This window comes from Zingiber officinale, chromosome 6A, assembly GCF_018446385.1.
Source record: "Zingiber officinale cultivar Zhangliang chromosome 6A, Zo_v1.1, whole genome shotgun sequence".
Taxonomy (NCBI): domain Eukaryota; kingdom Viridiplantae; phylum Streptophyta; class Magnoliopsida; order Zingiberales; family Zingiberaceae; genus Zingiber; species Zingiber officinale.
The window spans coordinates 14067621-14139709 of record NC_055997.1 but is presented as its reverse complement, the minus strand read 5'-3'; the positions used below and the strand labels follow the sequence as shown (position 1 = coordinate 14139709).

Genomic DNA, 72089 nt, shown 5'->3' with positions numbered 1-72089 from the left:
AGCTAAACCTAAAGACTAAGAAGACATGAAAGAAAATAAACCCTAACATGTTTATTTTACGTGGTTCGGAGATGATGCTCCTATTTCACGGTGTGTCTATAAGATAAACGACCTCTCAATCCATCGATAAATCAATTTTCGACAAACTCCGGCTAGTGAACGACTCCTTTGTTAGGACCGATGGTCACGGCTAGAGAGGGGGGTGTGAATAGCCGACCCCAAATTCGCGTTTCTTTCTACAAACTAGGGTTAGCGCAGCGGAAATAAAAACAAGAAACGAAACTAGGAAGGAGAAGAAAATCAAACCTAACACGATGATATAACGAGGTTCGGAGATAAACTCCTACTCCTCGGCGTGTCCGTAAGGTGGACGAAGCCTATCAATCCGTCGGTGGATGAGACCCCGGAAAACCGGCTAATAACAACTCCTTCTGGGTGGAGAAACCTCGCCACAATAACTTGCAACAACAAGATAGAAATACAGCAAGAAATACAAACAATATGAATGTAAAACACCTTGTTTGCCTTCGACTGGTTTCCGTTGACGAAGCAGCAACTTCACGGAAGAACAGCAGCAGCTGACCAGCCGGGGAAGCTCACACGAAGCTTCAAGCAGAAGCGAGCTCAACAAAGCTCAGATCACAGCAGTGAAGGAGAAGAAGCAGTAGCTTCGAACCAGAAGTCCAAGAAGAAGAAGAAGCAGACGCCTAGAAGCCCTCGATCTCCTTTTATAACCTGCACTGCAAAGAGGACATCGAAGAAGACGGAGATAGCCGTTGTCACTCACAACGGATAGTTCTGGACCGATCAGGCTCCATCCTGATCGGTCGACAGAGCTTCTGATCGGTCATGGGGACCGATCAGGCTAAGCCCTCCTGGACCTTTCTGGACTTAAGGTCTGGACCGATCAGGCATGCTCCTGATCGGTCCAGCTTCATCCTGATCGGTCCCCAGGACCGATCAGATCTTTCTCTGATCGGTCCAGGGACCGATCCCCTTCCTTTTCTCCCGAGCTTCTTGCCTTCGATCATTGTTTCCTGATCGGTCGTTTGGTTACTGATCGGTCACCAGACCGATCCAGATACCCAGTGTATCACTGGATCGATCCACTGATCGATCCAAAGCTTGGTTTTTGCCCAAACCAAGTCTCAAGCCTTCCAAACCAATATCCGGTCAACCTTGACCTATTGGTATCTCATGCTTAGCATCTGGTCACTCCCTTGACCTGCTAAGACTCCCTACCAAGTGTCCGGTCAATCCCTTTGACCCACTTGGTCTTTCCAATACCAGATGTCCGATCATCCTTGATCCATCTGGATTTTTCCCTTGCCCGGCTTCACTCACCAGGACTTTCACCTAGCTTCACTCACTAGGACTTTTACCTGGCTTCACTCACCAGGGTTTTCCATCTGCCCGGCTTCACTCACCAGGACTTCCAAACTGCCTAGCTTCACTCACTAGGTCTTTCCCCTGCCTGGCTTCTCTCACCAGGTCTTTCACTTTCACCTAGCTTCACTCACTAGGATTTTCTATCTGCCTTCCTGGTCTAGAGAACCAGCTACCGAGCCCTCTCTGACCTAGTCCGGAGAACGAGCTACCGAGCCCTCTCCGACTTCGTCCGGTCCAGAGAATGAGCTACCAAGCCCTCTCTGACCTAGTCCGGAGAACGAGCTACCGAGCCCTCTCCGACTTCCACATCCGGTCCAGAGAACGAGCTACCGAGCCCTCTCTGACCTAGTCCGGAGAACGAGCTGCCGAGCCCTCTCCGACTTCCACATGCCAAGCTCCCATACTTGGACTTCTCCGTGCCAAGTCTCCATACTTGGACTTTTCCCGTGCCAAGCTCCCTGCTTGGACCTTTCCGTGCCAAGTCTCCATACTTGGACTTTTCCCGTGCCAAACTCCCTGCTTGGACTTTTCCTTGCCAAGTCTCCATACTTGGACTTTTCCCGTGCCAAGCTCCTTGCTTGGACTTCTCGAAATAGATCAACTCAAGTCGGGTCAACCAGGTCAACCTTGACCAAGGGTTGCACCCACAACCTCCCAAGTTTCTGTTCTTGTCAAACATCAAGATACAACTTGAGTCAGGTCAACCAGGTCAACCTTGACCTAATGTTGCACCAAAAATCTCCCATCAAAGTACAACTCTCTTCTGTTCTCGTCAAACATCAAAATACAATTCGAGTCAGGTCAACTCGAGTCGGGTCAACCAGGTCAACCTTGACCTAAGGTTGCACCAACATCCTTCTCGGTGGAGAAACCTCGCCACAATCTTGATCACAAACACTTCGATCAACGAGAGCTTCAAGACTCTAATTAGGAGTTAACCACCTCTATTTTCGTCGCCCAAGTTAGTCATTCAAATCTCCATTATATAGAGGTTGGGTGAAAACATCCAAGCTATTTTTTCACTACCAGTCTACTAGTAAAGTCACCAGTCGATTGATCTCTGTGGAAAATTGACCGTTACACCCTAACAACTCGATACCAGTCGACTAGTAAAGTCATTAGTCGACTGCTCCACATCAGTTAAGCAAACAGAGCACTTTGGTTGCTCCCACTAGTCGATTGGTAAAGTCACCAATTGACAGTAAACCACCAGTCAACTGGTAAAGTCACCAGTCAACTGGTCAAGTCACTAGTTAACTAGTAACCCCTAAATCTAAGGTTTTACCCTGAGTACAATCTCTTATGTACTTGTCCTCACTCGCACAACCTCTACCTTGACTTCTAGTCTCCTTCATCAACTTTGCATTCCTCGGATGCTTTCTCATCATCACTCCTTGCCTTTAAGAGCTTCCTTTGAATGATCCTCTGTTATCGAGTCTTCCATTGCTAAGAGAATCCTCACTTCCGGGACTTCATCCTTTGCCAAGAGCTCTTCACTCCGAGACTTCACCCTCGTCAATTCACACTCGGACTTACATTGTCAAAACTACACACTTGAACTTACGTTGTCAAAACTATACACTTGGATTTTGTCTTTGCCAAGATCACACTTGGATTTTGTCTTTGCCAAGATCACACTTGGACTTTGTCTTTGCCAAGATCACATTTGGACTTTCCTTTGCTAAGATCATACTTGGACTTTGTTTATTGTACCTCCATCTTATACACTCACAAACACATATCAAATATAACAATAACTTAATTTAAACTTTTACCCAAATATTAAAATATAGGGTCACACTGATTGCTCCAATAGTATATATATATATATATATATATATAATAAACTAATATGTTGTGGATGAAGTGATGTGGACTTCGTCCGCAACAATGATTGAGACGCTTGGATTGACCTTGACTGATTCAATAGCCTTTTTCCTTTATTTTTTTTAGTTTTAGGGTTAAATCAATTAGATTTTACCTTTAGGGTTTAGGGATTGAGTTATAGTGTTCAAGCTAAAAAATATTTAGGTGCTCACGGAATATATATTTAGGGTGCCTGATAGCATTTTTTAATTTTTTTTTATTTTTTAGCTTCGAGGAAGGCAATTAGATTTTACCTTTAGTATTTAGAGGTTAAGTTATAGTATTCAAACTAAGAAAAATTAAAACAAAAAAAGTTTTAGTGTTCACGGAGTATAATATATGTATTTAAGATTTAAGGAAATGTTGATTTTTAAAAAATAAAAAAAATGAATTGAGGTGCCTAGATTTACTGATTGCTCCAATAGTATATATATATATATATATATATATATATATAATAAATTAATATGTTGTGGACGAAGTGATGTGGACTTCGTCCGCAACAATGATTGAGACGCTTGGATTGACCTTGACTGATTCAATAGTCTTTTTCCTTTATTTTTTTTAGTTTTAGGGTTAAATCAATTAGATTTTACCTTTAGGGTTTAGGGATTGAGTTATAGTGTTCAAGCTAAAAAATATTTAGGTGCTCACGGAATATATATTTAGGGTGCCTGATAGCATTTTTTAAATTTTTTTTTTATTTTTTAGCTTCGAGGAAGGCAATTAGATTTTACCTTTAGTATTTAGAGGTTAAGTTATAGTATTCAAACTAAGAAAAATTAAAACAAAAAAAGTTTTAGTGTTCACGGAGTATAATATATGTATTTAAGATTTAAGGAAATGTTGATTTTTAAAAAATAAAAAAAATGAATTGAGACACCTAGATCAAATCAGGCACCTCAATTCATTATGGTGTGGCAAACTCATCCGATGTGGGCGTCATCCAATGTGGACGATCTGACATTGCCAAAATCAATTTTTTAATCACTTTCTTATCTGCATGAACTCTCTTCTCTATCTTGTATGCAAGTCTCTCTCCTACATGCAAGGTGGTTGTGGTTTGTAAAAAACAACATCAAGGTGGAGCTGGTCTTTAAAGACCAGCTCAACGTGCTAGTCTTTAAAGACCAGCTCAACATGCTGGTCTTTAAAAACCAACACCAGCACATTGGTGAAAGTCTTTTATTGGTGTTGGTTTTTAAAGACTAGCACCAACAATGATGCAAGTTTGCGCAAACTAGCACTATGTTTATGTTGGTTTATGCAAACCAGCACCAACGTGGCACATACCAGCAACAGTAGTTGGTGTTGCTTTGTACAAACTAGCACCAATGTGCTGGTGCTGGTCTTAAAGATCAACTCCACCTTGGTGTTGGTTTATAAAAATCAGCATAATCTTATGTGCAAGAGAGAGACTTGTATACAGGAGAGAGAAGAGAGTTGTATACAGATGAGAGAGGGATTAAAAAAATTTGATTTTAACTGCGTCATATGATACCCTGCACACTCTTACCTCATGGTGTCGCTTTTCGATCACTCGGGCTCCTATCCCAAAGACTAATGATGCTTCGATGGTCTTCCGTTGGTCTCAGGTCCAAACACAGTGAGATATAACACGGATTAGAGTAACCACAACCCTAAACCTATAAACTCAACTTCATCATGGGACCTACTATACCACATCATTGCCACGTCAAAAATAAAAATTCCACAACTTTTATGAACCTCTCCTTACAATCATAAACCCAACAAACAACTTTATATTGGTCCCCCCACATCATTATCTATATTTTTATTTACTATCTTTATTTAATATTCATTTATATACTATCATGAATATATATTTATAATATACATATTAATTAATTTATTAATAATATATTTTAGTTTTATTTAATAATTTTAATAAATAATTAATTTAATCATTTAAAAAAAAAATTGACTCACATCCACTATACGTGGGATCCATGCCCACAAATTCTTTTTGATTTTTAAACAATCCTGAACCCAGCATCTAATTGGATGCTGGGTTCACGAGTGTATCATTTGCAATGTCATTGGGTTTACAAAATCCAACTTTTGGGGTTTTGTAAACCCAGCGTTGCTATTACCCTTAGAGCTTGGGCCGACTCATCGACATGTCCCCTCCAATGCTCAAGTTAGTTATCTATTTAAGAAGAAGAAAGAAGACAATAACAAGAAAAAGAAAGTAGAAAACAATGCTAAAGAACTAAGGTTTGGAGAAGAGTCACCTCTACTCACGAGAAGAAACAATCATGTCTTTCGCTTACCTCTGTTGCTATTTATATAGCCTTTGAAAGGAATCTCCACGTAATACTTGAAATTGTCAAGTCATTATGCTTCGAGGTTTCATGAGCCCGAATGGAAAAAAGCATTGGTACTGTAATATAATGTAGTAATGAGGTACTGTAACAATTATCATAGAGTCTAAAAATGTGATTGCTCGGGAGAGTATACCGTGTTACTGGAAAATTGTATCTTATTGTAGTAATGATACTGTAGCAATGATACTATAGAAGAGAAAATGGATTGCTCAGTAAAATAGGCTAATGCTGTAGCAATATTTCATCACTCAGAATACTGTAGCAATTCACTGTAGCTACTGTAGAATTATTGTAGTAGCTAAGGATTGCTTGGACATTAATGAGAGGTGTCGTAGCAATGAAGGTACTATAGTAGTATTACTCGGATGATAATGGGAGGTACTGTAGCATGACTAATGTAGCAGCCAAGCAATGTTATTATAGTAGTCAAGCAATGGATTGCTTGGGAGAACAATATGATTTATGGAGTAAGATACTGCAGCATGGGGACTATAGAGTGTTATTATAGTAGCCGAACAATGCTATTGTAGCAATCGAGCAATGGATTGGTTGGGAGAATAAGCTAGTTTATGGAGTAAGTTACTGTAGCAATGGTACTGTAGAAGAGACTATAGCAGTCGAGCAATGTTATTGTAGCAGCCGAGCAATGAATTGATCAGCAGAGTAATCTAGCTTGTGGAGTAAGGTACTGTAGTAGAGTTATTGTAATAGTCGAGTAATGGATTGGTCGGGAGAGTAATCTAGATTGTGGAGTAAGGTACTGTAGTAGAGTTATTGTAATAGTCGAGTAATGGATTGGTCGGGAGAGTAATCTAAATTGTGAAGTAAGGTACTGTAGCAACACTACTGTAGCAACCGAGTAATGTTACTATAACAATCGAGTAATATATTGCTCAAAAGAATAATCTAGCTACTTGGAATGATTGTGGATAAATTCGGATATATATATATGCGTTTTTTTACCTAAGGTCTAAGGACCTTATCATGAAAACTCCGTACAAACCTAAAACATTTTTTCAGTTAATTTTTTTTTTTTGCTTAATAATATAACCCAACCCTAAAACCCCAAGGGGCTAGTTGGTTGGAGGTTATCATTAATAACCTTAGTAGGTTATCAACAACAACTTTGTTTGGTTTAGGTAATGAGTGATTCCCGATAATGAGTGATTCCCACCATATCAATAATTTAGGAATATAACAAGGAATCAGAAAACCTTGGAAGCCTAAGGGTTTTGACAATTTCGAGGTTATCAATTTTTTTTCTCCAAAATTACCCTCTACAAACCTAATATGTCACCCCGCGACCACCTTAACTACCAACTCCTCTCCATCGCCTTGTCCTTCCTTCGCTGCATACTTTCCGCCGACTCTACTTCCTCACCTTACGCCTCCACTAGGTCAATTGTTTTCTCCAACCCAGCCAAGCGAAGTCAGTCCTTGAACGAGGAGTGCCTCACCCTACTCATCGAGATGACCAAGATGGGACTTTTTCTGCACAAAGTCATCTTGTTCACTCAGTTCATCACCAAGCTGTGCTGCAACGGCATCGCCTCTGGGGCTTGGGATTTCTTCCACACTATAAAGGATGTTGATGACTCCATCGAGGCCCCTATGTGCAACGACGCCTTATTGACTGGCCTCACCGCAATTTGAGATTTTGTAAGGATGAATCTGTAAATACCTCGGATTAGTTTTGATGTGATCAACTGAGTTAAGTTAGATTCTACATATTTAATCCCTTGTGTTTAAGTGTGCAGAGATTTAGGAACACAAGAAGTCGATCGGAAGACATAACAAGCGAGAAAGATGACACGGGAAGTGAGTCGACGAGCTCGGTACATCCAAAGGATGAGGAGCTGTGAAAAAAATACATCGATAGACGAGGACGCACGAGGCTCTTTTGAGGGACGAGAAGCTGGGGAGGAAGACTGCTCGAGGAGAATGTCGGAGTTGAGTTCGGGTGAGCTTAACTCTGAACACCCAAAGGATCACCCAAGCTATCAAACATGTGACCAGATAAGTCAACGCTAAGTTAACTTTGTCCAGGCACCCAGACAATGTCCAAGAGTCTAGAGCAGTCCTAGCCAAGTCAGCGAGTTGTTATAGTGAGGATCAGTATCAAAGTCCACGTTTGCATACTCCCTGCTCCTGGAATCGAGAAATAGTTGACGAAGAGCCATTCCGGAGTGGATCAAGTTGACCGAGTCCAGGCACCCGGGAAGAGTCACGTCAATAAATGGCTAGTTGCGACTAGTGAGCTATAAATAGAGCTTTAGTCTTTGAAGTTTAAATATACACTCTATATTTCATTTTCTGTACTTCATTCTAAGTTTTCAACGTTTGTAAGAGGCTATTCCGCCTTTCTCAAAGGAGATCTTAGTGGAGCTTTCGTCGCCTTGGATTAACAACCTCCCTAGTTATAAATCAAGCAAATTCGGAGTCTTCTCTTACTTTGCTTTTTATGCATTTATTATAATTAACTATATGTCCTTGCTAAGTTCAATAGCAAGAGCATTTTAATTGTAAATTAAAGGCTATTAATCTGCCTCTAGCTAGCCTACAGGACCAACAAAATATCTATTTTCAGAGATGAAAGGCTTCGGCATGCGCCCCAAAATATTCACCTTTGTTGTACTCATTAATCACCTCTGCAAATCCCATCGCCTTGACATTGCACTGAATGCGCTTGATGCAATGTCAAGTCTAGATTTAGGGGTGTCCCCTAACACAATTGATCCTGTCTAAAAGCAGTGAAAATGGTTGGCTAGGAATGTGGCTCTGGCATTGACTAGATGAAGACTTCTCACAATCCTGCATATCACAAAGAGCATTAGTTGTTAGGATCTTGGATGGCTAGAGGGGGGTGAATAGCCTCTTCAAAAGCTAAAACTTAAAGATAAAACTCACACGAGTGGTTAGCGCAGCGGAAAACCAGTTAAGAACAGAATAAGAATAAGGGAAGAAACAAAGCAAACCACAGTGACTCAAGTGTTTACGAGGTTCGGGGATAACTTGCCCCTACTCCTCAGTGTCCGTAAGGTGGACAAGCCGATCTTCGGTAGATCAACCCCGGTGAACACCCGGCTATGAACTTTCTCCTTCTCGGTGGAGTGACCTCTCAACAAAAACTCAACAGGTATGTAGAATATAGCACAAGACTTACTGAGCTTGGTGACTTAGGAGAATCAAAATTAAGCTTACAGTCACGCGAAGGTCAGTGAAAGAGAGAGCAAGTCGAGACAGCCGCTTCTCAGCCCCGAGCGTCAAAGCTTTTGCACCGATCGACAGAGAGTTTTTTTTTCTTCCCTGAGAAAAACTTCTTCTTAACCCTCTCTTCAACCAGCCTTTTATGTCTCTGCCATCTCTGCCTTTCGCCCGCAACGGATCCCTGCCAAACTGCAGCAAATCTCTGCATCCAGCCATAGCATCGCCAATCACGCTTCTTTCTCATCTGATCATCTGAGCTCACACCAATGGAATTCTGGTCTTCACTGGTGTCTCTGAGCTCCACCCAATCACCATGAGTTGAGCTGATCGATGCCAGATCACCGCCAGATCGCAGCCACGACTTTGCTGCTTTAACAGGTTTACAGTGGAACATAGCAAAAGTCTCTCTGGTATCCTCTACTAATGAAGCTCAATTTGAAATCAACCAATTGCAAATTACCAGTAACCTGCACCTCAAAATCTTGCAGCAGATGGTTAGAAATATTTAGGCAAAAGCAACTTTGAATCGAAAGAATCGAGAAAGTGCATGCAAACAGATATAGTATGGATCGGTCCGCACCGATCCATACGCTCAAATCTCTTTTCGATCGTATCGATCGGTGCGACCGATCAGAACTAACCCGATCGGTCCTCGACCGATCGGTGTCGCACAAGCCCGATCGGTCTGGACCGATCAGATCAATCGACCGGTCCCGAGACCGGCCAAGATCGATACAAGAGCATCGGTATTCGCAGATGCTATCGAGTTTCACCGATCGGTCGGCGGACCGATCAGGAACAACAGTAGCTGCTAGGGTGATCGATCGGTCCGTAGACCGATCGGTGTCACACTTAAATTTTTCCCCGACCGATCGACCTGTGCCACTTAGCATCGGATCGGCCCACCGATCCAAGGCTGTGATTTAAGAGGCAAGCTTCCAAGCTTGCTACCCTTAATCCTGACAGTCCAGAGACCGAGCTACCGAGCTCTTCTCCGACTATACATGCCAAGTTTCCATACTTGACTTCCCAATACCGGATGTCCGATCACCCTTGATCCATCCGGATTTTCCCTTGCCCGCTTCACTCACCAGACTTTCCAATTGCTCGGCTTCACTCACGGGACTTTCCAATTGCTCGGCTTCACTCACCGGGACTTTCTGCTTGGCTTCACTCACCGGACTTTCCAATTGCCTGGCTTCACTCACCAGGACTTTTCCAATTGCCTCGCTTCACTCACCGACTTCTCCCGTGCCAAGCTCCTTGCTCGGACTTTTCCCAATCAGATTAATCAGGTCAACCAAGTCAACCCTGATTTGTCTGAGTTAATTCAATATCTGATTGAAACTTAAATCAGTGTCAACATCAAAACAACATCCAGGTCAGACTGTATCAACAATCTCCCCCTTTTTGTTGTTAGACAACACGATTTAAGTTTAGATCAGAAATGCTTTCATATCCATAATTTTAGGGAAATCGGGATCCTCCCCCTAAGACGGATATATCTCAAATATCTTCTCCCCCTTTTTTATATTGAGTTTACAATTCGTCTCTAAACTTCAAATACTCTCTCCCCCTTTGTCAAACACCGAAAAGGTATATATATAAAAAAATATGAGGACTGACAAACACCTCCCCCTTAAACCCATATCATAATCCACAAAAAGAAGTAAGATATGATAGAACTCAAGCAATGTCATATACATAGCATGAAAAAGATATCATAGGAGTACAAAACGCATGAAAATAAACATCGTATCTAGACAGGCAATCAACATCCAGGACAGGCAATCATCCAGGACAGGCAATCAACATCGTATCTAGAATAAAGTAGCACAATCAACAATCAATCACATAATCAAAATCAACTCGCATCCTCATCATGAGGAGCAGTGTCATCAGCAACAGGATAAGAGAATCCCTGAGGGGGCACGCCGCTGCCTGAAGATGGATCGTCTGTAGAAGGCTGAGGTGGTGGGTGGCTGGCCATCCATCCCATAAACGCCTGATGAGTAGCCAGCTGATGTCTCTGTAGGGTCTCAAAGCGTCGGTCAATGTGGAGACGTAGACCAACGAACTCAGCAGCCACCATCTCCTCGTGGCGATCAAATCGGTCCTCCAACTCCGCGATCTGCCAGCGCAGATCTGGATCCGCCTCGACAAGTGCAACTGGAGCAGGAGCACGAGCACCCTGTCGTGGGAGTGGTAACTCACCCAGTGCCCTCCCATCCATCCACCTAATGGTCCCATCCTGACTGAGGATGCCAGATTTGGAAAACGCACGCTTCCCAAGTCGACAATCCTGGCGAACCATCTTCACCAACCTCCCCTTAGAGACATCTATACCCAAAGTCTCGAGCCAATCAGTAATGACATGCCCATAAGGCATATAGACATTGTCGCCGCTTGGCGTGCTATGGAATACGATGGATGCATAGATATTGGACATGATATCAAAATCTAGACGCCGACGTAACCCGTAAAGCATCAGACAGTGATACGGGCGAATCTCTGCCAACGATTTAGTGGTGATCGGTAGAAGACATTGTGTGACCACTTTAAAAAGGATATAGTCAGGAGGAGAAAGGCTAAGGGCTGGAAATGTGGGAAAGTCGTCATCCAACTCATTTAATCCATCCTGTCTGGGGTGTCCAAAGAAATACTCATAGATTGAGTCAGGTGAGGCATCGAGAGGAGGAGGCATGGGGTCTGGCAAATCAGGGTAGAAAGAGAGCAACCCCGTACTTACACGACAAGCCAAATAACCCAAGAAGTCAATCATATTGAAATCAACGTTTTGCTTAGCCACTCGGGTTTTATAATTACCATCCAAAGTCTGATGAAGATTATTATAGAATTCCGAGACTAAGTCAAGGTTGATGTCTCTCTCCAAATATACCAAGGCGTCAAGTTTGTAGTAGGCGATAGTTTCGGTTATGGACGGACAAAATTCGTTCATGTACTTCTTATCAACCGACCTACACGGGAGCAACTTGAAAATCCTGTCCTTAAAGTTTTTCTCAAACTGTTGGTTCGGGAATCTCCCCGAACTGGATGGTTGAGGTCGGGAAGAGGTAGGAACCTTAGATTTGGACTTATCCGACTTAGAGGTACCCTCCCCTGCAGATTTCTTCCTAAGGATGGGAAATGGGACATGACCGGGGTACACATGGGAGCACAAGACCACAACAGATGAGTACCGACCCAAAAACGCAAATGCAGTGAGAACTAAATTAAAAAAAATGCTAAGGATGAATAGAATGGGAAGAGGAAGTTACCTTGGAGGCATTACTTCGTTCGTCGGAGAAAGAAACGAGGGTCGGCCGGCGCTGGGAAGAAGAAACGAGAGAAGCGGAGAGGTAGGGTTCGCGTGAGACGCCAAAGAATGGGAGGTTTTAAGAGGGTAGGTGACCAACCCGATCGGACGGCCGTCCGATCAGGAGAAGGATTGAACGATCAGATCCTTGGATCGGAGATAGCGGATCGGTCCCTGGACCGATCAGGCATCCTTCAGATCGGTCTCCGGACCGTTCAAAACGCGAACAGAACCTATCGAAATTTCCTGATCGGTCGGCAGACCGATCAGGAAACCTCCTGATCGGTCCGCAACCTTTCTGTTCGATATCTGAACGGTCTGCAGACCGTTCAGATATGATTGTCGCAAGAGAGCCCCTGACCGGACTGTGGACCGATCAGGGAGTCTCCTGACCGGTCCAGCGACCGATCAGTGTCTGATACTTCAGACTTCTGATATCTGAAACTCGTATCAAAAGTCCTAAATTTTGTTCCAACAACTTCCTAGGATCCTAGAAGCCCATAGATTATAGTTAGTGATATCAGATGGATAATTCCTAATGATTTGCTCTCAAGAATTGAACTCATTCAAGGCTTAGAAATTCAAAATTTAAACCTTCTCGATTCTTAGCTTCAAAATCAGTGAATCTCCACAAACTTAGGAAATTGCTGAAACTACAATCTGTAGTGAAGCAAAGTCCCAAAACTGACATAGGCTACCTATAACCTATTCCAAAATTCGTCCTTTCTATGATTAGTTTCAAGTTTGTCAAAATAAGTCTTAGTTCCTAATACTTCTTTATCAACTTGTCCTAACATCAATCAAAGTCATGAAATGTATCAAGCAAAAAGTATCAACCACACACATTAACTATGTTAGACAATTTCTAGACAAAAGTCCAACCAAGATTCCTTGGTTGGAATGTATGAGTAAGATCTAGGAACCAAATACACATGAATTGTGTAATGGTGTTCCCCAAACTCAATTAATGTCTCTTCAACCTAATTATTCAAGGGATGCATGATACATTTTGAATAATTTGGTTGATCCTAGCATCTCACCCCATTTCTAGCAAACAAAAACATTTTGTTAAACCTTATAGTGTATGTGAGATGTTCCCAAGTTGCCCAAATTTTTGTCCCAATTACTCTTGTCATTTTAATAGTCCTTATTGATCATGGTGAAACTCTAATGACCTAAGGAGCCAAACACATTCCCAACTCCCTCCTTAAATGACTAAATTCATTTTCCGGAAGGGTTTGGTGAAAATATCAGCTAGGTTTGACTTTGACTCAACATATGTGAGTGCAATGTCTCCCCTAGCTACATGATCTCTAATGAAGTGATGACGCACTTCAATGTGTTTTGTCCTTGAATGATGGACTGGATTTTTAGTTAGGTTAATCGTGCTAATGTTATCACATAGCACTTGTACACCCTTGTAAGAAAATCCATAATCCTCTAAGGTGTGTATCATCCACAACAATTGCGATACACTCTCTCCCATGGCAATATATTCAGCCTCGGTCGTGGAGAGAGCAACACAATGTTGCTTCCGACTTGACCAACTAACTAAAGATGACCCTAAAAATTGGCAACCCCCACTGCTTTTCCGATCCAATTTGCACCCAAGATAATCGGAATCGGTATAACCTATCAAGTCAAAAGACTCAGACGAGGATACCAAAGACCTACTCTTATTGTGCCCTTAAGATATCTCAAAATTCTTTTAACTGCAATTAAATGAGATTCCTTTGCACAGACTTGATACCTAGCGCACATGCCCACAACAAAAAGTATATCGGGTCTACTGGCCGTGAGATATAGAAGACTACCGATCATGCTTCTATATTGCGTTAGATCAACTGGTTTTCCACTCTCATCATTGTCAAGGCGAGTGTTTGTCGCCATTGGAGTGGACACTTCCTTAGAGTCACTCATATTGAATTTTCTGAGCATCTCTTGAGTGTATTTTGCTTGATGGACATAAATACCATCTCTAGTTTGTTTGATTTCGAGTCCAAGGAAGAAAGTCAATTCTCCCACTAGACTCATCTCAAACTCACTCTCCATGTGAGTGATGAACTCATTTAAATAGCCCTTGTTGTTTGAGCCACAAATTATGTCATCGACATATACTTGGGCTACAAAAATATTTTCACCATCTCTACGTAGAAATAGTGTTGGGTCTATTTGTCCTCTAACAAAGCCCTTCTCTAGTAGATATGTTGACAACCTTTCGTACCAAGCTCGTGGTGCTTGTTTAAGCCCATAAAGTGCTTTCTTGAGCTTGTACACGTGATTTGGAGATTCGGTATTCACAAATCCCGGTGGTTGTTCAACATAAACTTCTTCCTTAATGAGACCATTTAAGAAGGCCGATTTTACATCCATTTGATAGAGCTTGAAACCTCTATGTGCAGCAAAAGCTAGCATTAAGCGAATGGACTCTAATCGGGCCACTGGAGCATATGTCTCATCATAATCAAGGCCTTCAACTTGACTATAGCCCTTGGCTACAAGTCTTGCCTTGTTTCTAACTACCTCTCCCTTTTGGTTCAATTTGTTCTTGAAGACCCATTTGGTTCCAATAATGGTGGTCTTCTTAGGTCTGGGAACCAAGTCCCATACTTGGCTCCTTTCAAATTGACCTAATTCGTCTTGCATAGCTATGATCCACTCAGGATCATGCAATGCCTCATCAATTAATCTAGGTTCAATTTCCGAGATCAAAGCGACCTCATTGGACTCATTTCTAAAGAATGACCTAGTCCTAACCCCTTGATGGATGTCTCCCACAATCTGGTCTTGGGGGTGACTAGTGTCTAACCTAGACTGCCTTGGTGCTGATGGTGCCTCATGAGTGGTCTCACTTGGCACAGACAAGGACTCAATATCAGGCAATGGATCCACCTGAGTTCTTTGTTGTCCTTGCTCATCATTATCAGAGTCAATTTCGACTCTTTCGATGTTTTGGTCATTCAAACTTAGCCTTCTAAGTTCGAATTGAATTTGTTCTACATCCCTTGATTGATCATTTAAATTAGGGATTTCTTCAAAAGCTACATCAGAGGACTCTTCAATCAATTTAGTCCTACTGTTGTAGACTCGATAGGCTTTGCTGGTGAGTGAATACCCGACCAGTATCCCTTCATCAGCCTTAGCCGTGAACTTCCCAAGATGATCCTTTGTGTTCAAGATAAACACCTTACAACCAAACACCCTAAGATGTTTAATTGTAGGTGGTTTCCCAAACCAAAGTTCATGAGGGGTCTTTCCTAAAAATCTGTGTATCAGGACTCGATTTTGCACATAGCAAGCTGTACTCACAGTAGCTCGGTAAAGAGTACTCATTGAGCATGCTTCTGCAGCTTGTAGGACTCGGTTCTTTCTCTCCACAACCCCATTTTGCTGTGGGGTCCTTGGAGTAGAGAACTCATGTCTATAACCCTTCTCTTGACAAAACTCTAAAAACCTATGGTTTTGGAATTCACCACCATGATCACTCCTAATGGTTTTAATTGTGGTTGATTTTTCATTTTCCGTTCTTCTACAAAAAGAAATGAAAATATCTATGGTTTGGTCCTTATGTTTCAAAAAGAAGGTCCAAGTATATCTAGTGAAATCATCAATAATCACAAGACAATATCTACTTCCATTCAAAGATATTACACTACTGCAATCAAATAGGTCCATGTGCAATAAGTCTAACGGAGTAGAAGTACTTACAATGCTTTTACCTTTATGAACCGCTTTTGTTTGCTTACCCTTTTGACATGCATCACATAGTTTGTTCTTTTGATATTTGATGCTTGGTAAGCCTCGCACTAATCCTTTGTTTGCTAGCTTCCGGATGTTCTTCATGTTTACATGTGCCAACCTTCTATGCCATAGCCAAGACTCTTCTTCTTTTGACATGAAACACTTAATCAAAGCATTAGTAGCACTTTTAAATGATACTTGATAAATATTGTCTACCCTTGTGCCTACTAGTACTGTGTCAAGTGTGTCAATGTTTTTAACCAAACATTGACTTGAATGAAATTCAATTGTGTACACCGTATCACACAATTGACTGACACTTAGGAGATTAAAAGTCATTCCCTTGACTAGAAGGACATTCTTGATATGAAGACATTCGGATATATGAATGTCTCCAACTCCTATTACCTTAAGACTACCATTGTTACCAAAGGACACATTACCTCTACTTTTGTTTTGAAGAGAAGCAAATAGAGATTTGTCCCCGGTCATGTGCTTGGAGCATCCACTATCAACAAACCAAGTTGATAGGTGCTCCCCCTCGATCAATGCCTACAAGATACGAAAGATAGATGTTTTAGGTACCCAAATCTTGGGACCTAATGCATCTACAAGAAGTGACCTAGGAACCCATGCTTTGGTCATACCCTTCCTAGTTCCATGAACCCTAGAATCATTTGATCTATGGTATTGGGTCCTAGACACTAATGAGATAAAACTCGATTCTTTGGGTTGATAACCTATCCCGGCTTTGTTGTAGACTGCCCTTTGGGCATTTAAGATCATGTCTAATGTCTTAGAGCTAGTTGAGAATTTCTCAAGCATTTTCTTGAGCTTCTCAACCTCACTCTTCAAAGCCTTGTTCTCATCTTCAAGAAGCTCTAGATGAAGGTCATCAACCTCATCTTCCCTAAGAGCCTTTAGCATTTCTACTTCTTCTTTTAACAATTTATTTTCTGTTTTCGACTTTTTAAGCAATGTAGATAAATGAGTAATAGTCTTATAACATTTTTCTACATGAGAAGAGGTTACCTCTTCATCATCCGAGGATGATGAGGCCGCGTTTGAAGCATCACTTGAGTTGCCATCGCTTCCGGAGTCCTCCCTTGCCATGAGTGCTAAATGGCGAGTGCTCTTCTCCTTCTTCTCTTCTTCCTCGGATGAGCTTGAAGATGACTCATCCCAAGTGGCCTTAAGGGCCTTCTTCTTTTTGCTTCTTTCTTCTTTCTTCTTGGCTCGTTCTTCCTTCTTCTTGGCTCGTTCTTCCTTCTTGAGCTTAGGACACTCACTTCGGTAGTGCCCTTTCTTACTACATTCATAGCACGTAACGTTAGATTTATCAATGTTCGGATCATTAGGTTTACCTTTGTATCTTCGGCTTCTTCTCATGATCCTCCTCACGAAATTCGCCATTTCGCTTGATGACGATGATTCGCCTTCGTCATCGGACTCGGAGGAAGAGGTGGATGGGGAGATCTCCTTTTCTTTCTTCTTTTCCTTCTTCCTTCTCCCATCCTTGCTCCTTTCTCCTGCAACAAGAGCAATACCTTTCTCCTTTTGGTCTTTGTTAGCAAGTTCATGTAATTCCATTTCACAGAAAAATTCATCTAACTTGACAATTGAAAGATCCTTGGATACCTTGTAGGCATCTACCATAGATGACCACAAGGCATTCCTAGGAAAAGCTTTAAGTGCATACCTTACAAGATCGCGGTTTTCTACATGTTCATCTATGGAATGGAGACCGTTAATGATCTCTTTAAACCTACCATGAAGTTCACTTACATTCTCATTTTCCTTCATGGTGAGGTTCTGGAGTTGGTTGAGGAACAAGTCTCTCTTGGCAATTCGAGAGTCCCGAGTCCCTTCTTGAAGCTCAATGAGCTTGTTCCATAGATCTCTTGCACTAGTAAAAGGACCTACCTTGACTAGTTGGTCCTTGGCGATTCCACATTGCAAGGTGACCATGGCCTTGGCATCGGCTTGTGCTTTGCGGAGTTGTTCGGTAGACCACCTTGACGATTCGAGCTCCTTACCTTCCTCATCTCTTGGTGGTGTGTAGCCTTCCTTGACTGAGAACCACATGGCAATGTCCGTCTTTAGGTAATACTCCATGCGTCCCTTCCAGTACTGGAAATCTGCCCCTTCAAAGTAAGGTGGTCGATTTGTGCTAAAACCTTCCCTCATGGCCATCTCTTTGCTCTTAGGTTGTTAAGCCGGATGAAGAGCTCCAAGCTCTGATACCACTTGTTAGGATCTTGGATGGCTAGAGGGGGTGAATAGCCTCTTCAAAAGCTAAAACTTAAAGATAAAACTCACACGAGTGGTTAGCGCAGCGGAAAACCAGTTAAGAACAGAATAAGAATAAGGGAAGAAACAAAGCAAACCACAGTGACTCAAGTGTTTACGAGGTTCGGGGATAACTTGCCCCTACTCCTCGGTGTCCGTAAGGTGGACAAGCCGATCTTCGGTAGATCAACCCCGGTGAACACCCGGCTATGAACTTTCTCCTTCTCGGTGGAGTGACCTCTCAACAAAAACTCAACAGGTATGTAGAATATAGCACAAGACTTACTGAGCTTGGTGACTTAGGAGAATCAAAATTAAGCTTACAGTCACGCGAAGGTCAGTGAAAGAGAGAGCAAGTCGAGACAGCCGCTTCTCAGCCCCGAGCGTCAAAGCTTTTGCACCGATCGACAGAGAGTTTTTTTTTTTTTTCCCTGAGAAAAAAACTTCTTCTTAACCCTCTCTTCAACCAGCCTTTTATGTCTCTGCCATCTCTGCCTTTCGCCCGCAACGGATCCCTGCCAAACTGCAGCAAATCTCTGCATCCAGCCATAGCATCGCCAATCACGCTTCTTTCTCATCTGATCATCTGAGCTCACACCAATGGAATTCTGGTCTTCACTGGTGTCTCTGAGCTCCACCCAATCACCATGAGTTGAGCTGATCGATGCCAGATCACCGCCAGATCGCAGCCACGACTTTGCTGCTTTAACAGGTTTACAGTGGAACATAGCAAAAGTCTCTCTGGTATCCTCTACTAATGAAGCTCAATTTGAAATCAACCAATTGCAAATTACCAGTAACCTGCACCTCAAAATCTTGCAGCAGATGGTTAGAAATATTTAGGCAAAAGCAACTTTGAATCAGAAAGAATCAGAGAAAGTGCATGCAAAACAGACTATAGTATGGATCGGTCTGCAGACCGATCCATACGTTCAAATCTCTTTTTCGATCGTTACTGATCGGTCTGCGGACCGATCAGGAACTAACCTGATCGGTCCTCAGACCGATCAGGTGTCGCGCGCACAAGCCTGATCGGTCTCCGGACCGATCAGGCATCAATCTGACCGGTACACAGTATGCTACTGAGTGTTTACTGATCGGTCCGTAGACCGATCAGGGCACACTTAGTGTCACTGGATCGGTCTGCCGACCGATCACCCGTGCCACTTGTGCCACTGGATCGGTCATCAGACCGATCCAAGGCTGTGATTTAAGAGGCAAGCTTCCAAGCTTGCTACCCTTAATCCTGACAGTCCAGAGACCGAGCTACCGAGCTCTTCTCCGACTATACATGCCAAGTTTCCATACTTGGACTTCCCAATACCGGATGTCCGATCACCTTGATCCATCTGGATTTTCCTGCTCGGCTTCACTCACGGGACTTTCCAATTGCCGCTTCACTCACCAGACTTTTCAATTGCCCGCTTCACTCACCAGGACTTTCCAATTGCCTGGCTTCACTCACCAGGACTTTTCCAATTGCCTGGCTTCACTCACCAGGACTTTCCAATTGCCTGGCTTCACTCACCAGGACTTTCCAATTGCCTGGCTTCACTCACCAGGACTTTTCCAATTGCCTGGCTTCACTCACCAGGACTTCTCCCGTGCCAAGCTCCTTGCTCGGACTTTTCCCAATCAGATTAATCAGGTCAACCAAGTCAACCCTGATTTGTCTGAGTTAATTCAATATCTGATTGAAACTTAAATCAGTGTCAACATCAAAACAACATCCAGGTCAGACTGTATCAACATTAGTGTCATGCTAGGGAAGGGATTCCTGATTTTGGCCCTCCGACGCTTAAGTTAGTAATCGATTTTGAAGAGGAAAAATGAAGAAAACTATAGCAACAAGCGTGTAAAACTCTGTAGGGTCGCGTGCCTCTACTTGTAGATAGAGAACCCTTTTTATAGTGTAACAGTTGTGTCTATGCATGTATTCCAAAGCACTCCTAAGAAAGGATAGGCCATAAAGTTGTTGGAGATCTTGTGGCCGGCTAGAAGGGGGGTTGAATAGTCTAGGTCATCCAAATCGATTTATTCTCTACAAGGTTAGTTCGTAGTGGAATATACTAAAACAATGAAAATAATAAAGAAAGAACACAAACGCTAACAAGTTCGATATAACATGGTTCGGAGATTACTTGCTCTTACTCCACGATTTGTCCTTGAGGTGGATGATTCCTTAATCCTTCGGTGGATTAGTCCCTGACAATTTCTGGATAGAGCTTTCTCCTTCTCGGTGGAGCAAACCTCTCACAATGCTCTCTTCCTTTTTATAAGATGAAACTTAGGTTTGGAGAGGAAGAGAAGACTTGGAAGCTTGGAGGCAAAGACTAGGAGTATGCAATTAGATCAGTAACCTACTTCAATGCACCAAGATTCTAATATATAGAGAGAAAAGAGTTGATCACAAGACAACTTATTTCCTGTGCACCAGTCATTGACACTTCCATCAGTCGACTGGTGCAACTGTTGGACACAACTGACTACTACTTGGCAGAATCAGGGTTTTTGCCAACGGTTACTTACCAGTCGACTGGTGAAAGTACCAGTCGACTGTTCACTACTGCCTGAGCAAACATAATGCTTCTGTTCGCTCCTAGTAGACTGCTCAGTCGACTGGACCAGTCGATTATCACTTACATCAGTTGATTGGTCCTGGTTATACACTCACACTCATCCTCTCTAGAGTCGCCCTTGAAGCCCTCTTCCTTAGTCTTGATCCCTTAGATGCACCTGAGCCTGTGGCTCCTCTCCGTGCCATCATTCACGTTGCCTTGAAGTCTGCTTCCCTCGTCTCCACTCCATTACTCCTCATTCGACGGTCCCTCAGATGTCTTCCACACCATCCTTCACCGACTCAAGGATTCGAGCCCTCGGATGAGCTTTTGCTCATGTGTTTCACCAAGTCTTGCAAGACTCAAACACATATCAAACTAATATGAAAGTCTAACTTAAACTCTTTGACACGCACATCAAAATCATGATTGTACTGATCAAATCTAGGTCAATTGCACCAACAAAAGTGACTCTGACACTTTTTCTAAAATGAGCCTATAAATCTCTATGATTTGATAGGCTAGAAACTTTGAAAGTGCAATTTGTCTGTAGGATATTCTCTGCCCTTCGTGACATAAAATTCTAAAAAAGAGTATGAAGCTGTCGGGCCATGGGGGCCACAATGGGCCGACCGACCACCATTCAAGAGGACTGCCAGCTCGACCTTGCAGAACATATATCAGTGACTCGGTCTTCACTCGACCTCTTCGTTTGCGTTAAAGACACAGTATGCCCACTCGGTTGGAGCAGTTGGTCCAGTTAATTAATACTTAGCCTTAAGCCTTGTCCATGTGTCATAGGTTGAGACATGAAGTCTAGCCAATCGGAAGGTCTGGTCGGCTGAGTTCTCACTACTCCTTGCGCTTTGCCTACTTGTAAGGGGGATATGAGATCAGACTTTGAGACTTGGTCGACCATTCAAGATTCGATCGGTTGTTCGAGCTCCGATTGTTCATATGGGCCATTTAGGTGTGTCCCTATTCCTATTGGTGATTTTGAAAGTTGACCGCTTCTTGATTTTGACTAACTCATCAACCAGTCTCCTCGGCCTTGACGTGCGTTTTAGGAGGAGTCCACCCTTATCACTGTATTAATAAACATTCTTAACACTCTCATCGATGGACTCTACAAGGCAGGAAGGCTTTGGGGATGGTCTCTCCTTGCTCGATGAATGAAATCAAGTCATGAGGTTTTGAGAGAAAGCCAGCTCGGTGCGGGCAAACCTCAACTTCTTTGCCTGCTCCTCATGGAAAGAGAGATCTTCGGTGCCCTCGACTTCTCGGCCTGCTCCTCTGCTTGCTTCCGTTGTCACTGTTGTCATTGAGTGAGGAATGAATGAAGACAGAAGAATAGAAGGTCCTAAGAAACTAAGGGATTATGGAGGAACAGTGATGCGTGACTCAGAAGGTCAATGATAAGGATAAATTAGTAAATGTAAAATTAGATTGTTATATAATTTAAATTTAATTAAATGATATTAAAATTATGTTTTATTCTTTATAAATTTAGTTAAGATAAAATTTTATTGATAAAAAAATAAAAAAAATATTTTTTTTTTAAAAAATTCAACGGACGAGTCCGCACGTACTCGCCGCATCCTAACTTATATATATATTAGATATATATATAAAGATAATCTCATCCAACTCCTTATCCGAAATAAAACCCACCAACAGCCGATTCAACTAGCGGCATACCGTCACCTCCCCATAAGCCCAAACCACGGGCCGCCGGCGGTAACTGGAACGCCTTATAGGACTCCCTCTTCCTCCACTCCTCTTACCGATCCCCAAATCGTCTCACCATCTCCGCCGCAATGCCCTCGGCCGCTGCCGCCTCTGTCACCGCCACTTCCTCTCTTTTCTTCGTTGGTCAAACCCTCAAGCCTCCCGCCCTCATCCGTTTCCGCCGCTCCGCCTCTACAGAGGTCTTCTCCTCCCGCGCCCGATTCCTGCGCCTCGTCCCCGTCCGCGCCGCCGTTGCCATCGAGAAGGAGACCCCCGAGAACGAGCGGCCCGAGACCTTCCTCCGCGAGGCCGATGGATCCCATTCCGCCGCTGCATCAGCGTCCGCCTCCGTTCGCGCCCGCTTCGAGCGGATGATCCGGGAGGCTCAGGATGAGGTGTGCGCCGCTATCGAGGAGGCCGATGGCGGAGGAACGTTCAGGGAGGATGTTTGGTCGCGGCCGGGAGGAGGGGGCGGCATCAGCCGGGTCCTGCAGGACGGGGCGGTGTGGGAGAAGGCCGGGGTTAATGTATCGGTGGTGTACGGGATTATGCCGCCGGAGGCTTATCGTGCCGCCAAGGGGGAGGCTGGAGCCACGGATGGGTCGGCAAAGGCGGGGCCTGTACCGTTCTTTGCAGCTGGAATCAGTTCGGTATGTGACAATTATTCTTTCAACCTACTGATTAATTATTAGTTTGTAGAATGTCGTTGAGCAAGAGGGCATTGTGTTGGTAGTAGAACTGCAGTTGTTAGAAGGGTGATTTTTGCAACGGTGGGCTTTATTTTATGGTTTGAAGTCTGAATTCTGTAACAGATAATTGATTTTTTTTCCTACGGACTTCAGATTAACAAGGCAGCATAGGCTGAAGTAAGTGCATATTCAGGAGAAAAATAAGTAAAAAATGAATGGTTTGTTCAACAATCTGGGTTAAACAGAACACAACAACACTGCCTTAGATAGATAAATGTTTGACTATTTGATCCTTGAATGAATTAGTCTTCATTAGTTATACTAGATCATTCAATGCTTAATGATCATAACTTTGTATGTAGCTCAGAAAATGCTTTTATACCTTTGTGGAACTATGTGCCATTGTACCGGGGATAGAAGAATCAGGATAATAGGGCTAGGAATAAGTGAGCTCTATTAGATGTCTGAAAACTTGTGGAGAGCTTAGTATACTGAGTGGTTAATATTATATTTGGAGTTCATTTTCTTGACTTTGATGAAAGGTTTTTTCATCAACGCCAAATGGCTTGCCAAAAATTTAAGACAAAGGATCTGGTTTCTCCCGAGAATATCGAAGAATATTGATTTGCTGAAGAATGTAACTTTAATAAGTGCAAATGTTGATTTACTGAAGAATGTAAATTTAATAAGTGCAAACTGCAAAGTCGTAGATTCCCAAAGCCTCAAACTTATTGATTAAATTTTTATAGAGCTTTGGAGCATGATAATTTCATTCATCTAGTTATTACTCTTCATCTTAGTCCTGTATAGTTGTCCCTTGCAGCATCATGTCCTGTGCTTTTATTTTGTATGTGACACTGTATGTATTAGGCTATTGCATTATGCACTACATGGAATAGATTATTCAAGCAATTTGCTCTATGTTTTGCAGGTTTTGCATCCCAAAAATCCATTTGCACCAACATTGCATTTCAACTACCGGTACTTTGAAACTGATGCACCAAAAGGTACCTACTCTAGAGTTTCTAAATTTTTATCAGATTTTTAAGTTCTTGATACAGTTACTTGATTGATATTGTTACCTTTTTTAGACAAATATTTTATCTTGAAATTTCTGTCCACAACAACAACAACATACCAGTTGCATGTCCCAACTATTGAAGGTCTACTAACAAATATTTTCCTCTATTGAACTCTATTTAAGGCTACACAGCTACTAATATCTCAATATTTTAAGTCAATTTAAATTTATTTCGAGTAGTTATAGTTTATCACTCTTATACCCCTCTTGGCCTCAATCCTATTTGTTCCAACTTGTGTAGTCATATCTTTGATTATTTACATATAATTCCAATATATTTGTTCATACACTTCCATCTTAGCATTTTAATGTCTACTGCACATGCTTATAAGGTTTCTTAACTGTGAACCACTATGTTCCATAAAGTTATAATATTTTCCATCGTCCATCAATTTCGTAAGCATGGATCTGCAATCTATTTCAATTTTCTTTCGGCAAGTGGAGCTATTCTTGCTGTATTGCCTGAAGGTTCTGAACATCTGCAAAGCTGCTCAGTAAGATACATGCTGTCACAACTTAACAAGCTAGAATATCTTCTTTACAAGCTAGGATATCTACTTCCCAGTAGGGGTACTTGATATAACTAGTTTATTGACTAGATCATAGTTGAACAAAAAAAGTTCACATATGTGCTGCTAGAAGCTATAATGTGGTCTATATAAGCTGAACTTATGTTGCTGCAAGATGCATAGTCTGTTGTTGTTAGCCTATAGCATGATAATTTTATAGTTAATTACCACTTGAGTTGTTAATACTCTTTAGGTGACATTAAATGGAAAAATTTAACTCTGCTATAATATGATGTTTCAGGTCATCAAAAATCCAGGTTCAATATGAATGCAATACATCCCAACCATGTTCTAATTATATAACTAAATTAGTAAATCTGCAGACTTATTATATTTTGAACTACGATTTGGAGCTGCCAGCTCTAATCCGTATATAGAAAGAACAGTCCATTTAAGGCAGATGGCTTATAAAGTTTTGTGTGAAGTTATCAGTGATTGGGATACTCAATTTTTTGAAGATAATTTGTATTCGAAAGATATCCTTGGATGGATTACTGAATAGATGATTCAGTTCTGATATTTTTGTATCAATTTGATTTAATCAGTCCTGTTTCAATTTTAGTTTTTTGTTGGAGTTTGTATAATGTTGTATGAATGAAAACATATTATCATCTTTCATAAACATCTCCTTGCAGATGCTCCTGGGGCACCCAGGCAATGGTGGTTTGGTGGTGGCACTGATTTCACCCCTGCTTATATCTTTGAGGAAGATGTTAAGCATTTCCACATGGTTAGTTTAAACACTTTAAGCTTCTTGTCATTTTGAATTATCTGATTAAGTTCAGAGGAAATATTACTGGCTCATATAGAAAATATGTCAATCTTGCAACAAAAGAGAATTGACAAAAAAAGAAAGGAGATTAGAGCTTCAACATTTATTGTGCGAGAATAAGGAGACATACTGAGAGCAAACTAACTGCAAACTGACAGGATTGTCTTGATGTGTGGAGAAAATGGAAAAGTGGGAAGAAGCAAGGGAAGTAGGGAAGTAGGGAAGTAGGGGAGGAGACACCACATTGGCTTCCTCAAACCCATGGCTATGATGAAATCCCAAGAAGAAGCAGCTTTATGAGTTGGAAGAAATAAAATATCGAAAAAATACTCATATATAATATGCTAATAGTATCCTAATGATTAAATAATTATTGAGAATACATCATTTATAATACCTTAATTTACACTCACAATTTGTGGACCATGTAGTTTAAGGTGCGCGAGCAAAATTTTTTTGTTTCTTTTTTGTCGCATGGTTGTAAAACTTGGGAATAGACCTGATTGTTTTGATAGGGTGCTGATTGGCTAAAGTTTGACTATAGTGCCACTTGATTTTGTTCTATGTACTAATCCACTATAGTCTATGCTTAATTGGTTGGTTATATATATATATATATATATCTCAATAGTATCAATAGCTATGTTGACAATATTTTCAGTAATTTGTTTGCTTTAGTATTTTTTTTTATTCTGCATTCTATAAATTCATCTGTAAAGATACCATTTTCTTTTCAATTATCTTGCTTAAGTTCTTATTTTAATGTTAGCAAATTTGTTGCATTAGATCCAAAAGCAAGCATGTGATAAATTTGATCCAAGTTTCTATCCCCGATTCAAGAAATGGTGTGATGATTACTTCATTATAAAGGTACACATTTTAATCCTCTTCAGTTATTTTTTTTTCTCAAAAGCAAGCTTATCTTTTTAATATACAAGCTGATCTATGGACAGTAAGCTTTTTGGTGTATTCTTGTATGTTTAACAAGTATAGTGTAGATCTTTTTTAATGATTTGGAAATATGGTGTTGATCATTTTCCTGTTGGAGATGAGTAGCCATCTAGTAGTTGAGGCATAATCAGTTTGATTTTTTTTTTCTTTCATATACATTGTGGTTCTTTAACAAATTCAAGATATTACTTCATTTGACCATCCAAAAAAGTTTACATTTCTGACTTTGCTAACAGAAAAAAAATCCCCACAGAAGTTTACATCATGAATTATGTTAGAAACAAACAAAGATGATTCCAGCAAGAGATCTAAATTGACTAAAACACAAGAAATACTGCATTTCTTCAAGTAACTCATCCTCTAATATTACTCACAATTCACCAATTATCTGAGCAGTTACCTTCCTGCATGATCCTTGAATATACATATTTGAGAATTTACTTGAGGTAAGGTTTGGTTGTTGTTGTTATTGTTGCACGATCCTTGAATTGAAATAACCATTCCACTAGGAATAATAGCAACAAAACTGCAACTAGACACCTCTCGTATATATTTCCATACAATACAGAGAAGAGGCACCAATAACACTGGTTTAACTTGCAACCTGCACGTGTATAGTTTTACAACACATGGCATATTCTGCACAAACCATTCCATATGCCACTCTCTATTGCTCACACCGCGAGGTGTTTTCTCTTCTCATCCTGAACCCTTTTCCTTGTGAATTACCTTTTCATTTATTATTTGTGAAAGAATCTTCAGCATTTTAGCTAAACAATGAAGCAAAATTCTTGATATTGCTTTTTGATAGTTGTAACTCACAGATTTTAGAAGCTATGGCAGTAAATATTAGAACTCCGTCATATGTTCTGATAGCTGAAACCATTTTTTCTTTTCTTTTAACGTCTGGGTAAAAAACTGTTGCTTCTACACATTGGAATATGAATTAATACGTTGTTATCTTTACACAAACAATCTGATTTCAGCCTTTAATATTTACTACAGCATCGCAATGAAAGGCGTGGCTTAGGTGGCATATTTTTTGATGACCTTAACAACTACGATCAGGAGATGCTTCTTGCTTTCTCTACGGGTAATCATTCACAAAAATTTCTCAGATTTCTTAATTTTTTAAAGGAAAAACATTAACCAAAGCTCATCTTTCCAAGAGGTTAACTTTATCCATCATTACACCTCACTTTTGTTCGTCTAACACCAGTTTATAACAATGGGCATGCAAAATCTATTTGGAATTATTCAGCAACCATGTTAACCAAAGGAACTGTCTTTTTGCTAGAATGCACAAAATCTGTTGTCCCAGCATACATTCCCATTATAGAACGAAGGAAAAACACACCTTTTAACGAGCAGCACAAGGAGTGGCAACAATTACGAAGGGGACGCTACGTAGAATTCAATCTGGTAAGCAAGCAAAGTGAAACAAACTTGTAAGCATTCCCACTTCACGAGCTGATTATCAGTGAATACTATGTGCATCTTTCCCTTTCTGAAGGTATATGATCGCGGCACAACATTTGGTCTGAAGACCGGAGGACGGATCGAAAGCATCCTTGTTTCCCTTCCACTAACTGCTCGGTGGGAATATGACCATGTATGAACACCAAACTTCTCTTTTCTCACACAAATAGTCTTCCTAACAACTGACTGCAACTAATTTCTCTGCAGCAACCCGAGGAAGGAACCGAAGAATGGAAACTCTTAGACGCATGTAAAAACCCAAAGGAATGGCTCTAATCTTCACCAAATATTCGATAGATAAGCAACTATAAGTTAAATTTATTGCTGGTTTGTGTTGAGCACAAGGAACCTTATGATTTATCTACATTCTAGGCCCATTTGTAGCATGGATAAATTTGATCAGGAATGGAGTCAAACAGAGATTGTAATGAGTTGCATAATTTTAATCTATTCAAGGTTTTGCAAAATGTTTAGTGTATGTTAGTGTTGATTAGAGCATGATATTTGATATATCAGAATGCAGTGTTAGATTTCGAATTTTTAAGGAACATTTTTTTCCGAATCAAATAAAACTTTGCTCAAGTGTTTTTTTAGTATTGAAGTTGATTTATGTCTATTGAAAATATTAAAATAGTTTTTTCCCCTTTTAATCAAGAATTTTTTATATTTTATTTGATGGGAGTGTGTAAATACGGCAAATTACTGAACAAGTTTCTTAAATAATGTTTCTTAATTTTAAAATTATTAAATTACATATTTATGGACCAATATATAAGGTGAATCATAATTTATGAACTACCTGAGTAATAGCCGCGTGAATCATGAATGTCTGCGCCTTTGAATAATTCTTTCAAATTCTCTCGGATGGATCTAGTGGTGTAAATGTTTCTCTTATGTGTTAGTAGTCGTCCGTGATTTATTTCCTCTATGTTGACCTCCGTGATTTACTTCCTCCATATTGACCTCCGTGAATTACTTTTTCCGTGTTAACTCTGAAACAGATTGATAGATGTGCTGGGACGAACATATTCAACTTTTGTCACTATGAATGTTTGCGCCTTTGAAGCGGATCGGGTTTGGGTGGACGTGATTCATGAATTGGGTCCTTAATTTGGATCGGGTTGTGATCAAATAGCCGCGTCAGAGTTGATGCGCAATCCCACAGTATGAGGAGAGCTTTGACGGCGGCGGCGACACTTCTCCACCGGCGGTCTCCCGTCGTCTTCATTTCCACTTCGGCCTCTCCTCTTTCTCCTCCTCCTCCCCTCGAACCCTCGGCCTTCCTCACCGACGTCGAGCTCGCGGAGATCCGCCTCCTCGTTCGTCGCCTCTGCGAGTCCGACCGACACGACGCAGCCGTCCGCCTCATCACCACCGCCCTCCTCGCCGACCCCCCTCTCGATGCCCTCCCCATCGCCTCCCTGGCCGACCGCCTCTCCTCCCTCCCGGACATGGTTGCCGCCATGTCCCTCCTCACCGCACTCCGCTACCACCCCCGCCATCCCTCCCCGATCCCCTTCTGCTACTCCCTCATCTCCTCCTACTTTCAAAATAGCCGCCCTAAAGAGGCCGCCAAGGTCCTTTCTTGGCTCTTCCGGTCTGATACCCCATGCCGGCCCGACGCGGAGGTCTACCGGATCTCAGTGGAAGGATTTTGCCGGCTCGGCAGGATGCTCGATGCTCTTATTGCCGTCAAGGAGATGGTCTCCGATAGGATAACTCCGGCAAGCGAGACGCGGGTGACAATCTACCGGGGACTGCTCCAGCAGGCTCGGGTCGACGAGGCACAGGAGCTGGATCCCGCATTGATGGTGATCGAGCAGAGTGGTGAAGGATTCGGTGATGTTTTGAAGCTTCTTGACAGAATAATTAAGAACTGGGAGTAACCTACTGTAAGTCTGGCTTGCTTCCCTCTTACTCCCTAGCACTTTGATTGATCAATGCTTCTTTAGGATGTGATTGAGTGAGATCATTTAGGCAATGTGTTAGCCAAAATTTCATGTTGGGTTCGGTTTTTGGAATAGAACGAACAAGAAATGCTATAAACGAATAATTGTTCTTATATTTGGTTCATAGAATATTATAAGGAATATTTGTCAGTGTAAAAGATATCCCTGCAATACCTTACTTGCACGATCAACCAGTTTGTCTAGCCAAATGACTCATTTCATCAGCTCGGCTTGACCGAACCGCCACCAACCTAACCATTCCATCAAGCCTGACTGGATCGACTATTCCGCTTGGACTTGCTGGTTTGGCTAGCTCAGTTGGAACTATCAAATGTGTTATCTCAAGCATAAAATAAATAAGGGATAGACATCCTTGAAATAAATCGAGGAATAACACAATCAAATATAAACATAAGAATAATTATTTTATAGGAATTTAGAAAAATAACTATAGGTTTGCTTATGAACCAAATGTACTAATATCCAATCCATTAAGCTTGAGTGGCTGAGGAATTTCCTTTCATGTTTAGTTTGTTCAGATTCTATCATGTCTATGTTATTCACTATGGCAACCTTGAGTGCTGTGAAGAACACAAGGAAAGTAATCTGTTCGTTTTCTCCTCCAGTTTTCTTGGTTTCTAATGTTAAGGTTCATGAAAGCACTTTGTAGATTCTTGATCTAAGGTTTCAATTGATTCATCAACTCAAGATATGTGTTATTTGATTGTTGTGGTAATTTTTTGCTAACTTTCAAGAGCTGGTTCTGATCTTTGAACATGGTTACTGGAAATTAAGCTAAGGTGGAATTCAGATGAGTTCAAATTCGGTCAAATAGGGTTCTTCCAAACTAGAACTAGTTCGGTCAATAAGTGAGGATGGGATAGTTGTCAAATCAATTGATCCAAATTGATCCAATGATGATGAAGGTTGGGCCGAGGTGAATGGTTAAGATGGATTGCCAAAGCTTGGTCTGAATGGTTGGGTCTTGTGGGTTGAATTGAGGTTACAAACAGAAGTGAGGTCAAAGAGTGTTCGATCTGGAGAAGATTATATTCCCTTGCTCGCCATTGCAAACCAAGATGACACAAAATTGTTGGAGTCCATCACAAGGCTCTAGAAGTGAATGCCCATTGGAACCATCTCTAGAATTGTTGCATAACCATTGATCTAGGTAATTTCTGTTGCTTGAATTGTATTCCACCTAAATATGTGTCACTAATGAGTTTGTTTCAAGATGCAATGAACAATACAACAACAACAACAACAACCAAGCCTTTTCCCACTAGGTGGGGTCGGCTGTATGAATCCTTTTACGTCATTGAGCTCTATCTCCTATTATATCATCATCTATATTTAAATAAATTTTATCTTGTTTTATTGTTGCTAACCAAGTCTTTTTTGGTCTTCCTCTCTCTCGTTAAACAATGATATTGAAAAATCTAAGGGTATCTTGAAATGATGGAACAACCTTCCTTTTATGCCTCAAGTTAGCTCTCATTTTACATTGCTCTCGTTCATCTTTTCCTTTCGCTTTGTTACTGGTTTGAAAATAGATAAGATAGTAATATTGGATTTTCATACGGTAATAGGCTGACATTACTGGTATAGTATCATGATTAGATGCGCATCTTGTGAAGTGGATATGCTGATATGAATTTTGCAACATAAATGGATGAGATAAACTTCCAGCAGGGGAACAACAACAATGTGATTCTTATAACTTGTTAGGATTTACTAATAATTGCTTGGTGTAGTGGTACAACAACAACAACAATAACAACCAAGCCTTTTCCCACTAGGTGGGGTCAGCTGTATGAATCCTTTTACGCCATTGAGCTCTATCTTCTATTATATCATCATCTATATTTAAATAAATTTTATCTTGCTTTATTGTTGTTAACCAAGTATTTTTTGGTCTTCCTCTTCTTCGTTTGATATGCATGTTTATCATAGTTTCATATCGCCTAACTGGAGCATTTATTGGTCGTCTAAGTACATGTTCGTACCATCTTAAACGCGTCTCTCGGAGTTTTTCCTCAATAGATGCAACTCCGACTTTCTCTCTAATACTCTCATTTCTTATTTTGTCCATCTTCGTATGTCCACACATCCACCTTAACATCCTCATCACTGCAACTCTCATCTTTTGCTCATGTGCTCGAGTCATAGCCCAACATTCAGCTCCATATAACATAGCAGGTCTAACCGCGGTTTTATAGAACTTACCTTTAAGTTTAAGAGGTACTTTACGGTCCCCTCCATTTCACCCATCCTGCTTGTATTCTATGTAAGACATCTCTCTCAATCCCTCCATCATTTTGCAAAAATGATCCTAAATATTTAAATCTTTCGGTTGCAGGCAACTCGCCCTCTCCTATCTTAACAATTATCTCATTATTTCTAATATTGCTAAACTTAAATTCCATATATTCTGTCTTTAATCTACTAAGCTTAAAACCTTTCCCTTCTAGTGTTTCCCTCCAAGAGTTTAGCTTTGCATTTACTCCTTCACGTGTCTCATCTACTAAAATAATATCATCTGCAAACAACATGCACCATGGTACTGTGTCTTGAATGTGCGCAGTGAGTTCGTCCATAATTAGTATAAAAAGATAGGGACTTGGAGCTGATCCTTGATGTAGCCCTATCTTTATTGGAAATGCTTCAGTTGCTCCGTCTGAAGTCTTTACTCTAGTCGTTACATCCTCATACATATCCTTAATTAGTTCAATATATGTTACGCTAATACCTCTCTTTTCTAAAATTCTCCATATATTTTCTCTTAGGACTCTATCATAAGCTTTTTCTAAGTCAATGAATACCATGTGTAGATCTTGTTTTTTTGCTCCCGATATTTTTCAATTAATTGTCTAAGAAGATGTATAGCTTCTATTGTCGACTTTCCAGGCATGAACCCAAATTGATTTTTTGTCACTGTGATCTCCTTCCTTAATCTTTTTTCTATTACTTTTTCCTAAAGTTTCATAGTATGACTCATTAGTTTAATACCCCTATAGTTTGCACAATTTTGTACGTCTCCCTTATTCTTATATAAGGGAACTAGAGTACTTATCCTCCATTGATCAAACATTTTTTTTGTTTTCAATATCATGTTAAATAATTTTGTAAACCATTCAATACCTTGCTTCCCTAAGCACTTCCATACTTCTATCGGAATATCATATGGTCCAACGGCTTTTCCATTGTGCATCTCATTTAAAGTTTGTTTTACTTCTGAAGTTTGAATTCTACGATAAAAATTAAAGTTTCTATGCTCATTTGACCCAATTAAATTACCGAAGTTAAGTTGGTCACCTAAATCTTCATTAAAAAGTTGATGAAAATACCTCTTCCACCGCTCTTTTATTTCCCCATCGTTTACTAATACCCTATTACATTCATCTTTAATACATTTTATTTGCCTAAGATCTCTTGTTTTTCTTTCTCTCACTTTAGCTATTCTATAAATGTCTTTTTCCCCTTCTTTTGTATCCAATTTTTGATATAACCGTTCAAAAGTTTCATTTTTTGCTTCACTCACTACTTTCTTAACTTCTTTCTTGGCTATTGTATATTTTTTTAAATTTTCCTCGTTCTTACAAATATATAATTCCTTATAAGCTATTCGTTTTTTCCTTCACTTTCTCTTGTACTTTCTCATTCCACCACCAAGATTCTTTACTTAGTGGTGCATGTCCCTTTGACTCATCGACTACACTCTTAGCTACTATTTTCAACTTTGATACCATCTTATCCCATGTTATATTAGAGTCATCGTATATTTCACTTAATGCTTGTACTTCTACCTTCTCCTTAAATATATGTTGCTTCCCATCCTTTAACTTCCACCACTTAATCCTAGGAATTGTATATATTTTCTTTCTATTGATACTATGTTTGAGGCGTATATCCAACACTACTACCCTATGTTGGGTAGTTAAGCTTTCTCCGGAATGACTTTGCAATCTTTACAAATCTTTCTATCCTTCTTCCTAACTATAAGAAAGTCAATTTGCGATTTATTATTCCTACTTTTGAATGTGACTAAGTGTTCTTCTCTTTTCTTAAAAAACGTATTAGCTAATATAAGGTCATATGCTATTGCAAAATCTAATATAGTTTTCCCTTCCTTATTCCTCGTTCCAAACCCATAACTCCCATGTACTCTCTCATATTCCTCATTTTTCACTCCGACATGCCCATTGAGATCGTCTCCTATTAAAATCATTTTATTTGGTGGAATATTTTGTAATATTTCATCTAAGTCCTCCCAAAACCTTGATTTGGTAGCTTCATCTAATCCTACTTGTGGTGCATATACGCTAATTATGTTCATAGTTTCTTTTGCTACTATTATCTTAAGGGCTATAATTCTATCCCCTTTTCTAACTACTCCTACAACAACTTCATCCTTTAACAAACTATCTACAATAATACCCACTCTATTTCTTGCTTTACTCTTTCCAGTGTACCATAACTTAAAACCCGAGTTCTCTATCATCTTTGCCTTCTCACCTGTCCATTTTATCTCTTGCACACACAAAATATTAATTTTTCTCCTAATCATCATATCTACTACTTCTATTGATTTACCAATGAGAGTTCCTATGTTTCATGTTCATAGTTGTCAATAGCCCCAATAGCCCTCGCTATAGCGAATAGCGAGGCGAGGCGACGACCTGAGGCGATGAGGGGCTACGTGCAACGATCTTGACGATAGCGATCGCTATTGGCGCTATCCTCGCTATAGCGAGGATGTCAATAGCGAGGATGGCAATAGCGCCCGTAGTAGGGCTATTGCAAAATGTAGCACAGATTTAGTTTTTTAGCTCATTTGCCTAATTTTTTAGGCTTATTTTTTAAAGGTCCATTACATAATTTTTTATGCCCATTTTTTAAAAGACCTGGATCTGCTCTCAAACCCTCCTAAGAAACCCTATCGATTTTTATTATTTTTTTAAAATTGGATCGCTGAATCTGCGCAAGGGACCAGCGCTTCTCCTGATTCGCTGCTCTCCTAAGAAACCAGCGCTTCTCCTCTGGTCTGCGCAAGGGACGACTGCTTCTCCTGATCTCGCTGCTCTCCTGTGCTTCTCCTCTGGTCTGCGCAAGGGACGGCTGCTTCTCCTGATCTCACTGCTCTCCTGCGCTACTTCTCTGGTCTGCGCAAGGGATGGCTGCTTCTCCTGATCTCGTTGCTCTCCTAAGAAACTTGCGCTTCTCCTCTGGTCTGCACAAGGGACGGCTGCTTCTCCCGATCTCGCTGCTCTCTTAAGAAACCTGCGCAAGGGACGACTGCTTCTCCTCTGGTCTCTGCCTCGCCTCGCCTTGCTCTGCTGCTTCTTGCACTCTACGCAACCTTCTCCTCCTACTGGTTGTGTGCTTCGTTTCTGAATATTACAAGGTAATAAACACATCCAATTCCTCTCTATCTGCACCTGTTTAATGAATGAGTGTGCACATCTTGAAATAAATGTTTCTGGATTCTAGAAACATTGATTAAAGTTTTGTTTTTTCTTTATTTTTCAGAGTTTAAAAGATGGAAAACTTACAAGAAGATATAAAAAAAAAAGATATTGGATGGAATTATGGGAGGATGGTCAACCCAGACAAGATTGTTGATGGAATAATATGCAACTTTTGCCAAAAAGTTACAAAGGGTGGGATAACAAGGCTCAAACAACATCTTGTTGGAGGATTTAAAAATACAAAACTTTGTCCAAAAGTCCCAGCAATAGTTAAGCAAGAAATGAAAGATCACTTTGAAGAAAAGTTAGCCCAAAAAACTGTCATGGATTCCATACATCACTTTGATGATGTTTTTGACATACAAGAAGAGCAAGGAGATGATATTGACTCACACAGGGATCCCTCTAGTAGAAAGAGGTCGACATCTATTTCTTCCTCGGCCAACTCGTCAATATTACAGCCCAAAAAACCTGGGCAATTGGGACCTATAAATGCTTTCTTTAAGCTGGAAGCCAAGAATCAAGGTGGCAAAGGACTCCAATTTAATGAAGTTAAAAAAAAACTCAGGTATGATGCAGCTCAAAAATTTGCAAGGTGGATGTATGATGCTGGAATTGCATTCAATGTGGTCAAATATGATAGTTTCAAGCCAATGATTTAAGCAATTGGGCAATATGGTCCTGGGATGAAACCACCTAGTTATCATGAGGTGAGAGAACCTCTTTTGAAAGAAGAGATCAACCATACAATGCTGATTTTGAAACTTAATGAAGAAGAGATGGCAAAGAATGGTTGTACTTTAATGGCTGATGGGTGGAGAGATAGAAAGGGGAGATCACTTATCAATTTCTTAGTGAATACCCCAAAAGGCAGCATGTTTATTGAATCAGTTGATGCATCTAGCTACTCTCATACTGGTGAGAAGATGTTTGAGTTGCTTTACAAGTTTGTGCAAAAAGTTGGGGTGCATAATATTGTTCAAGTGGTCACCGACAGTGCATCGAATAATGTTTTTGCCGGTGAGAAAATCTAATATACTAACTTACATCATCTTTTCAATTTCATAAATTAGTTTGATTAACTAATCTATTATGCTCTTGTTCTTTACAGAAAAGAAGTTGATGGATAAATATCCAAACTTGTATTGGACCCCGTGTGCGGCACATTGTTTGGATTTGATGTTTGAGGACATATTCAAAATGTCGGATTTGAAGAGGGCGCTTGAACGGGCAATCATTGTTAACGGATATATTTACAACCGAACTATGTTGTTGAACATGATGAGAGAGTTCACCGGCCAAAGAGACCTTATAAGGCCAGCTAAAACTCGTTTTGCCACTGCTTTCTTGACTATGAGAAGCTTTCAGCAGCATAAGCAAAATTTGAGAAAGATGTTTACTTCATAAAATTGGAGTAAAAGCAAATTCGCGAAGGAACAGACTGGTAAGCAAGCACAAAAAATTATATTGATGCCTTCATTTTGGAATTCCATCATTTATGCTATGAAAGTTGGTGGTCCATTATTGGAGGTACTTCGGTTGGTGGATGAGGAGAAGAAGCCTGCCATGGGTTATATATATGAGGCAATGGATAGGGCTAAGGAGAAAATAGCAAAAGCCTTTGGTAATAATGAGGATAGGTACCAAGATGTTTTTGAGATAATTGACCATAGGTGGCAGTTGCAGCTCCATCAAGATTTGCATGCAGCGGGTTATTTCTTGAACCCCGAGTTCTTTTACTCAAATTCTGAGATAGAACAAGATGAAGAAGTAGTTATGGGGTTGTACAATTTAATCAGTAGGTTGACTGATGATCCCGAGTCAGAGGGAACAATACATACAGAGTTGTTAAAATACAAACAAGCCGAAGGTCTTTTTGGAAAGCAAATTGCAATCCAAATGAGAAAGGTTGTATCACCAGGTATGAAAATATATTTACTCCTTTTTTTTTGAAATAAATTGAATGAGAAATACTAATATAAGTATATAACTATTGTTATTAACTAGCTGCATGGTGGAACTCGTATGGAGCTTCAACACCAAAGTTGCAAAGACTTGCCCAGAAGATACTCAGTCTCACTTGTAGCTCTTCTGGTTGTGAGCGCAATTGGAGTGTGTTTGAACATGTAAGCCTTTATAATATTACACTTTTTATTTTTTATTACTGTGAAATTTTAAGAATTCGTTCTCATGTCTCGTGCGCAGCTTCATTCCAAGAAAAGGAATAGATTGGAGTAAAAACGCCTGAATGATTTGGTGTTCATTAAGTACAACAGAGCTCTGAGGCGTAGATATGATAGTCGTGATACCATCGATCCTATCATATTGAGTGAAGTAGATGATGGAAATGAATGGTTGGTAGGGAGACTGGAGGATGAAGAGCTTGACTTTGTTCATGATGGTGATGATTTGACTTGGCTAGATGTTGCAGATGTTGTTGGAGTAAATGAAGCTCCTTATACATTGAGAAAATCCAAAGGGGCCTCGAAAGCGACCCCTACATCTACGCGTGCCTCAAAGATGACCACATCTACACCTACAGGAAGTTCGAAGGCGTCCACATCTAAGTCTAGAGGGAAAAGGCCGATAGGAACATCTACTACACTTGATCTTGTAGATGAAGCGGATGAATTCGATTTTGATGAAGAAAGTGAAGAGGAGAATGATGCCGAGCGTTATGCAATTCCAAATGAAGAAGATGGTCTCGATCTTGATGAAGAAATTGAAGATGAAGATGAATTTTAGATTATGTTTTTTTTATTTTTAGAATTGAGGTTTTATATGCCTTGAACAGTTGAACCTATATATTTGTTATTTAAGTATGAACTATTGAATTGATGTTACTATATACTATATATTATATATTTATATACTTGTGGTGCTATACTTTCAAATAACCCTCGCTGCGCTATTCGCTATGCGCTATAGCCACGTGCGCCCTTTGCGCTACAGGGCGCTACGCGCGATTGACAACTATGTTCATGTTCCAAATTTTAGATTATTAGTTTTCCTATCATATTTGTTCTTATCTAACCTATGGTGTGAGAACTCTTGCCTATTTAACACTACAACTAAGTTCTCATGGAGATGAAGCGGTCCTTGCTGAGACGTTACAGTTGGACCTTGTAACGCGAACTCTTGCATATTTATCACTACACCTGAGTTCTGGAGATGTAGCGGTCCTTGCTGAGACGTTACAGTCGGACCCTGCAACGCGTTCCTTCCGGGGAACAACTTAGCATTTAAACGAGTTAAATTAAATTGCTAAAGACCAAGGCTTCAAATTTATATAAGTTGGGAGTGTTTTAACCTTATTGCTCTCACTCAGAACAGGAATAATCATATATCCAATATGTTGTGAGGATAGTCTGGCCAAAACTGAAAAAACTTGTTATGACCTATTAACAATGGTTTATTTTCTTATTTGAGTCATTTTCACTTCTTTAAGGTAAGAGTTCTTTATAAATTCATTCATTCTTTTGGTACAGTAGGCATTTAAGGACAAGGCATATGCAAGTGAACACATGAAACTACAACAACAAATCCATCGTGTTGCCGAAGCTTATATAATTGATCAAAATGATATGCATAGTGAAAATATTTCACAAAGCTTCATATTGACAGATTGTTTGAGTAGTGAGGGTAGAAAAATTATTAGAATCTTACAATTTAATAGATTTTTTTTGTTCAAAATACTATTAGGTTTGTATCAGTGTGGAAATGCCTGTTAACATTTTTATTTTACAGTCAAAATCTCGCTCTTTTAAAAAAACTACCTATAAACTCTTCTAATTGACCATTAAATCAACTTAGAGAGAGAATCTTAACAAATATAATAAAATGTTGTGATTTTTTTTTAATAGTATTTGAACTTTAAGGATATTTTGAGAAAAACTATTAAATTTTAGCCAGCATTTTAAAAATTACTCTTGATGATATATGCAGCATATTCTCAAGAATAAGAACAGTTCATTTTACATGACAATGGAACACTAAGTAGATGCATATTTAATAGATTATTTCAACCGAGAGTGGGTAAAAAGGTATTATAAAAAAATCAGGACATTTAAAAAGAGAAGATATCTCTTCCAAGGTAACTAAAATTAGGCTGAACCATTGACATAATCTTTAAGTTGGACTTGGTAGATTCTTAAAGAATAAAAATAACAAGAAATGAAATCTATTTTTATATCGCTTAATTTGGTTCAAATATTAATTAATTTTATTTTTGATTTGTAAAAATGTTGGATAAATCTTCACAATATTAAATATATAAATAATCTTTGGTCCAGTCTATTCGGTTTGCTTGATTCATTCAATCCTCTCAACTCTTCCAACAACTTCACTTAATCTGTTTGGAATACCTAGTTCATTTGTCTTGCTTAGAATCTCATCCGGCTTAGACCTTCCATCATGCTCAGACCACTAGGATCTCCTAAATCATCTAATTCACTTGATTATTTAAGTTTGTCTAGCCCATTGACCATTAAGCTCACAATCCATTTTATTTGTTCCACTTTGTTTGTCCAACTTGTAAACTATGCAGTCGGTCTAGCCTATGTAATCCCTTCAGCTTGCCCATTAATCTAGTTGTAGGATCCTTTTGAATCACTCATCCTCTTCGCTTCTCTTGACTCACTCATCTAGTTTGTCTTAATTGCCCCATCGACCTACTAGCTTTTTTGATCCAGCTTTCCCTTTGTAATTGATGGTTGCGTCAATAATATATTCTTCTTAATAAGTTTATCATTGTGAAAGTTCGGTGCTGCAAATTCATTCCTCCACGGCTTAGTGTTGTGTCAAGGTGTTTAAACACGAAAGGTTGACAAGAAATGATTTGTTTAAAGCTTTGTAAAGCTTAACATTAAGTTTCATGTCTTACTAATTATTCTTAATTGCTTGTGAAAACATGCTTTGTTTGTTTTGTACACTCATGGTTTATTTCATTCACATCTTATTGGTTTAACATCTATTTCCCTTACTGTTGGCCAACAATTATGCGATGTGAATTTATAACAAATCATATGAAATTCTAGATAACTCATTCATATTGAAATTCAAACAACTTTAGAAATTTTGATTATTTTGTTATGTATGGTGGCTTCACCAATATGGTTTGATATTCATCCTCTCAGAGTCAAGGAACAAGAGCTTGTAATTCCTAAAGAGCGAAGATCAACCGAGGGTCTTTGCATTATTTTTTGGGATATTTGGTGGTTTAGAATTCTAGGATACGCTTCATTAGTTATCATACTAAACTTTTTTTCAACTATGCTTGGTGTATTGGCTTTAATTTTGAAGATAGAGTGCCATAATTATGAAACACCAAATTGAAGATATCTGCATGGGTGATATTGCTTTGTGTATCTATCCTCTCTAGCCTAAAAATTAGTTGTTTGCAATATCTTCGATTCAAGGGAGGATCAAGGAAATGATACTTTGATCTCCTCCATTCTACCTGGATCTATCTATCGTTGGCTTTAACTTCTGCCTACCTAATGTTTCCTATTTTTTAATGCCTCATCCATTCACCTTTATCATTATTGACCCACTTGTAAAAAAAATATGGCATTGATGACTATTGAATCATGGTACCATTTTGTTCTCACATGACATGCTTATTACATTCACATCCAAATAAATTCTTTTTACTGAAAAGAACTATTTGTGTATTTTCTTAATCATGCTTTTAATTTCCAATCTACTTAAATGTTTTTGCCTTGTAGGATTCATCCACTACCAATAGCCACGAGCAATGCAGGAATTGGTGCAAATGCAATCTTCATAAATCAGGAAAGGAACTGCCAAAAACATGAAAGGTAAAACACTTTTTTGTAATAGTTAGCGTCGTGTCCACTATGTTGTGCTTTCAAATGCGTCCACCATTTTTGTATAGGGTACACTCAAAGATGATAAAGTTTCAAAACCAAATGCCATCCATCTTAATGATTGTCTCATCCACTTGAAAACTAAAGTTGAGTGATTGCCACCAATGAGAGCACTTTGTCCTACATGAAAGCCAAAATTTTTCTTATATTTACTGCAAATATCAAGCCCAAAGCCTCTTAATTAGAGTTTTGTAATGCATACTCCTAACATATTTGCTATAATAGATAGATATTAATTTTCAATGGACACATACCCTCATACCTTCGGGAAAAAATAAATTCTACTCCCTTATTACTTGACAGTCAGCTATAAGCTGATCTTGTAATTTGTATTCCTTCACATAATCTGGGGGCAAACTTTAAGAGACGTCTAGAATGAGCCTAATACTTTAAAGGGGGTAGAAAGATCATGTCTACCTTTAAACTTTAATTAATTGGGTTGCACCAATAATGTGAGAAAAAAGTTTGGTGGTTCAAAAAGAGCCTAGCACCATTAGTCGGCCAACAAAATCTTATCGTCATGGGAACTCATCCATAAATTAAGTTTGCATATGTCGATCTTCACTTCCCATGTTTTCTATGTAAAGTCATTCTTTTAGTTCAAGTCTTGTTTGAGTTGGTACATAATTAACTCATTTAGATACCTTATATGGATGACAAAGGAGTACTTGAACTAGCAAATCCCATGGGGTCTTCACAATTGTAATCAAATAAAAATATCATCAATTTAATAACTTTAAAGATGGAAAAGCAAATCCGACAAAGCAAATTAACAAATTGCAGTTACATCAATATTGTAATAAAAAGATGATTACGTTAATTAAGGAGCCAATCAATTTATAACAGTTACATCAACACAAACCTTGAAATGTGGAGAAGAAATCAAACTGGCCCAAGCATTTATTTCGTGATGTTAATAAACAAATGAATTAATTGATAAAAGCAAACGACGTGAAGTTGAAGAGAGCTGTTCCCTTAGTGCCCTTACCCACCCCATCCTTGCACAAAGTCTTCACTTTCTTTTGACAAACAACCGTCAAAGGGAGGTGAAATTGTCAAGCGGAGGGTGGTAGCTGGTGGGTAGGTTATACAACGAAGAGAGTCACAGCCGACTGCGATGGTTGAGTGTTGGGTGAGGCGGAGGCAAATGAGAGCATCTCTTAGTTTTCCGAGAGCTTCCTCACCGTTGGATTAAAAATAAAAAATCTTACTGATAAGAGGAGGGATCTCATTACCAGTGCCACATCAATGAGAACTCTTTAGTTGATGTGCTGATGACTATAAGGTTGGAACGAATATAATTAAATTGATAGATAAATTAATAAGAGTGTCAATGAAAAAAATATGAAATCGATACATCCACCAGAGTACCCACTATTATTGGGAGAGAGGTAAAGCGGGGAAGCCTAAGTGACAAATGCTTGGGCGAAGGTCTTAAAGTCGGTTAAAGCTTCTGCTAAGTTTGAACTTCCCGACTATTATAGTCTTATCCTAAATATTTACCATTGAACTATACCTAAAGAATGATAATAGTGTCAATGAAAGGGGCGAATTATCTGGTCTGTAAAAGCTAGACCAATTCATGGTCCAGCCTTTGCATTGGTAGGAGGCATTGGCCCCCCTCCTGTTAACAAGTGGGGGCCATTGTCTCCCACCAATCTTCTTGTCCCGGTCTAAGAGCGAACTCGGATAAGAGGACTAGAGGATCCGGTCTTGACAATGAAGATGTTAGCTATAAGTGAATTGAATTTCATCAATGAAACGTTTAACACACTAGACGGTCAAGATTAGATAGATTTCATGTTTTTTTTATCGATTGATCCATGAACTCTCCTTAACGTAAGATGGACGAGTAAACTAGAGTCAGCAAATAAAATTAATCATACAAAATCAAATAAATTGAACTGATCAAATTATAAATAAATATAGAATAGTTTATTCCATTGACAATGTCATCCTATTCATACTCTCAATTCAGAAAGTTGGCTAAATCATTCCACTAATTGACATGCTTTGGTGAAATCTAGGACCTAATCTAAATCCAAACTTGACCCGGGATTTAAAGTCGAGAGGCGAAAAGTCAACACGGAATACGCCCGTCTCCGGGTCAAAACGGGAATCTTATGTGATGCGTGACCTCATCAAGTTTAAAATTTAGTTAGGGGAAATAGCAATTAAGTCCTTTACTTTTTAAAATTATCAAAAAGGCCTTTCTATCTTGTTAATTATCAAATTTAAACCCACGTTTTATCACCTCTAATTTATATTAAAAGGAAATCAAATATCGCTTTACAATTTGTGTACTCATTGTGCAAATTAATTTACAAAAATTTGCATAATCTTTTATTACAATCCTGTTAATTCCAAAGATGACCGATTTAATTATTAAAATAAATTAAAAAGTACAAATGGATCTTGGCTAATATCACAAGTAATCCAAATTTTTTTTAAGTATAATGAATTTTTGGTGAAATTTGAATTCTCATTACCTAAAGAGTCTATCTCACTACTTATCATTGCACCGTATTTCAGGGTACCTTTAAAATCATTATTATTTTTTATTCTGGATCTAAAGACTCAACTAATTCTAAAGGTGGACAACCCTCCTCTTTGATTCCCTCATTAAAATCTTTAATTGTAGTAAAAATGATTACACTCATCTAGACATTCTTTACAGTTTGTCTTCAAATTATGTGAAGAGAGGTAAATCATGGAGTTAACTTATAGTCGACCATCAAGTTGACTAAAGAATGAGAGGATTTTTTTTTCTTTGAGGATATGTGTTTATTAGGAATTAATTTCTTACTTTCTTATAATAAATAAATGTATTATCCTCTAATTAATGGGCCATTTCATGGGGACACATAAATTTTTTTTTTAAAAATTGATTAATTAGGTTATATAACGTCAAGCTTGGATGATTGATTAAGTCTCATGAAAATTTTTCATCGACCTCATAGTTCAATTCTCAATTATGATATATTTATAAAAAATTTTTTTCTAAATGAGATATACAAGATGCAACATCTTTAAGCCCTTAAGGATGTTGATATGATAGCTCATTTAACACTTCCATTAAGTTTTAGTAATAAGACTTCATATTCCAATTTATGACTCTAATATTTATAAGAGCATTTACAAAGTGAATTTTAGTAATTAGGTCGGATAACATTGAATCTAGAATGATCGATTTAATTCCATAAAAGTTTTCTATTAGTAATCGTGGTAAATTAGGAAGTACTTGTGTGTGACAACTGAGTGCCCCGAGATTATGGTGTAGTGGAAGGGCGCCCCAATTATCATCTAAACACCCACAATTTAATTTCAACTATGACATATTTATAGAAATTTTCTCTCTAAATAAGACGTGTAACTAAAAAATACTAGGCTTTTGAGTCATTTGATATGGAAAATTTTTATGGTGTCAAATCGGTCGTCCCAAGTTTTACTATATTACCGGGTTAATCATTAAAAGAAAATAAATAAACTTTCAAGAGGTCAATGAATATTTTTTCTTGAAAAGTAGTTTGCTTTATCGAATGAGGGCAAAACTGTCATTTGTTATTGCAATGCATCTGGAAAGGGCAAATTCGTCATTGCAAATTGCTATGTTTCTTTTTTTCCGATTTTTTTTTGATTTATTTTTTCCCTCTTTTTAATCCTTTCTCCTCTCGAATCCCTCACCCTTGGGAGTACTTCCATGGCACCGAGCATGATAGACATCCAATTGACCACCGTCGCCGGACGCCAGGCGATCACCGCGAGGGATGAGGAAGAAGGCGACCTCGAGGACGTCCGCCTCCTCGATTCCTACGACGAGGAGGCGGCTGACACAAGGGGGGAGGTGGAGAAGGAAGCGAGGCGAATTCAGGTTAGAGTCACCGGGATGACTTGCTCCGCCTGCTCCAGCGCTGTGGAGGGCGCGATCTCAGCTCTACCGGGAGTCGTCCGGGCTACCGTCTCCCTGCTCCAGAACAAGGCCCACGTCGTGTTTGATCCCAGCCGTGTCAAGGTCAGATCTTTTTTTTGTCTTGTTGATCTCTGCGCTCTATGTTGGTGCTTCTCCGATACGATGAAGTCGTGGTCGGTACTTCTTTTTAATTATCTGGTTTTATGAACTGAGGTGAAAATTTATGTTTTATGGACTCTGCTCTGCCATTTGGAAGCAAAGATTTGTCCGTTAAGATTTTCTGTCCATATATGTGTTTGGTTTTTTTGATCGAGGAAAAACTGGTCGGGAACAGGGAACCTTTTGTGGCTGTTTCCGTCTTTTTTCAGTCCAAATGAATTCTTCCCAGCACGAGAAACAAAATAAAGTAAGGTAGTCTTGTGAGATCAAGCGGGATAATTCCTGCATTCAGCAGCAGTTAGTGAAGAGGACTTACTGTACTTGCATGATAATTCATTTCTGCACCTGTACATTTAAATCCATGACATCCCTAACTGTAGTGCATATACGCCAATCATTGGTGGCGGCAGGAATAATATTCCCATCATTCCAGTTAAGTAACTGACAAGAGAGTTATTCTGCCGATGACAATATATTCATTGCTGCACCTTTATCGCTTATGGATTTCATAGTCATCAACTCATTTAGAAAACCGCTAGTTTTCAAATAGTTTTTTGCATTTAGCTAAGATTTCATGTTTTCTGTCCTCTTATGGAGTGTTGTTTCTAGTTCTGACACTTGAGCATTGTCTGATCATACAAGATTGTGTCGATTGGTTGTATGTGAATATTTGATTTTGGCTGGGTTTTTATCTTCCATCTGGGATTCTAGTTATTTCTGTTGTTCCTTCAACAGTGAACTACCTTCCAAATCAAATTAGATTATTAAAATTCCTTGATTATCTTATACAAAAGTTGTAATTTTCAACATACCTACAAAAATAACCTCATGCTCCTAACACTTCCATATTATCCCTTTCCCTTTATTTCTGTACAGCAAATTACTTGAGTGTGTCATGCTGATTGACTAGTTTCTTCGAAGTAGTTAAATTTAGTAGATTTATGAAGTTGAATGCAAACCCCGTTAGAGTAATTCAAGAGAAGGATTCAACCCATATAACTTATTCTATAGTTTATCATTGTAAATACAATTATCCGATGCAAGTTATTTGGATCCTCATTTTTGCTATTGCTTACTTGATGTTAGTAGCCCCTATGCAGGATGAAGACATAAGAGATGCTATCGAAGATGCAGGATTTGAAGCAGAACTCCTTCCGGAAACTAATAATAACCAAAGTGGTTCCAGGAAGACCTTCACTGGGCAGTTCAGGATAGGAGGCATGAGTTGTTCGAACTGTGTAAACTCTATCGAAGGTATCTTGACAAAACTTCCTGGGGTGAAAAGAGCAGTTGTTGCTTTGGCAACTTCATTAGGAGAAATTGAATATGATCCATCAGTTATTAACAAAGATGAGATTGTTTCTGCAATTGAGGATGCGGGCTTTGCTGCTTCTTTTCTGCAAAGCAGTGAACAAAATAAAGTTTTGTTGTTTGTGGATGGATTATCAAGTGAAACAGATGTTCACAATATACATGGAATGTTACGGGATTTGAAAGGGGTGCGGCAATTTGAGGTAAATTCTAGCCTTGCAGAAGTGGAAATTGTCTTTGATCCAGAAGCTATTGGTTTGAGATCTATTGTCGAGTCCGTTGAGAAAGGAAGCAATGGTAAGTTTAGGGCATCTGTGCAAAGCCCTTATGCACTAGCAACTTCAAATCATGTCGAAGAATCCTCAAAATTACTTCGGCTTTTCCTCTCGAGTCTGATTCTCAGTGTAAGTTTGATCCTTAATTCTGTAAACTGACTTCACTACACTTGTCTAACATAAAGTTCTAGAACTTGTAACTTTGTATGTTACTAAACTTTTTTGGCAAAGTGATGTAGTTTCTTTATATAGCATTTAATTATTCCTTTTCTTTCTGTACAACAGATTCCTGTCTTCTTCATACGGATGGTTTGCCCTCGGATAGGTTTATTGAGTTCTTTCTTACTAATGAAATGTGGACCTTTTCTGATTCAAGATTTATTGAAATGGGTACTAGTGAGTATTATTCAGTTTGTTATTGGTAGAAGATTCTATATGGCAGCATATAAAGCAGTAAGGCATTGGTCTACAAACATGGATGTTCTGGTTGTACTTGGGACTTCTGCCTCTTATTTCTATTCGGTCGGTGCACTGTTTTATGGTGCATTTACTGGATTTCGACCTCCAATATATTTTGAGACAAGTGCTATGATTATTACATTTGTTTTATTTGGGAAGTATTTGGAAGTTGTTGCCAAGGGCAAAACTTCAGATGCTATCAAGAAACTGGTTGAACTTGCCCCTGCAACAGCTTTGTTATTGGTGAAAGATGAAGGTATGTAAACCATCTCTGAATACTTTAGGTAAGGGGAAGTATCTCACTGAGAGTTTTAACTATATTCTTTAACTGCAATCATTTTTTTCCATTTTATAATAAGTTGCCTATCTTGAAATCAAAATCAAATGGCATACATTGAAGTTCATTATCCAATGAGCTTGCATTAAAATGCTCTTTAACTGTTAAGGTTCTGTGCAACTTGTACCTGATTCATGTGATCTGTCTGTGGATTGCAGAGGCAAGATATGTAGGCGAGAGAGAGATAGATGCACTCTTGATTCAACCTGGTGATATTTTAAAAGTTCTTCCAGGTTCAAAAATTCCTTCTGATGGTATGGTAGTTTGGGGTACAAGCTATGCCGATGAAAGTATGGTCACTGGTGAATCTGAACCGGTCTCCAAAGAAGTTTCCTCTTCTGTTGTTGGTGGTACAATGAACTTATACGGTGTCCTTCATATTCAAGCCACAAGAGTTGGATCTAATACAGTTCTGAGTCAGATCATTTCTCTGGTGGAGACAGCCCAGATGTCTAAGGCTCCAATTCAGAAATTTGCAGACTATGTCAGTAACTGCAGTAATCTCTTTTTCTGATTCATTAATCCATATAGAAGCAATTTATTCTACTCCATAATTTTTCGATTGTGATAAACATCATTGTTAAAGTACAATGATTACTTTTGTCTGAGTATCAATACTTAGTTTATTACTTGTGTCCTATATGAATTCCTATAACTGAATTATTTTGGTCACTATAGAAATCAACCATTTGTTTTTTCTTCTTACAATATATTTATGCAAATTACAGGTTGCCAGTATTTTTGTTCCCATTGTTATCTCCATCTCCTTAGTGACATTCTTTGGATGGTAAGTTCACATTAATGTTCCAGAATCCAGATGCATTTTTTTACTCCCGAATTTGGTGATTCTTATTCATGTTATTCTCTTTAGGTTTGTTTGTGGATTGCTAGGAGCATACCCTGATTCATGGGGTGAGGAAAGGAGCAATTGTTTTGTGTTCTCTCTCATGTTCTCGATATCTGTCGTCGTTATTGCTTGCCCCTGCGCCCTCGGTCTGGCAACTCCAACAGCAGTCATGGTAGCTACTGGTGTGGGTGCTTCTCATGGAGTCCTAATTAAAGGCGGAGATGCTTTGGAGAGAGCTCAGAGTGTGAACTACGTGATCTTCGATAAAACAGGCACACTCACACAAGGAAAAGCTTCTGTAACTACTGTGAAAGTTTTTTCAGAAATGGAACTTGGAGATTTTCTTACTTTGGTTGCATCTGCAGAGGTCAGTGCATCATATCATAAAACAGATTAGACAATGATCATTTATAATAACACAGCGCCCATAATTTTTCCTCCATCGATGTGGTTCAGGCTAGCAGTGAGCATCCTCTTTCAAGGGCAATCCTAGATTATGCGTATCATTATCACTACTTTGATAAGCTTCCTACAAATGGTACTACAAAGCAGAGCAGAGATCAAATCTTATCAGAATGGCTTCTCGAAGCTATCGACTTTTCTGCTTTGCCTGGGAGAGGGGTGAAGTGCTTCATCAACGGAAAAAGGGTTCTGGTTAGTTTTTGAATTCGTTTTCAGTCTCTCTCTCTCTCTCACATATATATATATGCACACTTTGAACTGTTTGGTGCATTCCATGTCATGGACAGGTCGGCAACCGAGCTTTATTGGCTGAACACAGTGTTACTGTTCCTACAGAAGCTGAAACTTTCTTGGTAGACTTGGAATTGAATGCTAAAACAGGCATTCTTGTGGCCTATGATGATAGTTTCATTGGAGTCCTAGGAGTTGCTGATCCCCTAAAAAGAGAAGCAGCAGTTGTCGTTGAAGGCCTAAAAAAGATGGGTATCCATCCAGTCATGGTAACCGGAGATAATTGGAGAACTGCAAATGCCGTTGCAAAGGAGGTTGGTTTCTTATCTCATTTTTAGAATCATTTTCACTTCATACCTATATTCGTATTAGTGTAGCACTTGAGAAAAGTGATTTTACATTGTGTTTTGGCAAGGTTGTTCTGGTCTGGTTGCTATCACCATTGTAATCATCAAACCCATGGATGTATCTTTAGTGAGAAAGTAGCTGATCAAGTACTTGGTTCCATTAGTTCTAGAGTATACGACTTGTTTAGGAGAAAGCCTTGCCCCTTTTAAGCCATTATTTTTTAATGACCATTTTTTGGCACTAAATTTCCTTTCATCTGGTACTTTGTTAACTTTTACTTCTTTGCAGGTTGGAATTGAAGATGTTAGAGCTGAAGTAATGCCAGCAGGAAAAGCCGATGTGATACGCTCGCTTCAAACAGACGGGAGCATGGTTGCAATGGTCGGCGATGGCATAAATGACTCCCCTGCACTGGCAGCTGCTGATGTCGGTATGGCCATTGGCGCTGGAACTGACATTGCAATTGAAGCTGCAGACTATGTCTTAGTGAGAAACAGCCTTGAAGACGTGATCACTGCAATCGACCTCTCGAGGAAGACCTTTGCTCGGATACGCTGGAACTACTTCTTTGCGATGGCATACAACATCATCGCAATTCCAGTTGCAGCTGGTATCCTTTTCCCCATCACCGGGCTACGGATGCCGCCATGGCTGGCAGGCGCTTGCATGGCTTTCTCGTCAGTGAGTGTTGTATGCTCGTCTTTGCTTCTCAGAAGGTATCAAAAACCTAGGCTCACCACTGTATTGCAAATTACAGTGGAGTAACTACATCTTGTGCTTTTACTACAAGAAATTTAGTTCTTTCAATTGTCATAGTTTAGGTTTTTGTAAAGATTGCACCTAAAAAAAGGACCAACCATAATGCAATTAGCCAGGGATGGTCTGCTTGTTCATAGAAATCATCTCCCTTCGGAAAGGGTAATTGCTAAAATGCACTCATCCAAGTGTTCATTATTGTCAACATGACCCTCAACATGGCCGTGTTGGCCCTGGGACGGATTGGCGGGGCACTGGGAACGAGCGTATTCGTCTTTTGCCACCATTATTGTCACATGATCTTCAACATTTCCAGTTACCTCCCCAAAAATCAAAATATCTATTTTATCTTAAAAATTTATTGCTTGAATTGTTTGCCTATTAGTATGCTTATTAGATTCATAGTTAGTTGCTAATGTATTTATTTGTTAGGTTAATGTCGTCATTAAGTCCCGTTTAACCTAAATATTTAAGATGCACTACGTGTGACTAGTGATATTTAAGTCCATTATGCATTTTTCATGACATTTTGTAGTGAAAAATAGGATAAAGTTTCTTTAATAGAAAACCTAATTTTTATTATTTTATAAGTTTTTTTTTTCAAAAAGCACATTTTGTAGTGTTCATATTCCAATCTAATTTTAAAATTAATTTTGGTAGAAAATCATGCAAAAGTCAAGCTTACCATGATTATCAGTGAAATATCTAAAATTATTATTTCGCTATATCAAAAATATGGTGGTGTGATCGAAGAATGCAATAACTGGCTTTCTTCTTCCTTTCTTTTCTTCCTTTTCTCCGACGGCAACAAAGTGGAGCGTCCTTTCTTCCTCCTTTCTTCTCTAGTATAAATTTAGATGACGTTTGATTCTTTCATAAGAATTGAAATGAGAATGAATATCATAGTATTATAAAATGAGAATGAGTATGAGCTTAGTATCATTTTTAAAATTAATATTTGGTTAGTTGAATATTTTCAATCGGAATGAACTTAAATTTTATTTTTTTATCCTTAGAAAAAAATAAGAGAAAAAATTATATGGGAGAGAAAGTTGAATGTGAGAGAAACATATGATAAGAGAGAAAGTGTGATGAGAGAGAAAGTGTAATGGAAAAAAATTAAGAGAGGGAAAGTATGATGAGAAAAAATGAGGAGAGAGTGCATGATAGGAGAGATTGAGAAGAGAAAGAGTATGATGAGAGAGAGAGTGAGGGAAAAAAATGAAGAGGGAGAAAATATGATGAGAGAAAATGAAAGATTGAGGAGAGAGAAAATATGATGAGAGAGAAAGTGTGATTAGAGAAAATGAGGAGAGAATGTTTGATGAGAGAGAATGAAGAGAGAGAAAATGTGATGAGAGAAAATAAAAAGAGAGAAAGTGTGATGAGAGAAAACGAGGAAAGAATGGTAAGAGAGATTGAGGAGAGATAAAGTATGATGAAAAAATGAGAAGAAAGTGTGTAATGAGAGAGAAAGTATGATGGAAGATAACGAAGAGAGAGAAAATGAGGAGAGAGTGTGTGATGCGAGAGAATATAGAGAGAAAATGATAGAGAATGTGTGATGAGAGAGAATGATGAGAGAGAAAGTATGTTGAGAGAGAAAGTGTGATGATAGAAATAAGGAAAGAGAAAATATAATGAGAGAGAACAAGAAGAGTGAGTGAAATGAAAAAACAATTGAACAAATGTACTAAGAGTATTTTTGTCCAAAATTTAATTCACATTCTTATTCTATCAAAACCCAAGGGAGGAAATGAGTTTCATCCCTACCTAAATTTTTAGATTTCATTTCAAAATCTTAATTCTATTCTCATCAACTAAACATAAAATTTAGAAATAAATCTATTCTCTCATTTCTAAATCCCTAAATCAAACAACACCTTATGTTCTTTCTCTTTTCTCTTCTACAAGAAGTAAGAAACAACAAGAGGAGCAGCCTTGTCCCTCTTCTTTTATTATTTTACCAACCAATCACAGTTTGCGGAGCTCCATTGAAGCTAGTTGTGGTCACGTCACGTCTAGCTCGTCGAGCCTACTGTTAAAGAAAGAAAGGTCCACCATTTTTGTTTTCACCCTCTCTTCTTCCCGACATCTTCAACAGTAGCATCCTATCCGCTGCCTTTCTTTTACTAGTGAATACCACTCTTATTCAGGGGCGGAGCTAGGCCCCTTATAACAGATGGGGCAATGAATGTCATTGTTGATTATGAAGTTGGTGAGCTTTTGATCCTCAATGATTTGATACAAATATAAACAGAAGTTACACTAATGAGCATAGAAAATTTTGATAAATTTGTGCAATATAAGAAAAAACAGTGACTCAGAGATTTTTAACGGTTTAACCACCTAGGATTCTTTTAAAAAAAAATCAAGGTTTCGCCATGCAAATGGGAACAAAACAAGATATATAAGGATTACATTAAACATCAAGTGTTAGGAAAAAAAATGGTTAGTGAAAGAATAGAATTAACACTGTAAAATAAAACCTCAGTATCGTCACCTATGGCATAGTTATAGTAATTCTGGGACATGTAAAAGGACCAAGTAAGATATTCTGAACTGATGATAAGCGAAAAATAAGCATCAAAATGAGAAGAAATATTTTTAGCCAAAAATCTTAGAACTAGATACTTGAGAACCGGAGCAGAGGAGGAAGAGGAGGGCGGAGAAAATCTCAGAGTTGCCGTCGATGAAGATGGATAGGGATTAGGGGGTCGTCTCAGGGAGCACAGGCGACGCGCAGCCGCGCAAGGAGAGGGCAGTGAGGAGGGAAATTCAAGATGAGGGTTGCAACTTGCGAGCCCTACTTTTATTTTTTACTGGGGCAAGATTGTAATTTTCTAACATCTATGGACATTTACAAAATATTGAGGTGGGGCAGTTGCCCCACCAATCATCAACGTGGCTCCGCCCCTGCTCTTATTATCCTTGCTTCTTGGCAGTGGCCGTTGGAGCTCGTCACAGCTTGTCCGAGTTGCCAACTGATGTAGATTGTTATAAATGGATCTAGGTATAATGTAACAATTAAAGTAAAAGGACGTGACAATTAAAGACAATGTTAGATGACGGTCCAAATCAAAAGAAGATGGTAGTCAAAGGATCACTCTCAACAGAGCCTGATTACGTTCCTCGCACAATGCTAAGACTCTCAATATAAAGATGACCGGATAAGAGGCCGGTTTGACCAAAGGAGCCTAGTACTTTCCGTTTGTAGTAAAACACCTAGTATATACCCGATTAGTCATCATCCATCTGGGTTCAAGAGAGTCTCGACCGACCACAAGGTTGGCTAGAAATAATATTCGAATAGGACCCAGGGATCTAGCATCCCACTCTGGGTGCCTATCATACAGTGGGTTGATTTGACAATTGGTTAAACATATGTGCCTTCACTATTCATTCTCCCATCCTCTTATATATGAGCGGCCTGATATACAACTGACTAGAGTTACAAGATTCGATATTCTTATCTTCACCGAGTAAACATACAAGGTAAATCTCAGAAGAAATCTGTCCAGATTTTCAGAGCTCATATATCACTTTAGAGACAAGTCTCCCAGTACAAGGATAATCGGTGGAAAAAACTGGTCAGGCCTCTCGGGGTTCAGTTCCCTATTCTTCAGAAACAAATATCCTTGCATATGGGCGATTGATCTTAAGAACCGTTTGGACCTAGGGGACTTGACTTCCCATTATTTTATAATTAAATTTCTAGCATTATACAACATATATCTGAGCAGTCTTAAGAGTTGAACGTCCTACCATACTCAACACTCTACTTTTATATATACATCCGATCGGCTAAATATCTGGCTGGAATATCTTCGGGAGACCACATTATCAGAGGATCGCAACAGTCTGTTAGAGAATAATAATTACTTGTTAGAGAATATTCTTTTATTATTACATGGACATTCAATGGAACCTTCCTCGAAGGTGACTCTACATTTTCCATTAGCCAACACATTATGACAACATATTCCCTGAACCGTCTCATTAATGACGTCAGTTACAAAAAAAGTACACATGGGTAACAGAAGATTTCTTGGACGATGATTATATGTCTCCCAGAATACATATTCTATTACTCGACAACTTCTAACACCCGACATTCTATGTCACATCATGATTATGAAGGATTTTAGAGGTGGTATATAAAGGGAGGTCCTATCCGATGACAAGATACGCTTGGGAATATATTTTTATTGCACACATACTCTACTACATATCTACTGTTTAATTTCACGCTCGAGCATTATATTGACTTGAGTGTCAGAGGGCCTTCACCAAGGACCTCTTCCCTGATTTTTGGCACTGACGTTTGTCTGCTCTCTTGAGTGTGCGCAGGAAGGATTTTCGCTTCCGTTAGCAGCTCTTACTCCAATCTAAAGTCTTCGTTCAATCAACTTTACAGTCATCTACCTAGCGCACCATCTCTTCAACTTTCAGATAGGATCATATTTAGCGTTGATATGGGTTAGGTTTCATGGATCCCTGATGAGGAAGGGAAAGGAGATAGCCGAGTTGAGAAGATAGACCAATATCGATCAGGATATACCTCCAAGGAGGTAGGTTAATATCGGCTGGGATATACCTCAAAAGAGGTAGGCCAATATCGACCGGGATATACCTCCAGGGAGGCAGACCAATATCGGTCGGGATATACCAAATGAGGTAGGCCAATATCGAGCGGTACATACTTCCAGGAAGGCAGGCCAATATCGGCCGGGATATACTAAATGAGGCAGACCAATATTGATCAGGATATACCTCTAAGGAGGTAGGCTAATATCGGCCGGGATATATCTTAAAAGAGGTAGGCCAATATCGGACGGGATATACCTCCAAGGAGGCAGACCAATATTGGTCGGGATATACCAAATGAGGTTGGCCAATATCGAGCGAGATATACCTCCAGGGAGGCAGGCCAATATCGGCCGATATATACCTCTAGGGAAGGAGGCCAATATCGACCGACACATACTTCCAAGGAGGCAGACCAATATCGGTCGGTACATACTTCCAGGGAGGCAGACCAATATCGGCTGGGATATACTAAATGAGGCAGGCCAATATCGAGCGGAATATACCTCTAGGGAGGCAGACCAATATCGATCGGTATATACCTCCAGGGAGGCATGCCAATATCGGCCGGTATCTACCTCCAGGGAAGCAGGCCAATATCGAGCGAGATATACCTTCAGGGAGGAAGGTGCTTATCGGCCGAGATATACTTTCAAGTAAGTAGGGCAATGCTGACCGAGACATACCTTGAAAGAGGTAGGCCAATCTAGGTTGGATAATACCTTGAAAAGGATATACCAATATTGATCGAGATTACATACTTGATAAAATATAGCTCAGTACCAGCTAGGATAATAAATTTAGAAGGGTACGGACAGATATTGCCTGAGAAGCATCATGAAAGGTAATAGTAATTGACCATACCTAGTCTAAGTTCAGTTTCGACCGATACAAGGAACAATGTTATATTGAACTGTCTATAACATAATAAAGACAGGATGAACAAGTAAATTCAAAATTAGTTTAATAAAGATATTGGTATGTGATTAAATAACAGGTTTTACCTATTTGGCGGGAAATATGTTTTTTAGACTTTTCTGCAGGTACTAGACGACAATGAAGGTACATCTGGGGTACAAAAAAGATTCCTTAAAAGTCATTTACCACAAGTACACAGCTTACGTCATCTCATTACAAACTCTAACAAACCGGGGTCCACTTCATGACTACGGAGGTTATATGAAGTGGTATAAAAAGGGGAATCCTCTCCGTTGGTAGGTAAGTTCACATCATTGCGCACATTCATAACCCTAATTCTGAGCCACTGTTCTTCTTCTTCTTCTTCTTCTTCTTCCTTTCCCCACACAAAGAGAGATCACTAACTTGAGCGTCGAAGTTCTGGATCTGGGTTTTCTTCAGTTGGATTTCTTTCTTGCCATCGGGGCTTTGCACCAGAAGGACATCCCGGGACTTCATTCTCTTAGATCCGCTTTGGGTTTCTCGGATCGGTGTTCTATAGGTATTATTCTTCACCAACAGTAGGTTTTTTCTCTCAGCTCTCCGTTTTGGCAAGCTTCTCAGACAGGATCAGGCGTCATCTGTGGGAATCATCGTTTGAATCTGAAACGTAGGGATGGAAGAAGCTGAACGACTCACCACTATCACCTTGACGCAAGAGGAGTTAGAAATGTTGATCAACGCCCGAACATAGAATTGATATAGCAACAAGCAGCAGCAACCGGTGGTACTTTGCCGCACGATATCATTGCGTCAACAACATACCCTCATACTGAGTGAGGGGCTCGGGTGGGAGGTCCAACGGAGCGCCAACCAATTCCTCTGGTGGTTGGTTTGGTGTCGTCCTATCTTCCACCATTCAACTTACCATCCGTGCCCCAATTGCCTACGTATCACCGAGCACTATTTCGTACACCGCTTGAGCATATGGGACGAGAGGACTGACCCCAAGGATTGTCTTCTAGGGACGCGCTCATTCAAGATTTACGCAAAGGAAAAGCCCCAATGACTGACAGCTTTCCTGAATTAATTAGTACGTCGTTCTGTTAGGAGGTGCTGAATGACAAATTGCCTAAACACTATTGTCCCCTGGCGATAGGGGAATATCTAAGGTCCATAGACCCAGAGGACCATCTACTAAAATTTAAAAATGTCGCCCTCCTTTATCAATATACGGATGATGTAAAATACTGAGTGTTTTTCACCACACTCTCTAGCTTGGCACAGAGGTGGTTTAAGCGACTGCCGGCCGAATCCATACGCAGTTTCAAGGAGTTCGCAAGGCTTTCTTTCACCATTTCGCCAGCTGTCACCGTTATCACAAGATCCCTTTGAGCCTCTTTTCACTTAAGCAGGGTCCCAAGGAAACGCTCCGGTCTTACATCAAGAAGTTCAATCAGGTGGGTATGGACGTTTTCTCAGCCACCCTGAAGATTTTGGTGAGCGTCTTTTCCCAAGGGCTCACTGATAATGACTTATTTTGCTTTCTCATCGAGAGGTCGCCTGGAGATTTCTATCATCTACTTAGCCGAGCAACCAAACATATTAATATGGAGGAGGTCTAGGGTTCGAATCTTGGCATAACCGAGGTAAATGCCTCCCTTATGTGCTAGTCACTATTCTCAAGGCTAGTAGCCGCCCGTGATTTACGTTATCCGTGTTGGTCCTAGGACGAGTTGGTGGGGGCGCTAGGGGCGAACGTATTCACCTTATTGCCACTGTGGAGGAAGCACAATCCACTCAGAAGAAGGAAGTCTCTGCTCCCGCTCAAGTCTCTACTCTCGAGCGCTGAGCACCACCTCCCCCGCCTTCGCATAAAGTGTAGGATCAAAAAGCGCTAGAGGGGGGGGGGGGGTGAATAGCGCTCGTGGCTTTCACTTTTGTTTAGAAATAATCAATCAAAGATATGCAGCGGAATAATAACAATCAAACACAAACACCAAGATTTTACTTGATTCGGAGCCTGTGGCGTCTCCTACTCCAAGTCCCGCATGTAAGAGTGCTTTCGATGGACAATTACTATAGCTTTGGAAATTTACAAATCAAAGTACATTTTAAATGCAATAGATAAAAGTATACCGACAAGTAAGAAAAGAGAATTTAAAGCTTCCTATTGTCGAAGTCGAGTTACGGCTTTGTCGGATCGTCCTTTCAGTAGTGCATAGTAGAAAGATTGCTGAAATCAAGTGTTTTACAACCTTAGCTCGAGACTGCCTTAAGTAGGCCATTGAGGGCGGCTCCAGCATCCATAGGAGGCACCTTTAGCAAGGATACTTATCTCGAAATCGCAGCATCGATAACCTCCGTGGCATCCGCTGCTTATCCACCCGAAGGCGCCTCTAAGCTCCATGGAGGGCGCCCTCCATCCAGCGTTCAAGGTGCCTTCCATCTCCTTGGAAGGCACCTTTACGCCTTGCTGCGCGAGGCTTTCGACCAAGGCACCTTCCATCTCCTTGGAAGGCACCTTCTGTTGGTGCGGTTAGCACTAACCGTCTAACTCAGGTTTTGATGAATGACAAATCAGGTTAAGTTAGGTTTGTCGTGATCTAACACTCTGACCGAGTGTGCAGGCTAAGTCCAGACAGGTCGACGGGCTGACCGGATGTCTGGCACGAAGTCCAAGCGGGTCGACGGGCTGACCGGACGCTTGGCGAGAAGTCCAGACGGGTCGAAGGGCTGACCAGACATCTAGCAGGTGAATGAAGGTAAGTCACTGGAAGGGAGTGACTGTGAGGACGCGTTCCCGGGAAGGGAACATTAGGCGTCGATCCAGCTTATATTCATTTCGGATATCTAAGTCGAGATCGTGACTAGATTCCGGTCTCGGAAAGACGGAATCTAAGTCATACTTTTTATGTTAAACTTATAAACTGTGCTAACACTTTGTTTTGCAGGAAATTCATTATCTATTTGCCTCAGACTAACCTTGTCTTGCAGGAAAGATGGTCCCTGGAGAAAGGTGGTCCGGGCGCCCGGGAGGCAACTTTTATCCTGAACGCGTCGTCACCATGTGGAGCTCGCTGGTTGGACCTGCTACGTCTCACCAGGGCGCCCGGAAGGGATCCGGGGCACCCCGAGCTTCATATAAATGAAGGGGCAGAGGTAGAGCTTCAACAACAACTCTGAATTGACGATCTGCTCTCTTGCGCTCCTGCAACGCTGCTACTCTGCTCCGACAAGCTCCATTCTTTTCTTATTGTGTTACATTTGTCGGTATTCTACTTCTAGCTTTTTTGTACTTAATCATTGTAATACATTATTCGAATTGCTAGTGGATTGCTCAACGAAAGTATTCAACGAGTACGGGCCTTGGAGTAGGAGTCGACACAGGCTCCGAACCAAGTAAAAAGAACCTGTGTTAGCATTGTCTTTCTGTTATACTTTTCCGCTGCGCTTACTCGTTTCGAACGTTTTTCGATATTCACCCCCCTATATCGATTCCTCACGATCCAACAAGTGGTATCAGAGCAGGTACCGCTCTGATTTGGTGCAACCACCAATCAGACAAGGGGGTGATTTGTTTTTTTATTTTTTTTCGGATTTCAGTTTTTCGTAAAGATCCAAACTGGTATTATTACCCTTTTGGAAATTTTTCTTCGTCGTAATTAATCTAAATTGGTGCAACACCAATTTAGTTATTTTTATTTAATTCTTCCCGCACTACTAATCTAAGACCAAGTCTTGGAACCTCTCTATATTTTTGTGTGCAGATTTAAAATGTCGCAGATCGAGGGCTTCAGCACAGTGCGACTTCCCCTCTTCAACGGGGATAATTTCCCGTACTGGAAGAAGCGAATGGAAGTGTATCTCAAGACAGACTTCGACCAGTGGATGAGCGTTACCAGACCCTACAAAATACTAGTAGACAGTTCCGGGAATCTACTAGATCCAGAAGATTAGACATCAGACCTAAAGAAGAAGGCATCAACAGAAAACAAGGCAATCAACACCCTACAGTGCGGATTGACTAGAGAAGAACTAAACCGGGTCGGACCACATAAGAACACAAAAGAGCTATGGGACAAACTGATCGAGCTGCACGAAGGAACGAGCGATGCTAAGGTAACAAAACGGGACTTGCTCTTAAATAGAATTTTTAACATAAAAATGCAGGAAGGAGAAACGGCGAGCCAACTCCACGCAAGAATTAAAGACATTCTCAACGGACTCCACACAATAGGGCACCAAATGGAGAACAGAGACTTAATAAGGTATGCCCTAATTGCCTTTCCACGCAACAGCTTGTGGGCATCTATCGTAGATGCCTACAAGATCTCTAAAAATCTATCTAAATTAAAATTAGATGAATTTTTCTGTGAATTAGAACTGCATGAGCAAACTAACGTCGGGGTTGAGAAAGGTGTAGCCTTATTTGCAGGTTCCTCAAAAGAAAAGAAGAACAAGTCTGAACCGAAAGAAGACTCTGACCAGAACTCTGAAGATGAAGAACACCTGGTGAACCTGGTAAGGAAGATGTTCACTAGGAGGAAAAGAAGCTTCAGCAAGAAGGACCTTCAAAAGATCAATTCTCCAACCGAATCGAGGAGCGTGACATGCTTCGGATGCAACAAGAAGGGTCACTACAAGAACGAGTGCCCGAGATTAAAAATCGACAAACTGAAGCCGACCAAAAAGAAGGCCCTCAAAGCGACGTGAGACTCCTCCTCCTCGGAAGAGTCGGAAGCAGAAGATCAAAAACACTAGAGCCACCTCACACTGATGGCCCGCGAAGCAGAGTTGGAAGATGAATCGGAAGACAGGTTTGAACCCGAATCGAGCCACGAGTCCATACTCATTTCCGAAGGTTCCGAAGAGGTATTCCTAAACTTAAACCGAAAATTTTTTAAAATTATTTCGTGCTTAAATAATAAATTAGTTAAGTTAGAAAATAAAAACAAATTGCTCCTCGAGGAAAATCAAATACTCAAGGAACAAGTTGTAAATAATAAATCAACTCAAGATCTAACACTTGAGGAGGAGAATTCATCATTAAAATTAGAAATTAACAACTTAAAAATTATGTTAGAAAAATTTACTACTAGATCAAAAAATTTAGATTTAATACTAAACAATCAAAAAGCACATATAATAAAACCGGACTCGGATATAAGTTGAACTCAAATAAAACATATAAATCATTAATAACCCAACACAAATCAACAAACAAAGCCTGGGTTCCAAAAGCGTGTTTGACTACACAAATAGGAGCTAACCAATATTATATCTCTAAAGATAAAATATATTATATAAAGTCAAATAAACCAAATAAAAAACCAGAATACAAACCTGAACCAAAAAGTTTAAAATCTAAACATATTAAAACTCAACAAAATGTAAACTATCATCAAGTAAAATATAATTATAAAAGAAATAGACATAGACCGAGAACAAAATTAAATTAAATGGTCATTAATTCAGGGGGAGGCTCCAGAATAGCTGGCACCTCCAAAACTAACCTACCCGGCAGGGTAACCCTAACCAACCCATCCGACAGGGTAATTAGGATTAGTTAAAAAGGGTTCAAGTTTAACTTGAAAAATGGTACTGGTGAAATTTTGGATGATAGTACGTTAGGGAAGCTAAGTCTATGCATGTCTAGGAAGATATGGTTTCGACCTGGTGCATTTGGCTAAGTGGAACTGACCGAAACTACCCTTTATGGATCCTAACCAGTTATACCAAGGTTTTGTACTAAGTCCAGTGGATAGGACTATTTGGAAAACCTCGAAGGCATGGTTACTTTAATGATGTCCGAGTGACTCACCATAGCCCAGAAGTTTATCCAGAGAACACCTATTTGTTGAACCCAAAGCTAAATCTGAATCTAACACAAGTTAAAAACAAACTCTAAAATTGAATCTAATTCATTTCACAAAATTATAGGATTCCCTGATTGAAAACATAGATCGGGTGAGATGACTAAGGACATTAAATAAAACTAAAATTAAATTAAAACTAAAATTAAATAAAACTAAAATTAAATAAAACTAAAATTAAAATTAAATTAAAACTTAAATTAAGTTAAACTAAAATTAAAATTAAAACTAAAATTAAATTAAACTAAAATTAAAATTAAATTAAAATTAAAACTAAAATTAAATTAAAAATTATTTTTTTTAACTTAAAAATTTTATTTTAAAAATTAAAACTTAATTTTTTTTAACTTAAAATTTTATTTTAAAAATTAAAACTTAATTTTTTTTAACTTAATATTTTATTTTAAAAATTAAAACTTAATTTTTTTTAACTTAAAAATTTTATTTTAAAAATTAAAACTTAAAATTTTTTTAACTTAAAAATTTATTTTAAAAATTAAAGCTTAAATTTTTTTAACTTAAAAATTTTATTTTAAAAATTAAAACTTAAATTTTTTTTAACTTAAAATTTTATTTTAAAAATTAAAGCTTAAATTAAAAAAAAAAACTTAAAAATTCATTTCAATTTTTTTTTAAAAAAAAACTAAATGTTTTACTTGTTAAAAATTTCAAGTATAATCTTTTGAGCATTAGTCAACTGTGTGATACTAGGTATAAAGTTAGGTTTTTATCTACAGAATGCTTAATCAAACATCTAGACAACCCTAACATAAGCCTAAAAGGGTTTAGAAAAGACAACATCTATGCGATTAACTTAACCACTTCTTCAATTAAGTGTTATTTAACACAAAATGAAGAAACCTGGTTAACACTTTCATTGACCAATTCAATTAATTTATACAAAGGTTAAATTATTTTAAATAAGTATTAAATTATTGAATTAAGTAAAAGTTAACCAATTAGCGATAACGATTAATTAATAAAATCTTGTCTTACTTAACCTTAAACTAAAGCTTAAATGCCTGAATCTAAAATTAATTATTAATCAAACTCAACTAAAATTACAGCATTAAAATTTAATTATGTGTTACTAAATCCCCTAGAACACTTAGGTAGAAAAATGTGTTAGGGCTTTAAAATTTAACACACCCAAACCTTAGCATTATATTAAGGGGATAATAAAATTAGGAAGATTAATAAATTAAAGAAGTATCAAATTTAGGGGAGGTTTATTTTTTAATCTCCTTAAGTATTATTTTTTTTCTTTAAAATCTCTTTAGAAAATTCCACCTCAATTTATCTCAAAAAAAAATTTACTTTGAAAATCTTATATTAAATATTCTTAGTAAATATTTTCAAAAGCTTTATTTTAAATATCAAGTTTAGGGGGAGGATAAAATCAACACTTAGCACTAAAATTATTTTCTCCATCTTAAACATAATATCTTTTCTAATTTTTTTTTTAAGATTAAATTTCAGTTTTCAAATTTGAAGTTTTTACAAACTTAGTCAGTATTGAAAAATAAATTTTTTAAACATAAATTTGAAATCTTTAATTTGGAAAACTTATGTTTCACATTTTTAATAAACCTAGTTTTGAAAACCAGTTTTTATAAAACTAAGCTTTTAAATTGGATTTTATAATCCAAGTTTAAAAAAAAAAAATTGAATCTTTTGCAAACTTAGTCTTAATTAGTTTTGAAAAGTAAAATTTTCAAAACTTAATTTTGAAATTCTGGTTTTGAAGACTCATTGTTTCAAAGTGAAACTTATTTTGAAAATTTAAACCTTGATTTTGAAATTTTGGTCTTGAAAACTCAGGTTTAAACGTATTTTGAAAATTTAAAACTTGATCTTAAAATTTGAAACTTATACACTTATACTTGAAAATTAGCTTTTCAAATTTCTGATTAGAAAATTCTCTTTGAGTTTGCAATTTCATTCCTGAAAATTAAATTAATTTTGCCTAAATTATCTTTAAAAATTACTCAAAATATACTCATCACTAAATTATCTTGCTACTTTTTCAAAACTTAGCTATTTTCTAAAAGCTAAAGCTAATGCATTAAACAAATTTTCAAAAGATTATACTCCCCCAAGTTAACTTGACATCATTCTGTATTCTGTATTTTTGAGTGTTTGACTTATGTCCTTGTTTGATGAATGCCAAAGGGGGAGGGATAGGTGGTTAAGTTAGAGAAACAAAATGTCAAAGTTAAAATTAACTTAAACCTTAAAAATCATGCTGGTTTTTACTCACATAATTTTCATTAACTTAACCAGGTTGTCATTCCATCAAAAAGGGGGAGATTGTCGGTGCGGTTAGCACTAACGGTCTAACTCAGGTTTTGATGAATGACAAATTAGGTTAAGTTAGGTTTGTCGTGATCTAACACTCTGACCGAGTGTGCAGGCTAAGTCCAGATAGGTCGACGGGCTGACCGGATGTCTGGCACGAAGTCCAAGCGGGTCGACGGGCTGACCGGACGCTTGGCGAGAAGTCCAGACTGGTCGAAGGGCTGACCGGACGTCTGGCAGGTGAGTGAAGGTAAGTCAATGGAAGGGAGTGACTGTGAGAACGCGTTCCCGGGAAGGGAACATTAGGAGTTGATCCGGCTTAGATCCATTTCGGATATTTAAGTCGAGATCGTGACTAGATTCCCGTCTCGGAAAGACGGAATCTAAGTCATACTTTTTATGTTAAACTTATAAACTGTGCTTGTAAGATATCGCAAAATAAATAATAAATATTACTGGAAGAAAAATCTTATTGGATTTTTCCAGAATTTTTAGAAATTTTCTGAGAATTTTTCGGAGCTCGTACGGAGGGTTTTGAGGGGATCGATTGGCGGGCGCGGATAAAGCCTGTTTAGGATACCCATTTAAGTGAGAAAATATTTTCAATTATAAATTCATTTTCTTTTAATTTTTTTCCCAAATCACCGTTTCCCCCTTCCTTCTTCCCTCTCTCGATCTCCTCCTCCTCAAATCGCGCCCGAAACCCCCTTCCCTCTCCGGCGATCCTCCTCGCCCGATCGCCGGTCACCGCGAGCTCACTGCCGGTAGGGGTCCTTCCCTCCGCTTACTCTACAGACGCCTCTTCTCCCTTCCTCTCTCTCATGTTCCTGCCCTAGATCGCCGACAGAGAGGTTTCGTCCACTGCGACCGCGTTCTTGCCGAGTCGCCGGAGAAAGGCCGCTGGAGATCGAAGGGTACCGACCATCTCTAGCTGAGCAGGCATCTTGGTTATTTCTTGCGGGTGATCGATGGTGATCCGACGAAGTTAGGGCACAGCAGGGGGGTTTGACCCACGTCCCCAGCCGATCGATTCCTTCTGATACTCCTCCACAGTCTATTCGTAGTGGAAGGTCTGGACCGTCACCAACTGGAGCAGATCTTGATCTCCTCCATTTCTTGCGGCTGATTGGTTCTCGGCTGAGGGATTAGGGATTGATTGAGGTGAGCAATGTCTCTGTTCATTAGAGTTTTAACAAATCAATTTCTCTATAGCTAGGTTTGGAATTGATCTTGGAAGAAATTCGTGTAGGGTTCTTTGGTAGCGGTTAGCAGAGGTTCTTATGGGCTGTGAAATTCAGAATTGGCTGCCAAAACCTCACAGTAAGTGATTTCCAGAGGGTTATCTCTGTTATTCGCATTAGTATGTACTAAATTAGGTTTTATAATAGGTTGTAGGGTTGTTCATACCTGGTATGTGTTGGTTTTTGGAAAGAAGTGGCGTAGGGAGGTGGGTAGCTGTCAGTAGGATTCTTGTGAAGGTTGTTGAGCTCCTGGATTTGTTGCCTCCTTGAAGGTAAGTGTTTACCACTAGTTTTTCTTAGTAGGGGTGCTACTCTATTAGGTTCTCTAATGGATTGTAGAATTTATTCTTGATGTTAGTAGATGACATGTAGATTGAATGATGGTTACTTGGTGTATGTTTTATGTAAATGGATATATGATCGTTATTGGTTTGTGTTGGGTTGATTGAGGTTTATATTGGATTGGAATTTGTGTTTGTGGTTATGGTGATTTGGTTTGTGTTGGATTGATTGGGGTTTGTATTGGATTGGAATTTGTGTTTGTGGTTATGGTGATTGGTTGATGTAGATTGTTATGTGATCATTCTCAGGATCATTGGATTGATTAGTGGGATGATTGTGGATTGTGTTTGGATTTAGAAGGAGTTGGATTGAGGATGATCTTATCATCTACTTTGGTTTGGATATTTAGGTGGAATTAAACAGGGTTACCTAATCGACATAGGATTAGGTTATGGGTTTAGCTAGTTGTTGATTATGTGATTGGCTAAATAATATATGTATATATTATGTGATCACAGGACTTTGATCTGGACGAGCAGCGTGACATGGGGTGGTTCTGTTGGATACGAGACTTTTAAAGGCGGGTATTTCTTCCTTGGCCTCTACGTAGATTTTCTTGTACTTAGTGCATGGTTATTATTGGATGAATTAGGCTGCTTTATCTTATATCATGATCGGTTGCTGTTTTTCCTGCATGATACTTATGCTTGACCCTTGTGATGATCTATGTAATTCATATACAGTCTTCACTTTTGATATCTACTCTGTTGTGATTACACGTATAGAGTATGTCTTGTAGGGATTGTCGGGTTGTTGGTATTACCATGCTGATTGGGTATATGATGTGGACTGTACATAGGTGGGTATGTGTTATAGGAGACATCCTGTTGACCGTGCATTTGCATGTTGTATGTACACATGTATTTGTCATGTACTTTTGGAGGAGTTGTGTTGATTGTATGTTCGGAGTATATACACATGTCCGTTGTGTTTTTATTGGAGGATACAGGTTGATTGTACTTATATTTTTGTGTACATGTGTCTGGTGGGATTATTGGAGTTTTGGTTGATTATACATGTGTAGTGGGTACATATGTTTGGTGGGATACGTGGAGGTAGCATGACGATTATACTCATGTTGGAGGTATGTATGAGGTTTGGGGTTATTGCATGAATGATGATTATATATATATATATCATGTTCATCATTCATTGCATCTGATGACCATTGTCTCCCTTGTGGTGAGAGAGTCGTCAGTTGGTTTGGTTTAGCACCGCACACTCGGCCACTCATGGGTAGTGGTAGTTGGAGCAGTTGCTGCTAGTCCTATCGTGCCACCCGGTCACGAGGTTTAGTGAGATCCGGCGTTGTGAGCAGTCAGGGACCCTGATGCTATGTAGTTAGATAGCTACTAGCGGACTGTCCGCCTCGACCACTATATAGTGGGCTGGAGGGTAGTACACAAGCCTCTCGGCCATACAGGGGTCGTGGTGTTCGGAGAGGTGGCGGGGGTGACCATGGAGCATGCATGCACTTTTGCATATGATGCATGGTGCATCTGGGGGTTATATTTGCATACATGCTTACTAGATACTAGTTGCATGTGTTTGTGGTATGTTGCATTTGTTTGCGATATGATTGTTGCATATGGTTGTCATGCTGCATACATGTCATTTATTTTACATGTATATGCAGTCGTATTTATATCGCACAGGTGTCACGGGTATATCTGTTGCAGATCCGGTGAGTTTACTGATCATTGTACCATGTGTCGATTCCAGATTGGGTATGTATCTATCATTATGCTAGTTGTGGTTTGTACAGTTTATGTCAGGTATGTTCAGATGCATTGATTATGATAGTATGATCATGTTCTTATTCCCTACTGAGACTGTATACTTGTGATCTCCATGTTATTTATGGACCATGCACTATCTTTTCTATTACCCGCTGAGTTACCTATACTCACCACCGCATGTATATTTTTATGTTTTCAGGTAGATGGTTGGAGTGTCGCTCGGAGTATCCTATCTGTCGGGTCCTACGTCACATCCGAAAACTGTGTTCGTTTTCTATTGTATATTCTTTTCTTATTCGTGGCATTGTATTTGTGTTTAGCCATGTGGCTATCTTATTCTTTTGGTGTTGTATTTGTGTTTAAGCCGTGCCGGCATGCATTGTATCTATTTGTCTGGTGTGGGCTTTCCGTTTTCGTTTTTCCGCTGTGTTGGTTTTTGGTACAGCCGTGTGGGCTGTTTTATATATAACTGCGTGGTTGTGATTGTTTCATTCCCGCCGTGTGGGCTGTTATTATAACTGCGTGGTTGTGTATATAAATATTCCAGCCGCATGTGGCTGATGTATTTTGCTTGTAGTGATGCTTCATATTGTCACCGGTACAGGGGAGATGCTGTCAGATTTTTGTCTAGCAGGGACTCCTTTGGGGGCATGACAGTGCTAACACTTTGTTTTGCAGGAAATTCATTATCTATTTGCCTCGGACTAATCTTGTCTTGCAGGAAAGATGGTCCTTGGAGAAAGGTGGTCCGAGCGCCCGGGAGGCAACTTTTATCCTGAACGCGTCGTCGCCACATGGAGCTCACTGGTTGGACCTGCCACATCTCACCAGGGCGCCCGAAAGGGTCCGGGGCGCCTCGAGCTTCATATAAAAGAAGGGGCAGAGGTAGAGCTTCAACAACAACTCTGAATTGACGATCTGCTCTCTTGCGCTCCTGCAACGCTGCGACTCTGCTCCGACAGGCTCCATTCTTTTCTTATTGTGTTACATTTGTCGGTATTCTACTTCTAGCTTTGTTGTACTTAATCATTGTAATACATTATTCGAATTGCTAGTGGATTGCCCAACGAAAGTACTCAACGAGTACGAGCCTTGGAGTAGGAGTCGACACAGGCTCCGAACCAAGTAAAAAGAACCTGTGTTAGAATTGTCTTTCTGTTATACTTTTCCGCTGCGCTTACTCGTTTCGAACGTTTTTCGATATTCACCCCCGCTCTATCGATTCCTCACGATCCAACACCTTCACGCCTTGCCGCGCGAGGCTTTCGACCAAGGCACCCGAGGCGCCTCCAACAGCCCGGAGGCGCCTCGAACACTGTTCATTCGAGCATTCCCTTATGCAACTTTATTCCTGCAAGGCATATTAGTCCACAAACAAAGTATACCATGCAAAGCTAAGTTAGCACAATAATATAAGATAAATACAAGTATTTGACAGTCACTGTACTGTCCAATTTTGACTTCGAGTTTCTCGAAAACCCTAGGTCGAACCGATGCCTACTGTTCCCTCACCGAGGAATGCGTCCTCACCTATTCCTCTCAGGAGAGTTTACCTGCTACCAGACCGGTTCTCCAGATCGACTGGACTTTTGCTCAACGCCCGACGCTTTCGGTCTTCATGCTGGACATTCGCTCCATGACCCGTCCAGACTTCCACCCAGTTCGCGATACTAGGATTTCAACCAAGAGTCCTCGAGTCTAGGATTTTACCCGAAACTCTCGATCTGCCAAGACTTTTCGCTTAGGGTTACCACCTGTTAGAGTGTATACTAAAAGCCTAGCTTTTGTAAACATTTATTTGTTGAAATAAAAGAATCACATTGGTCAATATCTGCATTTATTTGTTAAATGTAATTGTTCAATTAATTTATATAGTAGACAACATGGAGTGTGGTGTCACATTCAGAAGATCATGTTGTCAGTTCTCTATAAATTATAAACAAGTTGCTCATGACTAAGATGGAAAGGAACAAACCATCAGAATAGTCTTAGTGTAATTAAGTATTAGTTTATCTTGACTAATAAATTACATTGATACACTTTAAGTGTATTGAGTAGGACCATTTAGGTAAGTTCTTTTTGTACTAACTTAGTAAAAGAACTAGACCTTAGTTATTATGGAAGTGTGTGCTCTTAATCCTAATATAATAACAAGCACATATATTTAATATTTATTTCTTTGACTTATCAAAGGGTGAGGTTTAGCTCGATAAATCAATATGCCCGTTAAATTGGGAAATGATATTACTTATAATGTGTGTTGTTGATTATAGAAGGAATCTGTGTCCTAGTTATCTAGATTGATAATGTCCCCAAGAGGAGCTCATAAGAATTGCCATGTTAAACCCTACAGGTGGACTTAGTTCGACATGACAATAAAGTTGAGTGGTACTACTCTTGGAGCTAGATATTAATTAAGTGAGTTGTCAGTAACTTACTTAATTAGTGAACATTCGTAATCTTAAACACAGGGAGACTAACACACTCATAATAAGAAGGAGCCCATAATGTAATTTGGGATTGGTGCGGTAGTGCAGTAATAACTCTCTAGTGGAATGAGTTATTATCGATGAACTTGAGTTGTGTGTTCGGGGCGAGCACGGGATACTCAAGCTCATTGGAAGGACAAAACCAATTTCTCCTCTAGGTCCCTGTCGTAGCCTCATTATAGCCTCAAATCCATCCAAATGTAAGGCTCTTCTTGGTGTCCAAGAAGTGGGGCGGTCCAATGCTTGGTGACCAAGCAAGGGCTGACCACATCCTCTTTATAGGGGTCGACCCTTTGCTTGGTGACCAAGCATGAAGGGGCCGGCCATAATATTCAAACATGGAGGGTTGTTTTTGAATTTTTAAAATCTTCTCTTTGTAGAAAACTATAAGTTTTAAAAGAGAGATTTTAATTTAAAAAAAAGTTTCCTTATTTGAATTTGGCCACATGTTTTAATAGAGAGTTTTAAAAGTTTTAAAACTTTCCTTTTTTAACCATCCTCATGGTTTAAGAAAAAAAAGAAGAGAAGTTTTAAAATTAAAATTTTCTATCATCATGTTAAAAAAGGAAATTTTATAAGAGAAGTTTTAAATTTTAAAACATGGTTTTAATTTTTAGAACTTTCCTTTTTTATCTCCTACTTTAGGAAAGAGAGCTTGTAAATTTTATAAGAAGATTTCTTCTTGTAAACTTTTTTAAAAAATATATTTCCTTATTCCTCTTGATGAGGTGGTCGACCACCTTGCTTGGTGCCCAAGCAAGTAACCGGCCATATTTAAAAATATAAAATTATCACAAAAATTAATTTTGGTGATTAATTCAATCAAGAGGAAAGAAAAGGAAAAATTAAAAGGGAAAAGAAAAAACTCTTGGATGATTTTATTTTTTGTAAAAAGTTTTTCCTTATTTGCCTTGGGAAAGTAATATAAAAGAAGGGGTGAGGGGGGCTTCATGAGATACAATTCTTATTCTCTTGCTTGGAGATCATCAAGTGGCCGGCCCTCCCTCTCTTCTCTCTTTTCCCTTTTGCTCTCTTCTCCTTGGTGGTGTTGGTGGCAGGATTTTAGAAGAAGATGAAGCTTTTGGGTGGTGTTCATCTTGGAGGATCATAGCCCACACGACGTCCAAGGCGAGGCGAGGAATACGGCAGAAGATCTCGAGGTCATTAGCTTACAAAGAGAAGGTATAACTAGTAATTTTCTTCCGCATCAGACTAGTTATTTTCTTTGTAAGAATTCTAAATACAAGAGGCAATTAGATCTAGTTTTTCGAATTTATTTTTTGAGTTTGTGTTTTCTTCTTTTTCAAATTTGTGATTCGATTGTTCTTTTTGGTTAACCTAGAGTTATTTAAGGAAATTAAATATTAGCTTTCCTTAAAAGGCTTTGTCTAGGCGGTGGTGGTTGCTCCCATATCCAAGAAGACCATTTGCCTTGCTATGCAGTCCTGGAAGCCAATTTTGGAAATTAATATTTAATGAAATTAATAACTTAGGTAGATTTGAATCAATAGTGTTAAGTTCCGCTTGCGATTCAAATCTAAACCATTAAGAACAGATAAGTTAAATTTGGAATCAATGATGTTAAGTTCTGTCTGTGATTCCTAATTTAACTTGTAAAGAACACAATAGGTTATTTAAGGAAAGGTTCGACACTTGTGCAAACTTTTTTTGTACAATGGAACCGGTACGTTTTCCTAGGATTAACCAACAATTGGTATCAGAGCTAGGGTTTGCTTTTGTGTGTTTAGAATTCAAATAGGTTATGCACTTGTCATACATAATTTAGGTAGGATAATAGTAGGATGTGCTAACTCTTTGGTTGCAGGCTCCAACTATTATGGCTTATTGATATTGTGTGTGATTGGACCCTTGGACATGTCAAGGGCATTATTTGTGTGCATGATTGTATGTATAAAATACAGCAGGAGCTGTATTATTTTTAGAATTTTATTTTTTGTTCGATCTAGAATACATGTACATTCCCTCGTGGAATATAGGATCGATATATGTAAAATTCTATTTTTATCGCAGATCGGATTCTTGCGAGGCGTGGTACTTTTGGAGCACCAGAGGCGCAGCGGAATAAGAAGCAAGATGGATGCGACGACTAGGGCTATAAATGAACCAAGCGTTCGTGAACAAGCTTGGTGTTCGGCTTGGTAAGAGCTTGTTTATGTTCGTTCACTATACATAAGATTAATTAAACAAACAAACTTGAACAACTCGTTAAATTAAAT

At 39.3% G+C, this 72089-nt stretch overlaps 3 protein-coding genes across 9 annotated transcripts; all 3 read left to right on the top strand.

Annotated features, from left to right (window-relative positions):
• The first annotated feature begins 22382 nt into the window (after positions 1 to 22382).
• Positions 22383 to 28450, top strand: LOC121995881 (oxygen-dependent coproporphyrinogen-III oxidase, chloroplastic-like). Its single transcript, XM_042549651.1, has 8 exons — positions 22383 to 23092; positions 24063 to 24138; positions 25417 to 25511; positions 26340 to 26423; positions 27510 to 27597; positions 27802 to 27926; positions 28018 to 28116; positions 28191 to 28450. Exons 1-8 carry the CDS (start codon positions 22532 to 22534, stop codon positions 28257 to 28259), a joined length of 1197 nt encoding a protein of 398 aa, XP_042405585.1. The 5' UTR covers positions 22383 to 22531; the 3' UTR covers positions 28260 to 28450.
• Positions 28451 to 28567: 117 nt separating this feature from the next.
• Positions 28568 to 41354, top strand: LOC121995882 (pentatricopeptide repeat-containing protein At1g52620-like). Of its 6 annotated transcripts, none has more exons than XM_042549654.1 (5): positions 34929 to 35336; positions 35462 to 36420; positions 36512 to 37321; positions 37408 to 37526; positions 41127 to 41354. In XM_042549654.1, exons 3-5 carry the CDS (start codon positions 36871 to 36873, stop codon positions 41214 to 41216), a joined length of 660 nt encoding a protein of 219 aa, XP_042405588.1. In that variant the 5' UTR covers positions 34929 to 35336; positions 35462 to 36420; positions 36512 to 36870; the 3' UTR covers positions 41217 to 41354. The 6 variants fall into 6 exon arrangements, 4 of the variants coding, with proteins under 4 accessions (XP_042405587.1, XP_042405586.1, XP_042405588.1 ...); XM_042549655.1 differs by lacking the exon at positions 41127 to 41354 and adding an exon at positions 37606 to 38253; XR_006115931.1 differs by lacking the exons at positions 36512 to 37321; positions 37408 to 37526; positions 41127 to 41354 and adding an exon at positions 28568 to 29875 and having other exon boundaries at positions 34926 to 35336.
• Positions 41355 to 44941: 3587 nt separating this feature from the next.
• LOC121995880 (cation-transporting ATPase HMA5-like) lies at positions 44942 to 50571 on the top strand. 2 transcript variants are annotated; one of them, XM_042549649.1, is made up of 9 exons: positions 44942 to 45300; positions 46458 to 47072; positions 47229 to 47658; positions 47898 to 48223; positions 48468 to 48526; positions 48611 to 48953; positions 49043 to 49240; positions 49336 to 49593; positions 49916 to 50571. In XM_042549649.1, the coding sequence occupies exons 1-9, from the start codon at positions 44989 to 44991 to the stop codon at positions 50390 to 50392; spliced, it is 3018 nt and encodes a 1005-aa protein (XP_042405583.1). In that variant the 5' UTR covers positions 44942 to 44988; the 3' UTR covers positions 50393 to 50571. The 2 variants fall into 2 exon arrangements, with proteins under 2 accessions (XP_042405583.1, XP_042405584.1); XM_042549650.1 differs by having other exon boundaries at positions 45161 to 45300; positions 46447 to 47072.
• The last annotated feature ends 21518 nt before the right edge of the window (positions 50572 to 72089 follow it).

Bases quoted from the DNA above. Each gene is read 5' to 3' on its own strand.
- LOC121995881 (XM_042549651.1), top strand. From the start codon at position 22,532: ATGCCCTCGGCCGCTGCCGCCTCTGTCACCGCCACTTCCTCTCTTTTC. The intron at 23,093-24,062 runs GTATGTGACAAT...TATGTTTTGCAG, and splicing joins TTGCAGCTGGAATCAGTTCG to GTTTTGCATCCCAAAAATCC. The intron at 27,927-28,017 runs GTAAGCAAGCAA...CCCTTTCTGAAG, and splicing joins GCTACGTAGAATTCAATCTG to GTATATGATCGCGGCACAAC.
- LOC121995882 (XM_042549653.1), top strand. From the start codon at position 29,150: ATGAGGAGAGCTTTGACGGCGGCGGCGACACTTCTCCACCGGCGGTCT.
- LOC121995880 (XM_042549649.1), top strand. From the start codon at position 44,989: ATGGCACCGAGCATGATAGACATCCAATTGACCACCGTCGCCGGACGC. The intron at 47,073-47,228 runs GTAAGTTTGATC...TCTGTACAACAG, and splicing joins TCTCGAGTCTGATTCTCAGT to ATTCCTGTCTTCTTCATACG. The intron at 48,224-48,467 runs GTCAGTAACTGC...TGCAAATTACAG, and splicing joins TTCAGAAATTTGCAGACTAT to GTTGCCAGTATTTTTGTTCC.